Source organism: Gossypium hirsutum, chromosome A13, assembly GCF_007990345.1.
Source record: "Gossypium hirsutum isolate 1008001.06 chromosome A13, Gossypium_hirsutum_v2.1, whole genome shotgun sequence".
Lineage (NCBI taxonomy): Eukaryota > Viridiplantae > Streptophyta > Magnoliopsida > Malvales > Malvaceae > Gossypium > Gossypium hirsutum.
Window position 1 is genome coordinate 75,976,200 of NC_053436.1, and position 72,089 is coordinate 76,048,288.

General features: G+C 31.8%; 1 protein-coding gene and 2 long non-coding RNA genes across 5 annotated transcripts in view; 1 reads left to right on the plus strand and 2 right to left on the minus strand.

Moving 5' to 3' along the window:
- The window catches only part of LOC107893640 (protein AUXIN RESPONSE 4), a 4,077-nt gene extending 2,360 nt beyond the window's left edge, over positions 1-1,717 (plus strand). Inside the window, exon 2 of one of the 2 annotated variants that reach the window (XM_041085001.1) lies at positions 752-1,717. In XM_041085001.1, coding sequence (XP_040940935.1) covers positions 752-820 — 69 coding nt within the window. In that variant the 3' untranslated portion in view covers positions 821-1,717. The remainder of the gene's footprint in view (positions 1-751) is intronic. The other variant, XM_016818685.2, reaches the window with a different exon arrangement.
- Positions 1,718-25,639: 23,922 nt separating this feature from the next.
- Positions 25,640-28,504, minus strand: LOC121212412 (uncharacterized). Of its 2 annotated transcripts, none has more exons than XR_005907533.1 (3): positions 28,448-28,504; positions 26,408-26,495; positions 25,640-25,685 (listed from the first exon to the last, which is right to left on the minus strand). It is a non-coding gene; the product is annotated as an uncharacterized lncRNA (long non-coding RNA). The 2 variants fall into 2 exon arrangements; XR_005907532.1 differs by lacking the exon at positions 28,448-28,504 and adding an exon at positions 27,892-28,416.
- Positions 28,505-38,054: 9,550 nt separating this feature from the next.
- On the minus strand, positions 38,055-40,243 carry LOC107893641 (uncharacterized). The gene is made up of 4 exons (XR_001682895.2): positions 39,440-40,243; positions 39,236-39,346; positions 38,396-38,463; positions 38,055-38,297 (listed from the first exon to the last, which is right to left on the minus strand). It is a non-coding gene; the product is annotated as an uncharacterized lncRNA (long non-coding RNA).
- Positions 40,244-72,089: the final 31,846 nt, after the last annotated feature.

Genomic DNA, 72,089 nt, shown 5'->3' on the forward strand with positions numbered 1-72,089 from the left:
ACTTTTTAAAATTTGAAATTTCAATGCTGACTAAAGTGTAGTTGTTAAATTTTGCTATTTCCAAAATCTTCTATGGAAAACATTTTATCACATTTGTAATGCTATGTCAACTTGTTTAAAAGAGCCATGTCATTTTAGTTAATAGATTTAACGGCTACCGTTTGAGTCAATATCTGTTTTCTCTGTTCTTAGACGTGAGGAAATCTGGATTTTGGGTAGCCTTGTATCGATTGATTATTTTCTCTTTTTCAAAAATAAAGTTGCTACTGTTTGACTCAAAAACTGAAAAATCAAAAGTAAAAAAAGAACAGGGATTAGAATTGACCAAAGTACACAGAAAAAATACAGGGAGTAAAGCAGAATTTGACCAGAAATTAACTTAGTAAACTGGGACATGCTTGGTTTTTGAGAAACTTTTATGCTTTGCTCGACTTTTGTTCTTGGTCCGTATGTTACTTGGACTGAGGTGTAAATGTTGGATACGGGTATGTGTATGAAACAAGTATGTTCAATGTTTTTCTAGATCTTCATATATTTGGATTTTGGAGGGTACTTTTTTTATGGTCATATCCCCAAAACCATTTTTGGCTATGAGTCATGTTGGTGTTGGACTTGAGTACTTAAAAAAATATAAAGAATCAAAGCAAAATAATTTGGTTTTTTTGCATACCGTTTGAATTGTGTTCTCTTAGTTCAACTTGATACCACACTATCCTTGCATGTTGGTAATTGCACTCTTCCAAATTTATAGGACCATGGATGCTTAGTTACCAGGACTTCTAATTTCCCCCAGAGCTCTTGTATTTACGCCTGTGCTTGACACATATTCACACATGAGTACGGGAGTATTATCCGCCAAATATACAGCGTAGAAAAATAATGCATTCCCAAGTTATACATGTTCTTCTATCCGACATTCAGGATAACATAGTGGGGTTCAAGTTCAAGAGCAACAAGTTCTTTAGATAGCTTCTATGCGTTAGTCCATATTACATGCATTTGCTGCTGTTTTGAATTAACGTTTGCTATGTGTTTGTGATCCTAGGGAAGTGTTGCTGGTGAAGTAGCTGAGAATGTAGCTGAGTTTGTATCTTCATTACCAAAAACAGTTAGACAAGTTGAGGAAGAACCCATTCCTGAGCATGTTCAGAAGATGTTTGATGAAGTAAAAGACACTGATCATCATCACCACCATCATCATGGTCATGCCCATGGTCATGATCATGATCATGCAGCTGGATTTATGGATGCATACGGGCTTGGTCACACATGGGGAAGTTGAGATGTGTTTTTCCACGGTCACGGCGTGATCGTATGGCCTTTGGTCATGATCATGCATATAGATTTATGGATGCATATCCCTTGGTCACACGTGGGGCTGTCGAGATATTTTTTTCCCTGTTTTAAAGGATTGGATATAAGATTTGAGTTTTTGATCTAATGGTGCCACCATCAACCATATATGTTTCTTCCTATTTAAATGGTCTGGATTTAAGTTAGAGACTTGATCTAATGGTGCCATCAACAGCATCATCATCAATGAGGTGTGCTATTTTGAGTACTTTTTGTAAGTTTTGTTCAAGATTCTTACATTAAAGCTGTAATCCTTAGCATAGGAACATGTTTGGTAAAGCTTAGACATTTTCCAATTAATGCTTGATTAGAGCATTCTAAGCCAAACTCAGAGCTTCATATTACAGTGAAATCGAGTTGATTATGAGCTTGATCAAATTTATTTTCGATTAATGTTGAAAAAACTGAATTCAAAACACAAGTTCTAACTAAAGCTCTAATAATTGGCATGAAAATCGATTTTTATAGGAAAAATGTTGTATCTTGGGTTGAGTTGGAGTGGGTTCATAAGAAAATGGAATGGTCTGAATTGAATGAACTTTAGTTCAAAAAAAGTTGAGTGAAGGTTTAAGCGTGGCTTAGGATTTGAGGCAAAAGTAGATCCAAAGTTGATAAATCTGGGGTAATAAAAAGGGGATTCAGAAAGTAGTGATTATCCAACTGTAAATTAATATTTTCTAACTTTCTTTTTAGAGAGAGGAGTTTGTTTGAGTAAATACTAAATATGAATATTACAAGGTTAATTAAAAGCATCGAGATTTTATTATACACTACTTTCATGTGATATTATAATTGTAATTTGTAAATTAATTTCATAATTCCTATAAAATGTAATTAAATTTATTTTCATTATATTATACTAATATTTTTTAAAATTTAAATAAATAAATAAATTTAAAAATTTTCTTTCTCTATTTTAATTTTTTTACATCGGCATTATTTAAATTTAAATATTATAATATTTTATAATAAAAAATTATTAATTATTTTGATGTAATTTCAATCATGTATTAACTTAAAATTAGTTTTTAATATATATATATATTCAATCCTTGAAAGTACAATTACAATTAATACATTCATATATCTACCATTTAAGTTTGATGCTAAAATGACATCAAAATGAAGATTTATTGAAGTGGTTAAATGCATGAATAATTATTGAATAACTTAGTTTTCTAAATATATTTAGTTATTCAAACCCATTATTTTTTGGAGAAGGTGAACACTGATTAATTGACCACAACTTAGATTCAATTAAATTAATTAATTAAATTTATATTCATTAAATAAACACAATTAAATGGAAGAAACTATTCTATCATAAAAATTACCTAATTAATAGAAAAGAAAGAAACTAAATAGGAAAGATGAGGTTTTCTTTGCTTAACAATAAGAATGTTGCTTTTCTTAATCAATAATGAGAAGTATGCTTACAATTTGCAGAGTAGCAAGCAATTCAAAAATTGATTGTAAAGCTCACAAGATGCACTACTAAAAGAGAGAGAAGATTTAAGACACCATGGTACAATATTTTAGTTACAGTATCGTGTTTTTTTTAGCCTATGAAACTCTGCTGCTTCAAAGAAGAAATTGATGAATGTTGCTTTGATTTTTATTTTTATTTTTATTTTTATAGTTTAGTTGGTGACATGATTATTCTCCCATGGAAGTAGTACCCGCAGCCTTTATAACATGGACGCCAGGAAACGCGGGCCGTGAACGAAGGAGATGGCCGGCAGCGTTGATTTCATTGACAACGCAAGTGCCCGATCCACCAGGGATGTTGGTGCAAGGAGAACCACCAGATGGTGGCAACAGTCCCCTTTGCAGTGTCTCGAAATGAGGCACGATTTTCCTGAATAGTTGCTCTTCTTGCCAGTGCGTAGGCCTTATGGCAGTACCAAATTGTGCAGTAGATGAAATGAAGAAAAGAGTGAATAAAAGTGAAATCTTGAAGACGCTTGTTTGCTTGAGAAACCCCATTTTATGAACAACTTTGCAAGTAGCTGCTACTTACTTGTCCGATTAAGAGTAATTGGTTTGGATTTGAATGTTCTGTTCTGTTTGCTGATATATATATATATATTGTTGTTTCATTTTACTTACAATGATTGATTTAAAATAGAGGTGAAAATTATCTTTCAACTTAAGTAAAAAAGTTACATAATCCTCTTATTTATCAAGATTATCAAATATCTTTTTTTTTTAAATCTCATGTGATAATTACTTAATAAATGAGCTATCACGTCAGTTTTAAGTAAGCTAAACGGGCCATTAGTACAATATACAAACAGAATTACAAATCCAAACAATAAATCTATATCATGACCAAAATCAAACTATTACAAGTAAAACTTCTTATCACAAGGTTATACGTGTGAAAATCATATATTTAAAATATAGGTGAAAAATATATTTCAACTTAAGTAAAAAAGTTACATAATCCTCTTATTTATCAAGACTATCAAATATCCTTTTATTTAAGCTCATGTGATAATTACGTAATAAATGAGCTATCATGCCGGTTTCAAGTAAACTAAACGGGCCATTAGTACAATATACAAATGGAATTACAAATCCAATCAATAAATCTATATCATGACCAAAATAAAACTATTACAAGTAAGAATTTTTATCACAAGATTATGCGTGTTAAAAATCATGTATTTAAAAAACATGTGAAAAAACATCCAATAAACAATGAACATATAATTTGAAACTAATAATAAAAATATATATGCAATTTGTACGAAATTAAAATAAAACAAATTAGTTTAACTTGCAAGTGAAAATAAATGTAAATAGGTAAATACATGTGACTAAGAAAATTAAATGTACTCCTATTGCTTCCTAACTCATATTATCATTTTTCTATAACACGCTAAAATGTTGTTTTGTTAGGAAGCTAATAAACCGTAATTTATACATATTTTTATCCCATGCTTAGCACATTTATGGATGGTTTCTCCTTAGATTTGGTGAATTCGATGCTCCTAATTCTTTAATTTCATGTTTTATACTTAGGTGAGCATAGGAGAGTAAAAAGAGCAAGAAACGGGTCGAAAACGAAGAAAATGGACCCACATGGGAAATCAACACGGCCTGGACTTCCTCACACGGGTAAGCCACACGGCCGTGTCCATTTGGCAAGATCGATGCACGAATTACACGAGTAGACTACATGCCCGTGCCTATTTAACTGTCTTGACCACGGGCTGGAGCAATCGCACATGGGCGTGTCCCTGTCGAGCCCAAGTATAGTCGTATTCGGAAAAGGCCACTTTTGAGGGCTCTTAGGCATTCTAAAGCCTATTTAAACACCTGAGGAGGCACTTAGAACACACACACGGAGTAGGAAGCAAGAAATTACTCGAAGAAAGCCGATTGATCCATCTCAGAAGCCGGATTATTCATCAAGACTGAAGATCTCCCTTCAATTTCCATTCAGGAGTTTTGGGTTTTCTTTATGTTTTGTATTCATTATTCTTCTAAGATGTTTTCTTTTATAATTATGAACTAAACCCCCTAAATACCTAAGGGGAATGAAACCTAAGACGGATCTTGTTATTATTATCTGAATTGTATGATAAATATTTGACTTGTTCTTAATTATGTGTTCTTAATTCTTGTCTTAATATTCCAAGATATTGATTCAAGTTAATGCGCTTATTCAGAGGAGCAAAAGTCCCTGTCTAAGAGTAAATTTGTCATAATTAAGCGGAGTTGATTGCACGTCTAGAGATAGGGTGACAAGATTTTGCCGGATTAGGGTGAGACCTAATAAGAGGATCCATAGATCGAGTTAATGCAACACGAGGGCGTTAATTAGAAAGAGATTTCAATTAATCAACCTAGGGTTAGACGTTATTAGTCTCGAGAGAGATAATAATATAACTTAAGAATTTCTACAGATCAAGTCAAATGAATAAATCGTCTGATTCAGAGTCAAATAACAAGTGAAGTCTAGGTAGATTTTTCCTTGGGTATTGTCTTAATCAATCGAGTTTTCCCAAAAGCTTTTTCCCAATTTTCTCTCTGTGCACTCTTAGTTTAGTTAATTAGTTTAGATAAACAAATCCCTTAATTTTTAGGCTAGATAATAAAAAGAAAGTAATTGCTAGTACTCTTGGTTCCTTTGGGTTCGACAATCCGGTCTTGCTAAAACTATACTACTGTTCGATAGGTACACTTGCCTTCATCGTGATAATAGTTAGTTTCAAGAACGATTAATTATAAATTTTTAAAACCTATCGCGAATATCACGAATCAAAAGCATTGTTTAAAATGTTAGCAAAATGTCAAAATGCTATCATATTGATGAAAAAGATAATATTAAAAGAGTTAATAAAGATTTATTTAACAATCGAGTCATAAGTAGATTAGTAATGTACAAAAAAAGAAAAAACTCTAATCAATCTTAAGTTGACGTCGAGTTGATTATTGACATCAACTATCAATAAATATATATAAACGAGAGGTAGGTCAAACAATTTGAGTAAAGCATTAAATTGGTGGTGGTGGTATGATTTCAAATATCTTTACATGCAATTTTTTTTACTGATTTTTTTTAAATTATAAAAAAAATAATAAAAGTACCATTGTTATAATATAACTTAACTTGTGACACTAAACTCAAAAAAAGACTTAATATTAATAGGGGTGAATAAACAAACAAATTGATAACCGAAATATATCCAAACTTAGACAAAAAAAAAATCTGGACACGACTCACATGTAATGGGACGTAAATCAGAATTATTATTATTATTTTGCATTAACAATTATTTTTTATTTAATAATATCATTTACTTTATTTGTAATAACATTTTTGGTACTTTGCAGATCTGTTTTACGGTCTATATTTGAGGTTTATGGTTATCCCTTCTAACAATATTGTCTCCAAAGTTCAAACTTATGTTTTCTTCTTGAAAGTATAACGCATCTTATCATTACATTCAACCATTTGTTACTATGCATCATCAACTATTAATTTATAATTATTTATTGATAAAATCGCTAGATTTATTAGTCATTTACTAAATATATAATTTTTTTACAAGTAATTTTATTTATTAAAAACTTTAACATCGAAAAGCTAATTATAAATTTTACAATTATAAGTTGAGTATTAATCGTGAGTTAATATATTTATAAATCTTTTAAGTTAAAAACATGCAACTTAATACATTAAACTATTACATATCAGTAATTTATTATATTACAATTACTTTATCATGGTTGAAAAATCGAACTGGTTAAACTTTTAATTCAAAAGTCTACTTAATAGTCTGATCAACATTTTCATTAAAAAAAATTATTATTTTTGTTAATATTTCCGTTGAAAATAATGGTTTGATTCTTTTTTTTTAAAAGTTAATGGTTGAATTTAACTTTTAAAAAAAAGGGTCAAATAAAAAAAATATAAAGGTTAAAGGCTAAATTTATGAATATATCATTTTAAAAAAATAAGAAAAACATAAAAAGTAAAATTGTAATTTAAAAAAAATGGATGAAATGAATGAAAACATAATTAAAAAGCTCCCTTCTCTTTTAATAAATTAAAAAAAAAATGATTTTATGGTTTGTTTGTTTTTTGCTCTAGAATCAAGGTTTCATCCAGTTTTTATTAATAATTTTATTTATTCAAATTTTAAACATACGAAAACTATTTATAAATTTTGCAATGATAATTTAACATATTTATAAATTTTTTAAGTTCAAAACATGACGCTTAATAAACTAAACTAATAAATATATGTTATAACTTGTTTATGATGATGGAAAAAATCAAATGAGACCAAAGGGTTGAATAGGTTTAATCTCTGATTTTTGAGGAAAGAGGAAATGACATAATGCAGACTTCCTGTTAGCATAAATCTTCGGTGAGGAAAATCTCGAACACACGAACGGAACTCGAACAGAAGAAGAAATAGGACAAGGCTCCAAGGCGTGTATCAAGCCACTATCTTTAAGGTTATATTCGCCCTCACCTATATTCGGTGTGCAAACGAGTTCCAAGCAAATTAACCTCAATGATACAATAAAGCCAATGACTATTTGCGTTTTGCACTGACGAGAATAGCCCACTACACACTGAGCAATTGTATGACAAGAAACTCAATTTATATAAAGGATTTCTACCGTAATACTTTATAGAATAATCTAATAATATTAGAAAACAAAGGAAGGAAAGAAAGAATATTAGATTTGATGGTATGATTTCCAAATGTAATCTTATTCCTATTTATAAGAATTTTCATGTCTTTTCATAGTTAGGTGTCTTTCTGAATAATAATGTCTTTAAAATAAACACATAATTATTCATTTAATTATAACTATTCAAATAAAATTATTTAAATAGTTATAATTCTTTTTCAAAAAATCAAACAATATAATCTTTTGATTAATTACACCCATTCATTTATAGTTATTGGAACACTATAAATATTTGAAAATGTTCCAACACTTCCAAGGAAGAATTCAAGAGTTCTGATTTTTGGCTTTTTATGTATTTACTACTAACATGATTATGATATTTGATAATTATTGAATAAATGGGTGTATTTGATTGTAAGTAACCGTGGTTGATGTGTTGTGATAATTACAAAAAAAAGAGAAGATAATATTAAAGAATCTTGTCTCAAAATTGTATGAAAATGAAATTAGTAATCTATTTTGTCAAGCTATGATTTTTATTCTATACCATAATGTGTTATAATAAACTCAAATTGTCAGTATGACTTTGAAAAACAGTTAAAGGGAAAATATTGTATAATTTGATATGAAAGAATTTTGAAATTAGGCAAATATCTGATTTAAGATAATAAATTTACTTAAAACAGCATTCAAATGTGATTTGATTCCTTGGTATTTGATATTATATGAGTTAGATTTCTTAATCAAATGTGTGATATGGTGATATGGTTATTCACAGCCTTCTTTGCGCCTTCGCGAACGATGGGAGGAAATCAATATTAATATGACAAAATACAAATAATAAACATCCGGTGTTTGCAAGTCTGACAAGTCAATTATAATATAATTGTACAATGAGATACGAAGTATTTCATGGATCTAACCCACAGAAGTCTGCAATTGAGTCAATTCTAGCTACAAGCATGCAAAACAAAGAGTCTAACCGACTAATCGTTGAACACTATAGTACAACAAACCATAAAGTCAATGATAATTACACTAGTTTACAAACTCAATACAAAAGGACTAAATCGTAAAACATGCAAAGTCATGATATTTACAAATAGATGACATACGGTGGTTGATCAATTTCGATGTGGTTCACTAACTCTTGAATTAGGGACCTAAATTGCTTAAACTCTTAAAATTGCTCCATTTTACCTTTTGATTCCAATTTTACCAAGTTAGACAAATTAGTTCAGTGTATCTCTTGCTCGCACTAGCTAATTTGAGACTAACGAATAGATGCTCAACAAGATTATCTCTTTGTCTCACTTGCCTAGATTTTACCTTAGAAGCATCAATCCTAAGTTTTTAGGTTTATTCAATTTAGTCTAATTTATTGCAATTTAATGCCTCATCCAAAAATTAGTTTACCCACACCTCCATCAACCAACTTCCTTAAGGTTTAGACACTTACGATAAAAACTAAGCCAACAAACATAAAAGAAGAAAACACGGCAACCATTAACATCAAACTTAACAGGAAAATAAAAGTTGGGATTTTAACTTGGAAAACTTAAAGGAAAAGTAAAAATGAGCATTCAGTAGCAAATGATGAACAAGAAACATTAAAATTAAAGTCTTTAATAGATTAAACTAAAGGAAACTAAAATAACATTAAGCAAAAGAGTGAAATGTCATTAAAAGTAAAATAGAAGTACTAAAAGTGCAAATAAATCCTAGCTACAATAGTAACTAACTTAAGAAATAATAAGAACAAGAAGGAAATGCAGAAAAATTAACACTACAACTATAAAAGAAGAAGAAAAATGTAAAACTTGAAATGAGCAGAGAAAATTGAAACTATACTAATCTATGTCTAACGCTCCTCTCTTTCCTAAGCCAAAACTGGCTTCTTTTAATAGTTATTCTAACCAAAAAATGTTTCCTGAAATGCCCTTCAATGTGTCTTTCTGATTGGTGCTTCGGCTGGACAAAGACTACCCTTGGAATCATTTTTTGTCCCCCCACGACAATGATATCATGATACCTATGTCTAGGTATTGTGATACCATCGACAGTCTCCGAATAGGGAATTTCCTTGTGGCTAGATATCACGATACCTAAAAGGGATGTCACAATATCACTATTGATGACCCCTTTGGGGATATTTTCGCTCGATATCAGGCCACCGCCGTGTTCTTACAACACTCAATTAGTAGTTAGGGCCCCAAATGGCGCATTTGGCCAATTTGGATCTCAAAATGAATGCAAAGATGCATTAAACATTATTAAATTGATAAAGCTAAAATTAAACTAAAATATTAAAAATACATTAAAATTGCTCTTGAACAAGCTTATTAAGTTTAATGGGAAGCCTAATTTGACATATCAAATTACGACAGATCAGTCATCTAATGATTAAGGGAAAATGTGAAAAAGTATAAACAATAATTGGGTGGCAACAAGCACCCAAATGTGATGTATGTGACATATATGATTAGTTGTGTGATTTTGAAAATCAAGAAAACATTTTATGATATGTAAGTATGTGAACTATGAAATGTTTAATTGATAAATAAAGGAAATTTCCCTTTTGAGCCTAGTGGATTAGCTAGGATACAATTAGCATTTCATATGAATTAGATGTGTAACGCCCCACAATTTTAATTTATAAATTGTTAAAATTTTCAAGTAAATTGATCTGGATCAGTGTTTAAGTGTTTTGCTTGTGTATGAGAAGTTCTAGGTTCGAATTCTTTCTCTTAAATTTTTTCTATTTTTGTCCCAACCCTTGACTTTGAATATTAAGCTTATAAATTACTTTCGCTCATTTAGTGCTTGTGGCCAAATTAGTGGTGTAGATTTAGTGTTCTTTACTAAAATTATTTGTTTTGAATGTTGATTTTAGGTTCTTGAATTCTTATTGTTGGATTTGGATCGAAAACCAACTAGATGTGTAACAAAAACCTTGAAAAATAGTGAATGATGTGATACCAAAAATGCCACTGTCGACACCACATGACTGTTTGTCGGGTTGTGTGAGTCACACGAGTTGGGTTAGTTGGGTTGTGTGGGCAACGCGAACGTGTGTAAAGGCCGTGTGCCAAGTTGTGTGGGCCACACAGGCGTGTGAGCCATTTTCCATAAAATTTTGTTAGAGTTGTATTTGAAGTAAGATTCAAAATTAGTCAAAATGTAGGTTTCGATATGTGTTATGTATGTGTTATATATATGAAATTTGATATTCTGCCTATGTTAATGTGATTTTTAAAAGCATGGTATTATATTCTGATGTGCATAGTATGTTTGACATATGTGCATTTGATATCTGTATAATATTGCATGTGCATTGGGGTGGGTTAATGATGTGACGGAGGAAGTGATGATAGTTTAATGATCTGTCTTATTTAGTGGTCTAAACCACATACCTATTCTAGTGGCCTGACCATACTAATTTGATTCTGGAGGGCAACCACATTTGCACAGTTCTGAAAAGTGACATACGCTCACTTATAGGTGTGTGGGATTGGATGGGTATTCATTACCCTAATTAATGTGTAGGAATGGATGAAGATGGTGTGTAGTAGATGAAGGTAAGATCTGATTCTATATCTGATATTTCATTTGACTCAGCATTTGAAATTCCATCTGATTCTATATCTGAAACAACATTTGTAGCTATATTTGTTTTGTAACACCCTTTACCCGGCTTGGTCGCCAAGCCCAAATACGGGATGCCACACCACCGTCTCGTCTCATGTACATCAAATAGGAACTAGGTCCAAGCAAACTGATCTTTTTTTGTTAAACCATATAACTTTTAAGTCACCCAATTAGTTAATTAACATTATTACATGCAACCATTCATTAATTGGTCTTACATACAATTGAACCATGAATAAGGGTTATTTAGCAAAATTTCATAAAACTGTTCATAGGTTTCAATACTGACATTTAAGGTATCGATATTTCTTTCATGTGGTGTCGATAACACTCGGAAAAACAATACCAAAATAGCTTACTGTTTCTCGGCCAAAAATCCCATTTGTCGAAAATTATTGGTACTTGCTATAAATTATCAATACTTTAGTCTCGAGTATCGATACTCAAGATAAGGTATCGATATCAAATCTCTAATCTATTTTCCTGTACGTTTTAATTCACAGAGGTATCGATTTTCAAAGCCAACTATCGGTACATCTGCTACTGAAGCTAAAAATACAACGTAGAAGAGCAAATAACTCATTTTAATTAGTTCCTAAGCAACAAGCAACAAGTACTTTATTTATTTCATCATTAACCGGCTAAATTTATCAGTCCAAAATGTCAAATCATCCAAACAAGAATCGTCATGCCAACGTCAATGTCTATTATTCTAGCATAATAACAACATGAAGTCCTTATAAACCAAACCAAAATGTTTAAAGATTAATAAGCTAAAATAACCTATCACATTGCCTACTTCCCTAATACGGTTATAAATAACAGAGCACCTACGATAAGTATCAAATCTTCTTTAGATCACTCCTTCGGAAACCACACTGCCCACATCGTGACGTCACTAATATGCATATGTTGAAATGAGTGGATAAGCTTCAACAAGCTCAGTGAATGCAAAGAATTCCCACAACACAAACATGTTATCGTGCAACAAAACCAACCATTTACTCACAAATACCTTATTCTACTATTAAATCATGCATCATCTAATAGTTCATTCTCACAATACATACATACTCATTCAAGCATAGAATATATTCCACACGATTACATAAAATATGATAAGATGGCACTTGGGATATGAAACATATAGTGAGCTCTATCATCACACATCAGATACACGAATCTCCTTACACCATATAGACTCACAAAGTTAAACATATCCTAGGGTCTCAACGCCCAAAACCACTATACATATAAGTTAGTACTCACAATCCTATGGCATGCTACTATATCCAATGGTTTCAGGACCACAAGGCCAAAATATCCAAAAAAAATCACATATTACTTACCAATCACCTGTGCACTATCACTACATATTAACATCTTTTACAAAACACTATCGAAGTCGTATAACATATATATTACATATATACATTTGCATTTACACAATAGTCACCATATCCACATATCACATTTCATGCACAATACATAACCACATAACCACAAGATAAGTATAGTTTCAAGAAAGCTTACACCCGGAACTTAGAGTAGGGTTTTAGGCTACATCTAAATTCTTAAATGACACATGACTCATGTTTACGAGTAGCAATTCCATATACTTACCACTTTATACTTTGTTCTAAAAACTAAAAGCTCAACTAACTCTGTAGCCAGCTTTAATGAATCATACAATAACCACAGTCAAATAACAACAAAAAATTCACTCAAACTAACTAAAATTCAAGTTTTAAGCTAAGTTCCCATGTAACTTAAACTATTAACATAACAAACTTTAAATTCTATATCGGTCTATACTCAATATTTTTGCCTAAAATCAATTCCGTTCATCTAATTAATCATCTACGCCTAATTAACAACTTTCAAACTAAACAAATCTACTCAATTCATGGTATCAACATTTTTCGACATCTTTTAGGCAGTTTCCACAAAATTCATTAAAACATGAGAAATTATTAACGAAACTTCAAGGTCAGTTTAAAAACATTCTAATCATACTGAAACAAGTTGAAAAACACTTTGAAACCAAGTTTTGACTCATAATCCCGAAATCCACCATTAATGGCTCGATTTTTGGCTTTTATTTAAAACATGCAATTTCAAGTCTAATAATTCAGTTTTAAAGTCTAAATAACATTAAAAACCAATGGTGACATGAATGATTATCTTTTTTGAGAGAATGAATAAGTTTTGACATAAATCTGAAAATCTCCTATTTGGAGAAAATGATGAAATCTATAGAGTTTTTGGCATCCTTCTTAAAGAATTTTTTATGGTAAATGACTTAGGAATGATAGAAAATCAAGGTATTGTAATTTGGAACTCAAAAATCAATTTAAAGGTCAAGGGAATGGCAATGGGCGGCACAAGGGAGAGTAGGGGAAGAAGCTATCGTGAAAACTGTAGGTGGGGGTGATTTTTAGGTTCAATTTTAAAAAATGGTGGAATTGGCACATAAATGCCCACTATTTTGACTTTGTTACAAATCAGTCCTTTTACAAAATTAAGGGTTTTTAGAATACTTTTTCAAAAATTGATTTAACAGTTAAGATGTCATAGTCAAATGCAATCTCGGTTTACCATGCTATGAAATTTGGGCACTCTATGGTTAAAATTCCTAAAATACCCCTAAAACTCATAGGCCCTATTTTGGGGTGTTACATGTTTTGTTGCATGGGTTGAGTTACGCGCCGAGCTCATAAACTTACCCATTTTTTTTTATCCTCTCAAGTAATCAACAGACTTAGGACGGGGCGACGTGCAAAAGCTCAGGTTGAATTTCTAAACTAAAATGGTTAATTAAAGACTATGTGTTATTAATGGGCTTTTCCGGCTGTAAATTGTTTTGGACTTTAATTTTTCGTTTTTAACTTGTTTTTTGAATTAAGTACTATTATATTTCTATCGACAAAATTATTTGATTACAAATCAAGCCATGGTTTTCAAAACTTTATAACTTCGGAAATTCAACTGCAAGATGAAGTGAACACTTAAATGTTTTCTGTAGTAAAATAGTTTAATGAGTATTTTCCCTAAAAATTTAAAAATGATCTATCAAAAGTTAACATTGTTTTCTACATGATTACAAATTCAATTTCTGGGTTTTTAAACAAGTTATTGTAATTCCTCAAGATCCGACCATAACGTTTAGGTTAGGTGTGGGGTGTTACAAGATGCATATTTTTACGAGTTTGTGTGTGCGAGAGATTTATGTTTTGATGCCTTATAGCATAGCACATTTGTACTCTTGGTGTGTTTAGAGGATATGCACTTATAGTGAAATTTTTATGTATCTCTTTGGTGTGTTTAGTTAGGGCACCTCAGGTTACTAAACTATCCAAAACTTTTTATTTAAGTTATTAGACTGTTAAGTTTTTTTTTTTAAGTTTGGCTAATGAGCTCCAAATGAAAATTCAACTATCAATACAATGAATCAATAAACTTGATTTGATTAAAAAAAATTCATTTTTTTCGAATTTCGAGTTAATCAAATCGTATTATTCAAGTTATTTGGTTTTTTCGAATCAAATTGAATAAGTAATTCAATTTTTTGAGTTCGAGTTGAGTTGAATGATTCGAATAATTTAAATAACAAAATGATGTAAATACTCATTGGGTCCCTCACAGTTTTGAAAATATGCACAACTTGGCCCCTCTAAAAATTCAAAATAATCTTCAAAAATTCAAAATATTTTTTTCTAAAATTTTATAAATATATATAAATTCAAAAAATTAAAATATATATAAAATTTATTAAAAATATAAAAAAATGGAAAATCATATATATATTTAAAATTCTAAAATGACATAATTGAGATCTTACACAATTAAATTATAAAATCAAATTTATCATCATACTAATTATCTTTTTTTTTCTCTTATTGTGTTCTAAAAGAGTTTTCAAATTTGTATGGTAGTTATGTTCTTCAACTTAGAAACTAGTCATATTGTAAAAAAGATTTTAATATGGTTGGCTTATTTTTTTTAATTTAACTTAAACAAATTCATTTAGCTCAACTCAATTCGAATTTCATTTTACTCAACTCAATTAAAAAAATCAAATCTAAGTTAGAATGATAAAGTAGGACTCGTCAACTTGATTAACTCAAAATTTTTTAACTCAATTGATCGAACGCCCACCCCTATTGGAGATTGGAGAGGAAAGTTATTTGGATTTTGGTTCGCAGATCTGTGATGTTCAAAGTTGTCTCATGAAAAATGTAACCTTCCCAACTTGCCTGAGACATTAGACCCAAATTCAGAAGATTACATTAGCCACCGAAGTGACATAGTAAGCTATCAGAGTTTTGAAAAGAGTCATTTTTAAACATTTACCTAATTTGGTAGAAAACTTGTTTAAATATTGATTTATTATTCTTCAAAGTTTTATTTATTATCTAGTAGCAGAAAAGATGGTATATACTTATGTTTTTTTAATAAAAATCGGGGTTCATGCATAAATAATTAATAATTTTAACTTGATATCCTAAATAAAATTTAAAATAAAGTTTCATGCAAAAAAACGCAAGCCTAAGTCCTAAATCTCATGCCACAGTTCAAAATAAAATATTATAGCCCTTGAATAATAAAATAAATCATAAAAATAAGCCTTAATAAATCAAAAAAAATAGACTATGCCGAGACCCTCCGGAAGTTGTGCTGGTGTCCTAACCTGGTGAGTTTTCTATAAGGATGAGAATTTAAAGGGTGAGTGAGCTATGACACTCAGTGTGAGTTCATTTACAGCAAAATCAGTGCAAACTGTTGGCAAGACACATTAAATAATATTGCATAAAATAATCATAATCATATAACAGTTCAGACTATTGATTTTTCAGTTTAACCAACATTTATATCATAGAACTCGCAGTAAAGATTTCAGAATAATGGATTCTCATATTTGCCCACAATATTCACATATTTTCACGCATGCATGATTTCCAAATTTTTATGCACATGATTGAAAAGATGTCATACAAATTTCGGTTTTTTAACAAAAAACATCTTACCTCACTGCTACACATCACAATGGGAGTTCTCTAAAACTCCAACCATCAGCTCACCAGATTGTGGATTAACCACCAATAGTTTGTAGTTTTACTACCAATGGTTGTGGACAGATAACAAAACCTGCATATGGAATCTACATATGGCTGTGGCTACACAGCAAAATATTGCAAATGAGATCTGTCAATGGCCATGAAAGCACAACATGCTTGCAAATGATAGTTGTCAAAAGGTTGTGAATGCACAACAAAAATAAAAACAGATATACTACCAATACTTCCTCCGATCATGTCGTACTATCCTGTAATGGCCCAATTTTGCACGGGCCCAAATTACAAAATTTAAACCAAAAATAATAAAGTCCAAAAAACTGTCCATTTACAACAGCACACCCAAATACAAAATTACAAACCCAAAACAATAACACAACAACCCAAAGCCTGAATGGCCCAAAACTAAACTAATTTTCAGCCAAAAACAAAGGAGGGCAGAAATCCTAGCTGCTAGCCGCCGCCTCTTCGCGCTGTCACCTCCACGTGTAGTCCCAACCCTCCTCTACCTGCAAGAAAAGAAAAAAAAATGGACAACAGCAAAAAGAGCACAATAGCACAAAAAAAATATATAGCAAAATCTTTGTATTTTTTTTTTTGATGTAAAAGCCTCAACAACCAATGTATTTTTTTTCTTTACAGAACAATCAAAAACAAAAGAAAATTTTAAAAAAGGTGTTCTTTTTATTCGTTTTCTCTTTTCGTTTTTATTTGGTTCATTTTATTTTTTAAAGAAATAAGTATAAAATAGAATAAAGAGTCCAATCTTGCCCCTTTCTTGCGCTTGCGCCACCGTGGGTGCCGAGGTTCGTCGTTTTCGATGAAAAAAGATGTCTTTAGGCTCGGGAAGTTAAAAAAAACCCAAAAAAGAGACCTTTTTGTTTTTTGGTCACCTTGGACGGCTGCACCGTCGCAGGCAATCGGCGACTGGAGCTAGGTCGAAGAGGGAGAGCTGAGAGAGAAGGGGAGAGAGTGTTTTTAAATTTTTTAAAAAAAGGAGGAAATGATTTTTTTTCGAGTTTTTTAACTTATATGGGGTGCTGAAACGGCGTCGTTTTGGAGGGGTTCAGAAAGCCCCAAAACAACATCGTTTTGAGGCTGAACCGAACTGATTCGACCCGTAAGCGGAGGATCCGCGTGTTTTTGCTAAAGGGGCCATTTGCACACTGGCCCTTTCCGCTTTTATGGCCTGTTCGATTTAGTCCTATTTCCTTTTTTTACTTTTTTAATTTTTCCCCGGTAATTTTATTTTTATTTTATTTTATTTTGGTCCTCTGTAGAATGGCGTGTTTATAAGGCCTAGGATAATTTCCAAATTGGTCCCCCTTTTTATGCGCATTTAATTTTAGTCCTTATTCAATTTTATTAATTAATTTATTAAAATCTATTTAAGTTTCAATTCAATCCTTCTTTTGATTAATTTCACTATTCGTATTTATTTATTTATTATTCTTCACTTATTTAATACCTAAATTTAATATTACCCATATCTTTTGTACATTTACTTATTTGTTTGGTTCGTTATTCGTTTATACTTTAAATATGTAAATGTGATATTATTTACAATTTTTTTATCAATTTATTTATTTATATTTTCATTCTTTCATTTTATTTAATATTTAAATTTAATGTTATGAATATTTATTATATTTATTTATTTATTCTTTTACTTTTAAAACATTTAAATTCGACATTATTCATATTTGTTTTATCAATTTATTAATTTATTAATTCTTTTATTTTTTTAATACTTAGGTTTAATATAATTTGCTTTATCCATTCATCAATCTATTATCATTATTTTTTTATTTTATTTTTTAATATATGAAATTGAACACTATTTATATTCATTAAGCACCTATCACTCTCAATTTTTTTTTTATTTTGAGTTGCTTTATTTATTATGTTGTGATATCATGAATTAATTTTTTTAGTATTGCTATGTTCACATTATTATTGTTATAGTATTTATTCACTTACTTGTTATTTGTCATTTTAATATAAATGTTCTACCCATATAGCTACTTCACATTACTTCATTATCATTACGTCTTATGCTACATTTAAATATCTTTGCCTGTCTTTATACCATACCCTAATAAACTAAGCATACACCATTTTAAGTGTTACATTAATTTTTGCTTAATGCATGAAAATAAATTTTCAAAATAAAGGCAATATTCTGTATTTGGAGCTTCGAGATACGGCGTCACGATTTTCTCGTTGAACCTAAACGTACGAATAACATTTTAAAATTTAAATATATGAGATTTAAATAAATAATAATAAAAGGCAAGCTTATTCTCAAGGATTCGAGATGTCGTGTCCTAACTCACGGGATGTGACATTTTGTTACTTCTAGATGAGAGGGTCTTTATTATATGTTTCGATTTATTCAAGCAATTATTAAGCAAAAATAATATTAAAGAAGGATCATATTTTAAATTCTTTTTGAGTTTTCAACTTTCGACATTAAGACATTAATTAATCAATTAGGTACCAATTTTGGGCATTACGGGGGTGCTAACCCTCCCTCGTACGTAACCGACTCCCGAATTCGTTTCTTGGATTTTGTAGACCAAAAATCATTGTTTTATTAAATCAAACCTTTTATTAAAACAATTAGATTTCGAGGCGACCCGATCACACCTCATAAAAAAAAGATCGGTGGCGACTCCTATTTTTTTTATTTTTTAAAATAAAGTCGACCCCTTTCAGAAAAGGTTTCGACAATCCCATGCAATGCAAAGTAAGAAATTTAACACAAATCACATATGATAGCATTTAATGTACTAACATATGGCAAATTAGTAGCAAAATCATGTTTCTTTATATATTCAAATTAATAGTAACATAGGGTGTGTCATTCTTACGATCACAATTCTAGATACAATAGTTATATGCAAACTATTAGTAATCCATGCAAATATATATAAATATCTTAATAAATCAATCAATCATCGATTCTAGAATAAATCATGTTGATAAGGACTTAATTGGACAAAATTAAACATTAAAAATGGTTTAGGAATTAATCAAGGACTAAATTGAGCAAGATATAAAATTCTGGATAAAAACTATAATTTTTTAGTTATAGGGGACACATGGCTGTGTGGGAAGCCCTAGATCATGTGGAGGGGCATACGGCCGTGTGGCATTCGAAATTTCAACCTACAGGAGAGACACGACCGTGTAAAGGGTCCTAGGCCGTGTGAGAAGCGAAGAACCTAGTGTTTCAAGGGAACATGACCGTGCGAGGGGATTGTGTGGTCCACACGGGCGACCCACATGCCCGTGTGGTTTATTCTAGGCTCAATTGCCTTGATTTCCTCATAAAAGAACATGTACCTATCATTAGGGTCTTAAACGATGATCCTCACGTCCAAACCTAATCCGGAATACCTACAATGAGTCTTTCAACAGATAAATATGCAAGAGTTAACAATGATTTTCAAGAAAATTCAAGATTTCAGGAAAACTTGGCATGATTCGTAAAAGATTATTTAATCGATCTTGAATTTAACGAGAACAAAATCTTACAAGTATTTTAAAATCTAAACATCAAAATTGAAATATTCTTACCCATTCTTAGCAATGTTAAAGACAATATTTGGCAGCATTACACTAAACCGATATGAAGAATGATTGAACGGAGATCAGGTTTGATTCCCAAATCAAAATAAAATTTTAGCAATGAGAGTAAAAATATTTGCAAATGAGAGAATGAAAAATAAAAGTGGAAGAAACAGGGAAAAATAAGGTAAAATCTTAGTTCAATTACGAAAAGAAAACTAGAGTTCTATTTTGATTTGGAGAGGGGGTTAAATGCTTAAGATTTTCCAAATTTGAGAGGCTAATTATGCAAATAGCCCTTCTTGTCATCCAAAAAAGAATGGGGAGAGAAAGTGGTGTAACTTGAACCTGTTAGAAAAAAACACGTTAACGAATAAAATAGATAAATATAAATAAATATTTACATATAAAATAAAATAGAAATAGAATAATTTATATTTAATTTGTCAAATACGAAAATAAATCAAAATTGTAACAAAATTAAAATAAAGAAAAGGAAGAATAGAGATTTTACGAAATGTTGAGCCCTGTGAAACATAGTTTCCTTAAGACAGATTCAGCCACTCCTATGGTACTTAGAGAACGTTGGTCGAATGTCTCCCAGGATACAACAAAACAATGATTAAAGCAGTAGCACCTCTACAACGATCAACGAACAAACAATGCTTTTTTTTCTATCACCTGAACATTTAAAAAATATGGAGAGGAAAAGAAAAGTTTTGAGAGCAACAGAATTTCGATGTGAGAGAATAATTTCTTGTGTAAAAATCTTTAGAATTCATAGCCTTTTATAGGCATTGAGAATGTTGAAATTTTGGAAAATTTCCAAAAAATCTGCCATTAAATAGCCAATAAATCAATTTGATTAAAAAATTAAATCAAATTAATTGGAATCAAATAAATAAGATAAGTGTCCTTATATAACCAGATTATGTTTGCTAAGGGAAAAAAAATAATTTCGTGTTGTGCTAAAATATCTGCAAGCCCATTCTGGGCATGACTGGTCTTGAAATTTTGTGTTGCCCACGCCGTGCGTGTGTGCCCCAACCCCATCAGGTTTGGACCTGTACCCCTCCTTGCACGTGAGGGAAGGTTACAAACTTAGTCATTCAATCACCCTACAAGAGAGTTCTCATATATAAATACATCTCACACTTAGTATTTAACCAATGTGGGATTTAAGCCTTTACTTTTCCTCACAAATATTTCCAAGTAGCTTACTTTAAGCATCAATTTCTCATTCATCGCTCAACCATTTTAAGCATATGATATAACATTGTAAAGGTGTGGCATCCTAAATTAAGGTCTAGTCGGAACAGTGGTTTCGGGACCACAAATCCGACATAGTAAAAAATTCATTTTTATTATGGTCTACAATTCTATGGAATTGTCTTTGGAAAAATTTGTCTGGAAATTTTGACGTTCGGGCACTCAATTTAGTCAAAAGGATTAAATCGTAAAAAGTGTAAAACTTGAGTTCTAGAAGCTAGAGGTGTATAATTGCTATAGAATTTTAAATTGGAGGTCTTTAAATGGTAATTAGACCATTGGTTAATTTTTTGGACAAAAATGGACATGAAATGGGTGAAATAAAATATTTTTAAGTTAGGGGTATTTTGGTCATTTAGTAATTAGAATGAATTAAAAACAAAATAAAAGCCAAAATTTCTTATCCATCTTCTTCCTTGGCCGACTTTTACATGAAGAAACCATGACTAGGGTTTTTCAAGCTTCCAAGCTCGATTGTAAGTCTATTCTTACCCCGTTTTTAATGATTTTTATGTTTTTGAAATCCTCGTAACAAGATCTATCTATTTCTACCATTTATTTAAGTTATGATGAAGGTCTAAAGTTTGAACCATGTTAGAAATTTCTTCATTTTGATTTTTAATGGTAGATTATGCATGTTTATGGTTGGAGAAACGACTTTTCTAAGTAGTTTTGGTGAAAACACTAAAAAGGAATAAATTGTAAAAGTTATAAAATTTGTTATAAAAGTGTGATTTAGTGGAAATTGTGGGCTGCTATAGTTATGAAAATGATTCGGCTAGGCTTAAAGTGAAAATAAATTGAATAAAAATCATTTTACGAGCCTAGGGACAAAAGTATAAATATGAAAAAGTTTAAGGGTAAAAATACAAATTTGCAAAAGTATGATTTTTGGACTAGTTTGAATAATGTGAGTCCTAAATAAGTTATATTTGATATGTTAGATCAAGAAAAATAAATTCGGGCTTAAATCGAGAAAGTTTGAGGTTATGGACTAAAATGGAATAATTAGTCGTGCTCGAATTCGAGGTAAGTTCGTATGATGATAATAATAATGCAATATTATGTTTAAATTATATTCCTTACTATTATTGCATATATTGTATGATTTAATATATTGGAAAAGTTGATGGAATGGTATATATGATGTGGAAATATGACATGGAAGAATATTAAATGAAATGCAAGAAAATGATGATTCATGACAAGTGATATATGAAATATGTGATATGTGTTATGTAAATTCTTAAAAGCTTATTTGCTATTTGAGTTATGCCTTGTTATGCTATGAATGGGCAATTGGTACTATGGATAGTGAGATCGACACTTTGAGTAAGCTTCACAGAGATGTGGTATCGAAAAATCCCATTTGAACCTTAGGAATAGTCTAGGATACAAGTGACATGTCACTAGGAAGTGAGAAATCCGAACTCATTGAGTTGGTCTGGGTTCGTGATACATATGAGGCATTCGAACTCATTGAGTTGGTCGAGGTTCATTATGGATGCGAGCATCCGAACTCGTTGAGCTGGTCCGGGTTCATAATGGATACGATACATGTAGTTGGGTTCCGAGCAATGGTCTTGTGTGTCCTACCGATGGCTAGCTAATAATTGAGTGGGTCGGATACCTGACAACTTGTGTGAGCAGCCCGTGTAGTTACACCTTGATCAATAGCTTATATGAGCAAGCCCGTGAGTAGCTCCTTTTCGAACGTTTTATGTAATGAGGTAGCTTTGGCTACGTATGTATATGTGACACTTATATGCAAGTTTTTTGCTTATCCGATAGTATTCCGAGTGTTCAACTAGTAATGCAATGGATGATGAAATGAAAGTGCCGAGAAGGACCTATTAATGAAGGTATGTTTGTATACTATACTACGAATGTGTATAGGTATGTACTCTAAACCCATGGGAAATGAACTTTGTATGTGATTAAATATGTGGGAAGAAAGTTATGTATTCGAGAATGAATTCTATAATGACCATGTAAGTATAAATTTATATTCATGAGGTATAATTACGTGATGAATCCGATTGATGAACATGTGGTAAGGGTGTACATGAGAAAGTTATGATTATGATGACTTTGTGGTGAATTATGTTTGAAGGAATAATGAGCATGACGTAAAATGCAAATTATGCATTTATAAGCCACGACATGGGAAGATAAATGTCTGATAAGACTATTGAATGGAAAGTATGTATATATATACTCATAAGATGCTAATGATATATGTTATGTTGTGATTACATGTTTGATTTAAGTAATGGAATGACATGGAATGCTTATTATTTTCATAAGGGCTTATTAAGCTTTAAAGCTTACTCCCTCCTTTCCATTTCCTTTAGTGTTGTCAGGTTGGCTCGGGGTTGAAAATCGTCGGAGGTAGCAACACATTATCAAACTATCACCTTTGGGGTATTAATAAACCTTGAGTGTCTTTGAGTGAGTGGTATGTATAGGAACTTAGTTAATATGATATGTGTTTTTTTTATAATTTGGCCAAAGATGTTAAATTAGATTGATTTATTGTGTATAGCCACGAGATGTGGCTTATATTGGTTATGGCTTGTAAGCCTATCTATCCATGCCATGTGCTAATGCTTGATGATTATGTTGAGATTAAATGGTTTGTTAATGAAAGTTAGTACAAGGAGATCATGAAAGAGTAAAATTGGCATTAAAATAGTTTTGGACAGCTGCAGTAGTATAAATTTAAAAATCCACCAAAAATTTTGGAAATTGAATTAGAGACTAAATAAGATATGAAATTAAATATTATTGAGTCTAGTTTCATATAGAAGAAACAGTGTAAGCAAAACAATTTTATATTATGAGATATTTGAATTTTTGTGAGATAAGGTCAGAACGATTTTGGGTTCACCTATTCTGACTTTATAAAATCATTAAAAATTGTATTAAAATAATTGGGGGTTTAAATTTATATTTTTAATTCTTTAATGAGTATATTTTCAATAGAAACAAGTGGAAACATCATCTGAATCTCGTACTAAGAGATAATTAATTTTTAGTGTAGAGGGGTCGAAACTGTCGGATAACGAAACAGGGGAGACTTTAAAGAATAAAATGTACTTATTGGTTAGACAAAAAATTCTTAAAATTTTATCATAAGAAGATATGTTAGTCTAGTTTCAGGGAAAATTAACGGGTCTTAATTTAAAGTTCTGTAGCTTAAGATATAAATAATTTAGTGACTATGACTCAAGTGGACAGTTTTGTTATGAATAATAATTAATCATTTTGTTATATTTTAGCCTTGATTATGTTGTGTTGGTAGTTTGATTGCGCCATGTTGAGTGCCATTGAAAGTGTGTATATGAGTGTGAAATTGAGGGTGACAAATGGCTCGGTAAATATCCATTTTCTTAGCCACACGGGCAGAGACACGGCCGTATGTCTCAGCCGTGTGAAGTACACGGCCTAGCACACAGGCGTGTGGCTTGGCCGTGTGACCCTAATTTGTTGATGACGTCATAAACAGAGAGTTACACGAGCTGAGGATGTAACACCCTACACCCGTAACCCACGCAGGGGCGGAGTATAAGGCATTACCTAACTTGATCTCATGCTTACAACCAATCTCAAGTCATCGAGACTCGGTCCAAATTAAAAAAATTTCTATTTCTACTTTAAACTTCTTATTATAGACCTACGAGCCCCAAATTGATCATTGAAAACTATTCGGGACCAATTTGGGTCCTTAAACCAACCTTAGGAAATTTGCCTTTAAAATAGGGCACATGCCCGTGTGGAAGGGTAACACACCCGTGTGACCATTTCGACATGGTCGTGCTGCTGGCCCATATGGCTCACACGGCCTAAGCACCCTGGGACATGCTCGTATCCCACACCCGTGTAGAATTAATTTCTAATTCACGCCTACAGGGGGTTTCACACAGCTCGACACACGCCCGTGTCAAGAGCTTGTGTCCCTCACACGGCCACGACACGACCGTGTCCTATCCCGTGTGCAAAAACATGGACATTCTGTTTCTGACGTCAGCATGCTCAAAATGTCACACGGCTAAAACACACGCCTGTGTACTAGGCCGTGTCCTTCACACGGCTGAGACACACGGTCGTGTCTCTGCCCATGTGTTTACTACTATGCATATTGACTTGAAATTTTTACGTACAGGGGACACACGGTTGAACTACACACCCATGGGGCAAACTGTGTGTCACACACGTCCGTGTGTCTACCCGTGTGGACAATATAAGGCTATTTTCCAAGCCTCATTGCCACCCTTACATACCTAGTTCCATGCAAATACCAACCAATATCAAGACAAGCACAATTTCTATAATCAAATCAGCCACAATAGACATTCATTTAACCATGACAATACATCTTTCATAAATCAAAATGAGTCTTAGCCATCATTCAAGGCTTAATACAAAATGAAGGGTTTCCAACCCGACTCATTACAATTGGCCAATTCTCAAAGACACAAAATAATAAAGTCTAAGACCCTATACATGCTATATTCAAAAATATAAATCCAACTATACCGAATGCTTCGGCTGATAGTGTGATCGATATCTCTAACTTCTGGTGATCCTTGAGCTAGTTAGGCTACACTGTAAGGAAATGGAAAGGAAAGGGAGTAAGCATAAAAGCTTAGTAAGTTGCATATAAGTAATATACAACAACAATATATCAACAATCACCATGCTCATAATACCAAGGTAGGCATAAGTATAACTTACTCATTACCGTCCATACAAATCACAAATCATGTATATAGAGCTCATATCTCATACGTACCAATTAGGTACCTGTACCACTCACAACACAGTTATACTTTTCTTCATTAAGCTAAAATCATTACTTTCACCGTCGAACCATTCGGAACACTATCAGATATTCCATAAGCCTCAAACATGGGGTAAGTTACCGATGCCATGTCCTAGACATGGTCTTATACTGACACATCTCGTAGCTGATGCATGTCCCAGACATGTCTTACACTGGCTTACGTCTCGAGGCCGATGCATGTCCCAGACATGTCTTACATTAGCACCCGTCTCAATGCCAATGCCATGTTCTAGACATGGTCTTACACTGGCTCTCATAGTGTGGACGATGCATGTCCTAGAAATGTCTTACACTAGCCCACAATAACCCATATGTCATGGCATGAATATCTGATTTATTTCCTAAGTTTAAATGAGAACTCTGCTATCTCTATTATCATCATGCTTTCTCAATTCCAAAATCAAGCAATTCATGCTATATTAATTTCAAGTACAATTCAACACATACATTAACAATATAGTTGTATTATTTACATACAACTTACCTCGGATTATAAAATGTACACGACTAGTCGGATTCGTCGATTTGCTTGGTTTTCCCCTTGTCTAGGTTTGAATTTGGCAATTTGTGATCTATAATAGCAAAATGTACTTATTTAGTCACTAAATAGAATTAAGCAATCGACAATTCACATCTTTGGTAAAATGATCATTTTGCCCCTAGACTTTGACAAAATGACCATTTTACCCTTATGCTCGAAAATCGATTTTTATCGAATTTCTTCACATCTTAAGCTTAGCTAAACTCTTTTTACTCTTATAGCAACCCCAAATTCTCTCTATTTCACACATTTATCACTTATTTTGCAACTTATGCAAAATAGTCCCTTTAGGTGTTTTCATGCTAACACCTTTCACAAAAGTTCTCTATTACACAACTAAGACTCATATTCTTCCATAAAAACTCAGCAAACATCACAAATCCATTCATGTAAAAACCTTAAATTCTTAATCATTTTGCAAAATAGACCCCTCATTTGAAAGCTCAAGCTTCTAGGGTCTCAAAAATGTAAAAAAAAATCATTAAGAGAAACTATCAAAATCACTTACTTGAGAGGGCTCAAAGTTGCTGAAATTTTTGAAGCTTTCAAACCCCTACAATGGCTGATATTTTTGGCTAGGAAGAGAAAAAATATGATAGCTTTTCCTTCTGTTTTATTAAAAATACAACTAGTCAAAATTGATGACCTAAGCTTTACCTAATTTTGACCTTCTCTTCAATTTGTCTCCCATGGCCGGCCAAGCTATTGTCTAAGGGTGTAATTGCCCTTTAAAATACCCCAATTTTGACTCTCTAATAAAATAACACCTTTAGCTATCAAATCAAGACTTGTGCACTTTATGCGATTTAGTCTCTTTTTGCAATTGGGCTCACAAACGTTAAAATTAGTTCATCAAATTTTTAATGCACTAATATAAACATGAAAGTCGATGCCATGTCCCAGACAGGTCTTACACTGACACACAACAAGCTAACGTCATGTCCCAAACAGGTCTTACACTAGCTTGTATATCTCGAGGCCGTGCATGTCCCAAACATGTCTTACACTGGCTCTCATAATGTGGCCGATGCATGTCCCAAACATGTCTTACACTAGCACACATATCACCCAATGTCATGGCATGAATATCTTAATCTATTCCTAAAGTTCAACCGGGAGTTATTGCTACGTAAATTCTCATAATTTGCATTCACAACGCAAGTAAAAAATTCAGACCATACTAATTGTACAATACAAGGTAACATTATATTTGCATTATTTACGTACGACTTACTCGTTTCAATGGAATATCATATTCCATCAAATTTCTAATGTATTCTATCATCACATGAGTGTTATTAACTCTTGGCATCACTTTCTCATACCTAACTCCATAAACATATAATTCAATACAATTATAGCAAGATAGATTTCAAGTATATTAACAATAACATGGATAATATGTTTATTTAGTCACACAAACTTACCTCGAATGCAATTTCGACTAATTACATCATTTTAGTCCATAACCTCGTACTTTCCGGTTTAAGCCCGAATCTCAGTTTCTTCATCTAAAATGATAAAATTCACTACTTTAAATCATCACATTAACCAATACATTCCATAATTTATACTTTGGCAAAATGACCATTTTGCCCTTAGACTTTTACAAAAATTATGATTTTACCCCTATGCTCGTAAATCGATTTTAATCAAATTTTATTATTATCCAAGCGTAGTTGACTATTTATCATACTTACAACAACCTGTATTTTTCACATATTCACACTTTTACCACACAATTTATCACATTTCTCAATTTAGTCCCTAATTGACATTTCTATCAAAAATCACTTTACAAATGTTGTTTATCTAACAATAATGATGTATTTTCTGTCATCAATTATCAATACACACTTTATCAATAATGGAAAAATTCAAAAATTTTAACAGTTTTGAAAACGAAGGTACGAGATAGCTAAATCGAGTTACCACGACTCCAAAAACATAGAAATTATTAAAAACGAGGAAAAAACCACTCACCTACCAAGTTCCAAAGCTTGGCCGAATGTTTGCTCATCCATGGCTGCCATTTTTTTTTCATTTCGGTGGAAGAGGTAAGAAATAAAGATGATAGCTTTTGCTGTTTTGTCTTATTATACCTTTATTGATTTAATTACTAATTTGCCCTTTTCTTTTCAAACTAATTTAAAAAATACCAAACAAATATCTTCCACTAACTTATTAATGGGCTAATTATCACATAAGGACCTCCACTAAAAATTCTATAGTTATTTAATACCTACAACTTCTAGTACTCAAGTTTTGCACTTTTTTACAGTTTAGTCCTTTTGACTAAATTGAGTGCCCAAACGAGGAAATTTATTTATGAAAATTTCACAAAACTTTAGTATCATATTGTAGACATTAAAATAATAATAATAAAATAATAATAATACAATAAATTTTTTTAATGTCGGATTTGTGGTCCTACAACCACTATTCTGACTAGGTCCAAAATCAGGATGTTACAGATCCACTAATTCCCATATATGATTTTGCATGATGGAATCAATTTCACTTTTAATAGAATCTTTCCATGAGGTGATTTCGGATGATAGTATAGCATCATTATACGTTTGAGGTTCGGCCTCTAGCATAAAGGTTAGAAAATCCGATCCGAAATACTTTTCTACCCTTGCTCGTTTACTCTTTCTTGGCTCTATCTCAGTTTCAATGTCAAGACTATTTTCATCTATAGTCTCTAAAATTCATTTTTTTGAACTTGAATCAACATTCCTAGCTTTACAAGGGAAGATATTTTCAAAGAATGAAGCACTCTTTGATTCCAATATAGTATTCTTGTGGATGTTAGGATTTTTCGATTCATACACAAGAAACTTATATGCATGGCTATGATTTGTATAGCCAATAAAAATGCAATCCACTGTTTTAGGACCTCTTTTCATTTGCTTTGGTAACAGAGTCATTATCTTTGCAAGACACCCCCACACTTTCAAGTAGTTGTAGAAAGGTTTTCTGTATTTCCATAACTCATAAAGTGTCTTGTCCCTTTTCTTGCAGGGAACCTTATTTAAAAGGTAATTAGCTGATAGAATAGCTTCTCCCCACATGTTTTCTGATAACCTAGAGCTTCCTAACAATACGTTCATCATTTCCTTTAAAGTCTGATTTTTCCTCTTAGCTACTCCATTTGATTGAGGAAAGTATGGTGGTGTCACTTCATGAATAATACCATGTTGTGCATAGTATTCACTGAATGGTTCAACATATTCACCACCACGATCACTTCTCACCATCTTAATCTTTTTATTAAGTTGTTTTTTAACTTCCTGCTTATAGAGAATAAATTTCTCTATAGCTTAGTCTTTGATCTTAAGCAAATACATGTAACAATATTTTGTACTATCATCAATGAAGGTAATAAAATATTTATTCCCTCATCTCGTTTGAACAAACTTTAAGTTACAAACATCGCTATGTATTAGGTCAAGTGGTTTTGTGCTTCTTTCAATAGTTTGAAATGAAGACCTTGTTAATTTTATCTCAACACAAGTTTCACATTTATGTTTATAATTAATGTTAAATGAAGGAATGTGCTCCAAGTTAATTAATCTACGTAAAGTATCATAATTAACATGTCTGAGCCTACCATGCCATAAATCAAATGACTCAAGCATATAACCAAAGGAAGAAGTGACATTTCTATTCATTGCTTTGTTTTTAAAGAGATTGCATTAAGTTTCCACATGTTATTTAATACATATCCCCTTCCTACATACATTCCCCCTTAGACAAAACTAGCTTCTAGGATTCAAACACCATCGTAAAGCCGTGTACATTAAGGAGTGTTCCAGAAACAAGGTTCTTGCGTATGTCAGGCACATACAACACATTTTGAAGCTTGAGTTCTTTGCCAAAAGTCATATTCAAGACCATTGTACCCTTTCCCTTGATCTTAAAAGTTGCAGCATTGCCCATATAGAGTTTCTCCCCATTTTAACAAGGTTCCAACTTAGAAAAAGAGTATTCGTCATAGCAGATATGACGTGTGGCACCTGTATCAAGTCACCGTTCTCTTGGATTTGAATCAACCATGTTGACTTTAGAAATCACAGCACATAAGTCCATACTTCCACAACATTGATGAGAGTTTTCATTTTCTATCAAGAAATAGAATTAGAATTAGAAAATTATCAACTTTTGTTAAACGGTAAGAATCTAATAAAACCTAAAACAAAAGTTTATACAGTCTAATAAAAAATACAATAAAACAATGCACCAGGTAGCTAACCCTAAAAAAGAGGTGGTGCACTCGGCATGCTTAAATATCAAGTCTTTCAAAGAACCAATCCTAGACATGCATTTTCATATTATCTTTTTAAATCTCCATTAATAAATAAAAACTTCGAGTAGTTCAATAATCATTTTGTAACTTTTTAAACTTGAGTGATCATAACATAAAATTACAAATAATTACTAATTTTTTTACTACAAAAAATAAATAAAACAACTTGTTCAACTCCAACTATTATCTATATAAAAATATTTTGGCTTAAAGCACACTTTAGCCCCTGTAGCACATCAAAATTTCCACTTTGGTCCTTAAAGTTTTTTGGCCCACTTCAGTTTTTAAAGTTATCAGACATTCTCAGTTCAGTCTTTTGAACATTAAAAGCTAACGACTAGGATATCTAACCAATCATATGTTGTTACGTGTCATACGATGATGTCATGACATATCATCATTCGAAAAAACCTTAAAATCTTTTAAAATTTGAAAAAAATAAAACAATACTAAAATTTACTAAAAATTTTAAAAAATTTTAGAAATTTTAATATTTTTAAAATTTTTTAAGGGAATAACTTATATTAGGATGAACTTAAAAGCTAAGGTTTTTAGGCACCAATATAATTTTGACATATCATCAAATTTTAAAGACATGAAATTATTATTATACACTCATCCATAGAGAAATTATTTTATGAACCCTTCCAACCACATTATTCATGGTCCATTTCTAATTATTTAATGATATTTCAACAATTTTTTTCATGTCATTGACACAAAATTTTAGTAATTTTTTTACCCTAAACCTAAAACCTAGAATCTCAAACCCTAAACTCGAACCCCAAACTCATAACCCCAAATCATTGAACACTAAACCAAGCCATGAACCCCAAACTCGTATCCCGTAACTCCAAATCATTAATCATTAAACATTAAACTGGAACCCTGAACCTTGAACCCCAAACCCAAACCCTAAACCTTGGGGGTTTAAGGTTCAAGGTTGTGGGTAAAATAATTACCGAAATTATGTGTCGATGGCATGGAAAAAATTACACAAAAATGACTATTTTTTTAAAAATTAGTTGCACAAAAATAAAAAAATATTAACTTATGGAAAAAAACACAAAATGATTAAAATTTGTAAGAGAAGAAAAGATGTTTGTTTATAATTTAAAAAATTAATTATTTTAAGTAATTTTATTTGAAGTTAAGTTACGTTGGGGAAGATATTATATATATATATGAGTATATAATAATACTTTGTTATATTTGAAAATTAATGACATGACACTATTTTATTGGTTCCTAAAAACTATGCTTTTTAGTATGACCATAATATAATTTATTCCCATTTTATAAATCACATCTACTAGAGCTTGAACATGAGACTGTTATCTCTTGAAAGGATACTACGAATGATAATTGTTTTGTAATTCAATCAATTGGAATTTATATTTGGTAAATCTTTTTAGGTGATAAAATTAGATATTTTTTTTTGAAATTATTTAAATAAGGAAAAATAATGTTATTTCAATTAAATACTGATTTAAATATTTTTAATTATTCCAAATAATTTTTTACTATCTCAAGATAAATTTTTTGTTTGTAGACCAAATTATTTAAAACTATTGTTGAATATTTTGACCGTTCTAAAAAACTTTGGTATAAAATAAAAAAGAGCAATGTGCATGAGGATAGATGAAGGAAGATTACTCCAAACACTAAATAGGGAACCAAATCAAATAAACATGTAGTCAGTAGCACTGGTAAAGTACTAAAATTTATTTTATTTTAAAATATTAAAAATTTGATATATAAAATTTATCCAATTTTTATTAAAATATTTTTTAAAATATATATTTTTATAAAAAATTATTGTATTATGATATACAATTTTTATATCACAATTTTAATATTTTAAATGTGATTTGGGAATATAAACATATAATAATTTTTATTGTCTTTTTTTTTTCTTTCAAATTTTAATAACTTTTTACAATCTTTTGCTATTTCTAAATTTTTTTTTTATAATTTGTATGTGAAAAGTTCTAACATATTTTCAAAATGTTAAAACAATTATATATTTATAATTTTATATTTATTTTTATATGTATTTTTTAATTTTTTATATTTTAAATTTCTTTTAAAATGATAATGTTACCCTGACATCAACATATATATGAGCAATTTATGATTGGTAGTATGTTTCAACAAGGTTTTTGTTTTAATATGTCAAAGGACTAACCAAAAACGTGGACTGAACGGAAAAATATTTGATAATATTAAGTATTAAAGTAAACTAAAAAAACCATTAAAAACTACAGTGAGAAGAAGAATGTAGTTAGAGACCAAAGTGTAAATATTTTATATAATTCAATATAATGCTCCTAACAAAGGTTGACCGGAAAGAAATAAAATTGACTACTAATGCTTTCCGAACCAAACTGTGAATTTTAAATATTTAATTCATCATTTTTTAAACGTTTTTAGTAAAGTAGATACTACCTACCTCACTGCCTTTTCAATCTTTTATGTATGTCTTTATTCAACATCTCCTTTTATCTTTATATTATATAACTTTTTGTATTCTTCCAAATTTGGAATTTAATTTATATAATTTTTTAATTTTTCAAAATTTAAAATTTATATTCAACACTTAATATTGTATTGTTCGTATTAATTACATCAATTTTAATTACATGACTAGTAAATAGATTCTTTTTTTATTTAAAAAATTTACATCAATAAATTTAATAAAATTAACAGTGTTAACAAACTTAATTTTAAAATTTAAAAAATAAAAAATATTAAATTCTTAAAAATAAAAATATAAAGACGAAACTCTAATTTTTAAAAGTAATATATATATATATTGTGACAAAGTGTAATTCTTTTTGTTTTTATGGTTCAGCAACATCATCTTTTCATTAATCATTAGTGAGAGAATATATGAAAAGTTTGGTAGGCAGACGTGATTAAATGAGATTGAGAACACGTGATCAACTACGTGCTTTATTAAATTAGATTATATAAATTATAAGCTATTTTAGTCAAATAATTCAAAGAATAATAATTAATTTTGTAAATAACTCTAATTTAAAAATAATTATTTAAATAATTTGAGATGAACAATAAATTTAGGTTATGAAGACTAGATGGCCGGCACCACTATTTCTTTTATTAAAAAAAAATAAGTTTGGAGGTTTTGAATACTAGATAACCAACCCTCATGTAAGTTTTTAAAAAATTCTTTTTTAGGGTGTGAGGTGCCGGCCAATGAAGACTCAAAGTCACCCAACAAAAGAGATGAAAATATTATAATATTAACCCCTCCTTATTTTCTCATTTTTTTATTTTCCAAATTTAATTACATATTTTATATTTTAAAATAATATTGGACTACTTATCATATTGTTAATTATTATCGCATTACTCACATTATTATTAAATTTAAAATTATTTTAAACTTAATATGTACAATTAAATTAGATTTTATTTTGGATAAAATTAGAATTTACTTTAAAAATTTTCATCTTTTATAATAATTCAAATAAACATTACTAAATTATTATTTCTTTTATTTTAAAAAACAACTAGTAATATATTTATAAATTTAATTACTAATTTAGTAATGTAGCGTTAATATTATTAGATAAACCATATTGGCGTGCAATCTATAACTAAATTGACAATTAATTTATGTAAGATTTCTGTACACCCTTATTCAATGTGAAAAACTAAAAATAGAAAATATAGAAAAAAATAATTTTTTTAAGAAAAAAATTGCATATCAAGTTGGTAGTTTTCATATGAAATAATTATAAATTTTAGAGATAATTACTAAAAAAATAAAATATTATGTTAAATAATATTTATACCATTTATATGTATGTTAAAATGAAATAAATTTTTTTTATCATTCTAAATTGGTATCAATTCAGTTAAAAATTTTATAATAATATAAATATATATTATTTTTTTATCCTCTATTACTATTATTATTATTTTAACAATCTCATAATTAGGAGGATAATGCGCTATAACATTCCCGAACCCACATCCTCTTACATTGACAACAATATCCAAACCAATCGAGTTAAAATTCAACCGACATCATCTATTATTTTTCTATAGGTGATGAACTTAGGATAATTTTTATTCCTCTATTAGCTTATATTCTATTGAGTTTTATTAGTTAATTTATACATCACGTTTAATAAATCTAAAGTTTAAAATTTTAAAAATAAAAAAGAAAATTTGAAAAATTATAATTCTTTTTTGGTGAAATGAAAAATTGTAATTTAGTTTAGATTGAATGAAGCAAATGTTTTATTTTATTTTGGTCAAAGTGGCGCACCAATTATGAAAAACCGATGGTACGCCACGACACGAATTTTGGTATCTCTTTCAATCCAATAAGCATCATATTGGATCAACAAGCACAACCACAAGCACATGGGCTGCTTCATTACACAGCAAGCAAAAAAGTTGAAAGAGCTTTTCATCTTCAATAATGCCTTCCATGGGTCCCTACTTTCGTCTTTGCTTTCATTACTTCTTAATTTTAGTTTCTAATGACTTCTAAAAAATAATTTATTTTTTTTAAAAAGTTAAAACTTTTTTGTATTTAGATGAATTTATGTAAATTATTTTCTGTTGTATGGTAGATTTTCTTAAAATATGTTATAAAAGTTATTTTCAATTAAACAAACATATTGTTAAATATGACTCCTATTTTCAGTCAAATTTAAAAAATAATATTTAAAAAATAATCTTTCAGTTAAACTCTGTTTACTTGTTTCAATTAAACACTGATTAGTTTAAATTATTTTATTATTATTTGACCTATGAATTTAGCCTATAAATAGGTTCTTTTACAACTTTAGAAATAGACATTCATTAGATATTAGAACTCATAACACATTTAGAGAATTTTGTGTTTACGTTTTGAGGGTTCTTTGTTTTCGAGTTTTCGGGGTTTAGTCTTTATCTCCATCTTTTGTACTCTTCGTTCTTTTGTCATTATTGTAAAATTATCTTTATTCATGGTTTTTTATCTTCTTTGGAGGGGTTTTTCCACGTTAAATTTATGTGTTCAATTTCTCAATTTACCACTATTTTTTTTCTTATTCGTTGCTTAATCAGGTCGATCCTAACAAGTGGTATCAAAGCTAGTTCAATTTTCATGGATCAGCTCATTTAGAGATGAAAACAACAAGGTTTGAAATTGAGAAGTTCGATGGTGAGACAAATTTCAATCTGTGGCAAGTTCGGATGATGTAAATTCTAGTTCAATCCGATTTAAAAAAGGTTGTTACCGGGAAAGCTTGAGAATCTAAATATAACAGAATGGGAAGAGCTTAATGAGAAGGCTTTGTCTGCAATCCAGCTATGCCTCGCGAATATGGTATTGCAGGAGGTATTGATGAAGAAGACCTCATCTGTCTTGTGGAAAAGGTTAGAAACTCTTTATACGACTAAGTCTCTGGTTAACCGTTTAGTGTTGAAACAACGTCTATTTACGTTCCGCATGAACGAAGGTGAGCTTCTTAGAGATCACATCAGTCAATTCATTACTCTTTTAAATGATTTAAAAAACGTTGAGGTTCATATTGATGATGAAGATCAAGCTATGCTATTATTGTGCTTTTTACCTCATTCATACAAGTCTTTCAGGGAGACCTTGATTTATGGAAAAAATAAACTCTTGTTTGAAGATATGAAGGGTCATTTGTTAAGTAGAGACAAACTCGACAATGATCTTCATTTGGATAGCAAGACAGATAAGAAAGCTTCCGTTTTGGTAGCATCAAAGAAACGAGACAAAATGTGTCATTATTGTAAAAAGTTAGGTCACGTCAAAGCAGATTGTTATAAACTGCGAAATAAAAGAGCTGCTGAGAGTAACGAGGAAGATGTAGCTGGTGCTAATTTGACCGTTGAAAATGGTGATGATTTCTTGTTAGTGTCAACGAGCGATAACTCCAAGCTCACGTCCGAGTGGATCTTAGATTCAGGATGTTCTTTCCACATGTGTCTCAATAGAGAATGGTTCTCCACATATAGTTCGGTTGAAGGTGGAGTTGTGCGCATGGGAAATGATTCATCCAGTAAGGTAATTGGTATTGGTACTGTTAAAATTAAGATGCACGATGGGACGATTAGGACACTCTCAGATGTCAAGTATTTTAAACTTGAAAGGATGCAGAATTAACATCGAGTCGAGCGGCATTAAAGTATCTCATGGAGCTCTCGTTTTGTTAAAAGGTAAAAGAACCAGCAGTCTTTATATTCTGGAAGGTTCTACAGTGACCGGTGAAATCGGACGTCCCTCGTCCGTTACGGAGTTGAAGTCAACTCATTTGGAGTGGTGGCAACTTGGTCATTGGAGGGAAAAAGGTATGACCGTTTCGTTGAAGAGAGGTTCTCTTTTGGATGCAGGTTTTTAAAAGTTAGGGCATTGTGTTCGTGAAAATCAGACCCGGGTTAGTTTTGATTTGACAGTGTACAAGTCGAAGGCTAGAAGTCTTCCAGTTTCTAAGCACAAATTCGACTCAGTTAATTCCCTACATAGTTCAAGATAGGCTCGTGACGGGCTTTGGCAAAGATGGCGTTGTGGAAATATGAGTCAAGGTGGAGATTTGTTAAATATGACTTCTATTTTCAGTCAAATTTGAAAAGTAATCTTTCAGTCAAACTCTGTTTACTTGTTTCAATCAAACACTGATTAGTTTAGATTATTTTATTATTATTTGGCCTATGAATTTAACCTATAAATAGGCTCTTTTACAACTTTAGAAATAGACACCCATTAGATATTAGAACTCATAACACATTTAGAGAATTTTGTGTTTACGTTTTGAGGGTTCTTTATTTTCGGCTTTTGGGGTTTAGTCTTTATCTCCATCTTTTGTACTCTTCGTTCTTTTGCCATTATAGTAAAATTATCTTAGCCTGTGGTTTTTTATTCTCTTTGGAAGAGTTTTTCTACATTAAATTTGTGTGTTCAATTTCTCAATTTATTTCGCTATTTTTTTTCTTATTCGTTGCTTAATCGGGTTGATCCTAACACATATTTTAGATTTTTTTATTTTTTTATTATTTAATTGAGTTTATTAATACCGATGTAAACATATTAATCCTCTGCCATAACTATTCTCACTTTTCTACTTAATATAGAAAGTGCTAAGAGAATAGCAATACTTGTTTCTATATGAATTCGACTTAGATGATATCATATTGTAGTATTGAATTTGAGATGACAATGCGTCTGTGCTCAAAATGATATTTACAAAATAACATCCTTTTTTAAAATTTCTGTGCAAACTGTATAATAGATTGATACCCGAAGATTATAAAAGACTGATAAAAGAACAAACACACATACACACAGAGATAGAAAGGTTCAACTCCACTATCTCCTACTTCATGGATAGGTCATCCGTGATGTTATACAAGTAGTGAATTTCCAATGCTACTACTTTTCTTTAATATCTACGCCTGCTAATCAACAGCTTTCTTTGGGGTTACAACTGCATTGATGGCACCAAGTTTCTTAGCTTTTCCCACCACAATCTCAATCTTCCAAAAAACAAAGATAAAGAAAAACAGAGAATTAGACATATAAACAACAAGGACTTGCCAATTAGGATGCTTTACAAGCAAGACAACTAATTAACCTTAGCTTTCTTGATCCCACGACCTTTTCAATCTTATAGGGTGTTGAGTATAATTGATGTCATTATCCCTGTTTTCATTGCCAAACAATTAGAATCAATAACATACCAAGCAAGTAGTTAAACAGCAAAGAAAATTTTAAGTTACGGATGTTGTTTTGCAGATTTAATGCCCTCTGCTTTGTTATAGCATTTCACTATGGCCGTAATTTAAGAAAAAAACTTAAAGGCTTCTGTTACCTTTCTGGATTGTGAATCCATTTCGCTTAAAGATCTCAGCTATAGTGGCAACAATTGGAATAGATACAGTAAAATGGCTATATGGAGAAGTATGAGGCTAAGGTTTGTGGGGTTACAGAATAATTATCCTATTGGTAATGATAAAATCGAACGAGCCGAAGCAAAACTACTATGCTCAAGATCCAACCTATTTTTTTCTATCTAAACCTCATTGAACAAATATAAGCAGATCAAATAATGTAATAACTTAAACCTATCTCAACAATAGAGCATTTGGTACAAATAACTTTCTTGTTAACAAAATTGATATCCCAAATCTCTACAAGCTTACCAAAATGTTAGAAACTAATAACTTTATTAGGCCTTGCCTTTTTGCACCCTTCTTATGAAGTTGTTTTTTGGGTTTCAACTTGTTTGAAGTTGATGATGAGTTCCCTTCTAGATTCTTTCTATTTCTACCTTTCTTCACTTTTTCACATTATACATTGTAACAACTTGATTTCAGAAAACTCCCCTTCCCACCTCCCCTAAAATAATAAGGTTTAGATTACCAAAAAATTGAATTTACAACCAAATTAACCAAAATACGTGGCTCAAACCTACCTTGTCAACATTAAGTATCTCATGCGAATGCTTAGAGATTAGTTTGTTTAGAACATTTTCAGTTTGCTCCTTCCTTGAGCCTATCCCTGACCCTTCAACAACTGGTAAAAACTGAACAAAAGAAAGGGAAATATTAGATAATGATATGTAATTTATGAGAAATATTTACATTGAAACATAAGTTAAGAAGCCCAGTAGTTCAACCTTGCGATGCTTTTCTTATTTTTTAGCAGACTTTTCTCTTGGCAATTTCCTATCGAATTTCCCACCACTGGCTGTAAATGTAGTAGCCATCCTAGCTACATTTCCCAATTCATCTTTGGTTACTTTCTTAGGTCGAGCTTGGGTTCCTATTATAAGCAAAGCCATAGTAGCAAGCTTAACATGGCTGCAACAAACCATTTAAAGTAAAACCAACTTAACATAAACATATCATAACCAAATTCTTAAACCAGATAATGAAACAATGAAAATCAATGGAAACAAAGAAATCTCAATTTCTCTTCCAAGAACTAAAAAACCTATTTCAGAACAGATGCAAGAAATCATAGAAAACCAATGAAAACAATGAAATCTCATCTTCTACTCCAAAACAGGTGGAGGGACGAGTAAAATAGGAGGAAGAGAAGACAAGGCTAGGAGAGTGGTGGTGAATTTTTTGGTTTGTTTGTCAACTGGTGCAGTGCAGATTTTGACAACTAAAGGCGGAAAAGGGGAAGACCAAAGATGAACACCGATGATTGGTGCTGAGAAGTGTTGCTGACTGGAGGCAAGCACTGTCGGGGCCGTAATGAAGGGGTAGGGGAAAAGGGTTTTTCTTTGCTAGAATGTGAAAAGGAGAAAGATTGGAAAATGTCCTATCAAAAAAAAGATGGTAAAACATTTTCCTTAAAACAGGCTTTATTTTCCCGTGTTTTGGAGAATGATTTAAGGTGGGAGTTCATTTTCCACCAAACAAACATAGGAAAACAATGAAAATATTTTCCATGAAACCATTTACAGGTATTCCACAGTAATTTTAGATCTCTTTTTCTAAGCTAAAATTTTAATTATTAATCCATGTGCTACTTGTAAATTTAGTTTATATACTTTAATTTGATTAATTTTAGTCTTTTTATTTTTTAGATCAATAAAATTTATTTATTTTTATATTTTTCACATTTTAAAATTTCAATATTAACACAAATGATAACGATTAAATCCATTTGATTAAATTTTACTCTTATTCCAATATTGTGAATAAAGTTGTAGATTTAGTCATTGTTCTCTAATTAGATCACTTTTAGTATCTAAACTTTTTAAAATTTGAAATTTTGACGCAAATGAAAATTGTTAAATCCATTAACTGATTTTTTTAGTCCCATGTATTTTTTTTTCAAAATTCTTTTTTTAGGGTGCTAGTACACTGATGGTCAACAACCCTTTATCTATTTAAAAAATATTTTTTTGGGGTGTGAGGTGCCAGCCAATAAAGGCCCAAAGTCACCCAACAAAAAGGATGGAAATATTGCAACATTAACCCCTCATTTTCTCATCTTTTTTATTTTCCAAGTTTAATTACATATTTTATATTTTAAAATAATATTGGACGGCTTATCATATTGTTAATTATTATCGCATTACTCACATTATTATTAAATTTAAATTTAATATGCACAATTAAATTTGATTTTTTTGGATAAAATTAGAATCTGCTTTAAAGATTTTCATCTTTTATAATAATTCAAATAAACATTGCTAAATTAGTCAGATAATTTTTTAATTAGATAAAGGGGTGCTGGCCATTAATGTGCCAGTACCCAAAAAAAACTTTTGAAAAAAAATACATGAGTGTCGGCCATTTAATGTTCAAAACCCTAAAAATTATTTTTTAATAGAAAAAATAGTGGTGTCTGCCATCTAATTTCCATAATCTAATTTTATTGTTCATCTCAAGTTATTTAAGTGATTTTTTTTAAGTTATTAAAAATTATTTTTTAATAGATAAAATAGAGGTGTCGGACATCAATGATTTAGTGTTAAAAGATGCAATAAATTGAGTTTGACTTTTAGATCATTTTCATTCAAAAAAAATGTTTTTGAATTAAGGTTATTTAAGTAATTAATTATTTTTCAAGTTATTTAAATAAAATAGCCTAAATTATATATAAATGAAAAATTATTTATTATATAAATAATAAATTTAGCATTTAAAGTAAAATAATATGATTTACAATTTTTGGTAGTGGAATCATAATAATTTAAATATAAAGATTAACTTTTTATTTATTATATAAATTCATTTAATAAAAATAATGATAGGATTTTTCGTAAAGAAATTTCTTTTTATTATAATTGCCTCTCATTCTCAGCGAAATCTCCCTACAAAAATTAATTACAAATGCAACATTTTAAATTAAAATTATAAAACATAGACAAGATTAATTACAATAAATCATTCTAAATTAAAAAATCATATAAAATTCTAATTGAAAAATCTAAATATTTAACTATTAATAAACTACTATTGATAATGATAATTTCCCTTTTTATCTATCTTGCTTTCTTTCTTTCTTTCTTTCTTTTTTCTCATTCAAAGATTTTGTTTGACATTAATAACCATGCTAATAATGATCACCAAAAAAAAAATTAATCATAGCAAAAAATTAATATCAAATAAAAATAATTAATATCAACTGAAAAATAATAATTTATTGTAATTAATAGTAAAATTGTACCCATTTGTTTCTCCAAAATGCTCTTTCATATCATAATATAATAAAAATTACTCCCTCATCAATTAAAATATCTTCTATCTCTTTTCAATATCATTATTATTCGAATATAATTTAATATCGCCTTTTCGAAGAACTATCACTTTAATGTTTCAAATTTTTAATGTAATTCTAATTTATTAATGCTAATAATCTCTATTTTTTTTTTTAGATACTACTTGACCAAATGTACATAAGGATGCTATTTATAAAGCTAAACTTAAATTTTATTTGATATATAACTTTCATTTTGATTGTGTGATTATTAAGATGCTTAGAATTCTATTCACATAATAACTCTATTTTACATCAATAAAATTAACATTTTTTTACATAAAACCTTTTGATTAATTATTGTAATTATAATTACATTATCATAATTATTTCCTATATTTCATGGTTAAAGTTCTATTTAAGTAATAAATTTATTTTAAAAATAGCATAAATTTTTAATTAATAATTAATAATTATATTATATTTTTACATGTATAATTATCACAACTTCTATTAAATTATAACTATTTTCAAATGTATAATTATCTTAACTTCTATTTTACATCAAATTTTAACTAATAATTCTAAATTATATATTATTATATCTAAATGCCAATGTAGTAATATGATGAAAAATAAAATGTATTTTTGTTGGTTCAAAAGTTTTTTTGAAACTCGTGCTCATATATATATATATTAAATTATTTGGCTTAATTGAATAAACAATCCTCAAATTATACCTTTCTTTTGGTTAGGTATTTAAACTTTTGTAGCCGAATCAGGCACCTAAACTATAATTTCATAACCATTATTGTAACCTCCCCAACCCAACCTAGAGGTTAGGCTTGAATTCAGGAGATTACATCGACCACTGAGATGATATAGCAAAGTTAACAGAATTTATAAAATTTTAAAACATTTTTTATCTTAGAAGAAAACTTAGCTTATTTTTTAAAAAAACTCATGAGTTGACAGAAATATGACTAATCTAATATTTTTCTTGAAAAATGTGATTACCATTGAAAACTTAGTTAATTTTTATTTTATTTATTAGTCCAAATAAATTTATAACCTAGTAGTGGAAAAGTGATATTTACATATGTTTTTTTTATAAAAATCGGGCTTTTATGCTTAACTACTTAATAATCAAATTTAGGAATCCTTAAATTTAAATTAAATGTCATACAATATAAAAACAAAACCCAAATCCTAAGTTCTATACGACAGTTCAAAATAAAGTTATACAGAATATGTATATATATATATATATGTCATCTTAGAAAATCCAGTTTGCATGCACATGTTTTATGAATGCCATATAGTTTCGGTTAATAGAAAAGATCATGCCCCACGCTACACACCACAATTGGAGTTCTTCAGAACACCAACCACCAACACACCGAATTGTGGTTTAACCACCAATAGTTCGCAAATAAATTGCCAATGGCTACGGACACATAGCAAAATCCTCGCAGATGGAATTTGCCTCTAGCTAACATAACAAAATAATGCAGGTAAAATCTGTCACTGGTTATGGATGCACAACACGTTTGCAAATAATAGCTACAAATGAGTTGTGAATGTACAACAAAAACGTTACAGGTGAAATTTGCCTATGGCTGTAGTTATATAGCAAGACTGTCATAGATGGAATCTGCCTATAGTTATGGGCACTGTAACACCCCTAACTCGTATCTAATGCCGGAACAGGGTTATGAAGCATTACCGAACTTATAACTCTATCATTCAAACATTTTATAAACAATTCTCATTCAAATTAAAAACCTTCAAACTCATTCATATAGTTCCTAATAAGAGCCATTGAGGTCCTAAAATAGACATTAAAAATGGTTCGGGACTAAACCGAGTACTCAAGGAATTTTTGGAAAAACATGGAAATTTTTCAAAGTGTAGGGGACACACACCCGTGTGGCCAGGCCGTGTGTCTCACACGGCCAACAGACACGCCCGTGTCCCAGGCCTTGTGGGCATTCGAAATGGGATCATCTAGTCGTGTCCCAACCCGTATAACTCTCTAACTTGGGTCACACTACCAGACCACACGCCCGTGTGCCAGGCTATGTACCTTGTAAATGGCTTCACAAGCTCGTGTGCCAAGCCGTGTGATAGGTCGTGTGAAGACTAGAGGGTATACTGACTTGTGCCACACGGCCAAGCCACACGTCCGTGTGGTAGGCCATGTGAAGTTATTGACTTGCTTCAAAAGAGGTATCAAGGGACACACAGCTGTGTACCCTGGCCATGTGTCACACACGACCGAGACACACGCCGTGTCTCTGCCCATGTGGACAAAAATAGGCTAATTTCTAAGCCATTTTTCTCACCCAAAGTGGTGCCAATCTAAACTCAACAATGCACATACAACTATGTTATAAATAGGCACTTTAAGACAACTAATATCAAGTTTATATCATGCACTATCACACATACAACATAATATCCATAAGCACATTCACCTAACCATTTTAACACACATCAAACATACTTACAAAGTCTACCTAAAAGGTCACCTTCATATATGAGACTTTGTGCCTAGAACTTATCATGCATACTTATCTCAATTTCAACTATTTGTTACACAAGACACCAATCCCTAGCAAGGCATTCACAAAGCCACTATACATAACATAACAAAAGGCCATATATACATATTTACATATCAAAACATTTATCATCCTCAAGCCAAATCATTTGGCTAATTACACAACTATCATATAGGCTACCTTAACCAAAACACCTATACATGCCATTTAACCCAAAATGTAAAGTCCAAAATACCAAAATAGGGTTTGATAGTGTGACATGATCTCTGATGACTTTCGAATTGAGCGAGCTTCTGAATCACTATAAAACACGAAAACATAAACCGAGTAAGCAATTAAGCTTAGTAAGTTCGTATAACTAATTAGTTTAACTACCAAATCATCCACAATTTAATTAAGCATAACTAATACATAGGTAAATTGCAATTCGACCTATAGCCTAATACATAACCACAATTAGGTTAGTCATGCATAATTACATCCACTATGAATTACTTTTCGTATATCTCACTAATAATTGTACTGATTTGTATTACCTCGGATCATCTCATAATATCATTGAGCTTATTGAATTATTTGAATATTGATGAATACACTTACCTTATCATTCCAAACTTGAGAACAACTTATGGATATGAGTACATCATTTTCTTTGTGCCATAGCTCGACTATGGTTTTACACATGAATTGCCATGGCCCTGCCATGGTCTTACGCTCGTAGTGCCATAACCCATTTATGGTCTTATTATTTGAATGCCATAGCCCAGCTATGGTCTTACATATAAATACTGCCATTGTCCAACCATGGTCTTATCCGTCAATTCATTATTTGCAAAAGATGATTGTACTCAATCCTGCTATGTACTTGTTTGAACTTTTAATTCCATTTCAAAATTCAACAATAAATACGAATAATTCCATGATATCATGTAACAACCCAGTTTTAGTTAAATTAGAACAGTGGTTTCAGAACCACAAATTTGAGGCTGTAAAATTATTTTAATATTATTTTTGGTGTTTACAGCATGTGAATATATGTGTGTGAAAATTTCGTGAGCTAATTTTACCGTTTAATAGCTCAATTTGAGAAAAAAAGGACTTAATCGCATAAATTACAAAAGTAGCATGCTATAAGTTAAAAATTTTTATTTGATATGGTTTATTAAATGTGAGGTCCTTATGATGTTATTAGACCATAACTAAGGTAAGTGGACAATGATGACCATGGTTTAAGTGATTTTGAAGTTATATTTTAAAGGTTAAATATGTAATTAAGTAAGTTAACATATGATAAGTAAAACCAAAAATAAAAGGAAGAAGAAAACATTTAGCGCTTGTGAAATTTGACTCTTTTGAAGCTTGATTAAGGTATGTTCTTTGCTCGGTTTTTAATGATTTCTACGTTTTTGTGATTGTTACTTCGTGTTCTAGCTAGACTGTACTTTAATTTTTGAATTTTTTGATAATTTTTTGAAGTGTCATTGATGAGTGTGTGAGTTCTTGAATGTTTTATGATGGAAAATGAGTATTTTTTGATAGATTATCATGTTTTGTAAAGTGATTTTTAGTGAAATTTCATAATAAGGGTTAATTTGTGAAAATGTGAAAATGTGAAAATGTGGGGTTAAATGTGTGAAATAAATGAAAATATGGGCTGTTATGGAGCTTATAGAAATTTGGCTAGCATGTATTTGAAAGAAATTGTGTAATTTTGTGGATTTATGAAATAAGGACTAAATTGTTGGAAATATAAAAGTTTAGGGCTAAAGTGAAAAAATGCCCAAATATGTGTTTGTGGACTAAATTGAAAGTGTTGATGAATAAAATAGTTAATTTTGAATGTATATAGATCAAGAACGAAAGAAATCGGATTTAGATCGGGGAAAATCGAAAGTTGACGAATAGTTGATCCAGTTCGTTTATTTCGACTACAATGTAAGTTCATATACAAATAAATGTCTTTAAATTGAATTATATATGTGTATTATGATCGAACTGCTACGAGCATGTGAACAACCCAATTTTCTCGGGCCCATAAAACCTAAACAACCCCATTACACCCAAAGCCCAACCTAAACCCAAATACAATTCAGACCCAACTACCGAAACCCAAAATTAAAAAACCCTAGCCCAAACCTAACAGGCCCAAAACTTTAAATTTTTTTAGAAAAAAAACCTAGCCCCCTAAACCTAGCACCGCACCTAGATCTTTTGGCCTCTGCCACCACCACCTGCAGCACCGTCCTTGTCACATCCACCGTTCGTTTGCCTGCAAGAAGAGCAGAGCAATCAATTAAAGAACAAGTTGTAAAAAGGGCTATAAAAGCAATATTAAATCGAATGTAAAAGAAAAAAAAGAAAAGGAGATAGAGAGATAGTTTTTCGAATACAAAAAAAGAAATAGAGATTCAAGCATAAAAAATACACTTGATTCGAATACATAATTGAATACACAGAAAGAATAACAAAAAAAAAACAAAATCAACTCAATAGAGAAGAGGTGATTTCATCTTTTATTTGCTTTCGAATCTTATATATATATAAAATAAAAGAGGAGAAGAGGAGCCTTCCCTTAAAATCGATGAAAATCGGCAGCTTTTGGAGTTTCGATCGCCGTGCACGACGGTCAACAGTGGCGGAGTTAGGCCGAATTTGGAGAAAGGGAGGAGAGAGTTCAGAGCTTTTTTGAAGTTTTTTTTTAAAACAAAGATGGAATGAATATTTTGAAAAAAATGTGACTTAAATAGTAAATCAAAACGGCGCCATTTTGGCCTAAGCTCATAAGCCTTAAAATGACGTCGTTTTGCCTTGGTTCAACCCGATCGACCCGACCCGTCTCAAGATCCGCGTGTTTTAAGTAGAAGGGCTAATTGCACTTTTAGCTCTTCCGCTTTTTTATAGTTTTGTAATTAAATCTTTCATTATTTCTAATTTTAACATTGCAATATGTTTCGATTTCAAATTGGTCCCTCTTGGTGCTGTGTGTTTTGAAAGGGAAGGGAAAATTGCCCTTTTGGTCCCTTATTGTTATCGCGAGTTTGAATTCGGTCCTTCGCCTTATTTTTATTCTAGATTTGCCTCAAAATTTTATTTTTAGTTTCGGTTTAGTCCTTTTTTTTATTTTCAATATTTTATTATTAAATTAACTAATATATTATTGTTATTACTATTATTATTATTTTACTATTATTATTTATTATCATTATTATTATTACTATGATTATTATTATTTTTACTATTATTTATTATTACCATTATTATTACTGTTAATATTATTTTTATTACTATTACTGTTCTTTATTATTATTATTATTATTATTATTATTATTATTATTGTCATTTGTATTTTGTTATATTTTATTTTTTTATTTACTTATTTATTTGTTTATTTCTTTTTTTATTTATTTGTTTAAACTTTTTAATAGTTTTTTACTTGTTTGTTTATTTATATTTTTCTATTGTTAGGCTTGTTTTTATTTCATTTTTTTTATATTTTTTCATATTACTGTTACTTGTATTATCGCATTTGCTATTATGTTGTTACGTGCATTAGCACCGTAATTTGCTTTTACATTTTACTATAAGTCACGTTATATTTTTACATGATACACTAAAACGTTGTTTCAAATAAGCAATATTTTGTATTTCGAGATCCAAAAAGTCGTTCCCTAACTCACGAGGTTTCGATTTTCTCGATAAATTCGAACATACGAATGTTTTAAAAAATTTTAAAATAATCTCGGTATTAAGGAAAAATCGTATTCTAACTTATGGAGTATGATTTCTTTCTAAAAACTGAGAAAATAAAATATCTTTCAAAGATAAATAATTTTCGGTGTTTATCCTCATTTCAGGGATTTAAGATTTTCTGTCCTAACTTACGGGATATAATTCTTTTCCTCGATTAGTATGAAATACGCTATTTTCTCAAAAAAATTTAATTAAATAATATTTTAACAAAGGATTGTACTTTTAAAATCTTCAAAGTTCTCAAATTTTCGGCACCAAGACATTAATTAATCAACTAGGTACCAATTTTGGGCATATCGAGGGTGCTAACCCTTCTTCGTGCGTAACCGACTCCCGAACCCGTTTTTTGGATTTTGTACACCAAAAATCACCATTTTAATAAATAAATTTTTGTTGAAACGACTGAATTACCAGGTGATCCGATCACACCTAAAAAGGGTTGATGGCGACTCCCACTTTTCATTTTCAAAATCAAAGTCGATCTCATTTTTCGAAAAAAATGGTTTCGACAGAGCAACTACGAGTAAGAATCAATAGAGATGCGACATCTGAAAGTCCCGTACGAACCTTAGGAATAGTATAGGATACAAATGTCATGACATTAGGTTATCGAGATGTGATTACATGTAAGACCATGCCTGGGACATTGGCATTGTATTGTGATTACGTGCAAGACCATGTCTGGGACATTGGTATCGTTAATCAATTTCGTGTAAGACCCTGTCTAGGACAGTGGCATCGACATGTGATAACATGTAAGACTATATATGGCATTGTACGAGCTTATGTGATTTTCGAGTATCCCTAATGATTTCGAACGGTTCAACGGGCAAAGTCAAGTTGAGAAAGAATAAATGAATGAGCTAAATGACTCAGGTACGTACGAAATTCATACGACTATTAAAAGGGGAAATATTTGATGAACTTGATTAAAACATTGAATATATGTTCAATGGGAAAGGTTTGTGAATTTGAATGATATTAGCTATGTTAAACATATTTGGATTGAAATGCAAATGTTCATATGATAGCTTTATTTGTATATGGCTTACTAAGCTTTTAAAGCTTACTTTGTATGTTCTTTCCTTGTTTTATAGATTATCGAAGCTAGCTCAGACTCGGGGATCGTTAGGAAACATCATCACACTTTCGATCATCTCGTTGGTACTATAAAAGCTTTGTATATATGGTACATGGCATGTATATGTTTTGAGTTGTGATTATAGCCATAAGATTTGGCTTGTAAATGTTAATGTGTATGGCCATTTAAGTTGGCTTAAATTATATGTTTGATAAGTGATATATGTGAATTATCAGTTACCTTGTATTTTGGTATGTTTACCATAGTTGTTAATATAGCTAAATGGTTGCTCTTTTGATTGGTTATTAATTGATGTACTAATGCTTGGAAGATTTGCATATTGTGTAACTGAGTGGTTGAAATAGTTGTGAATAGATAGTATGATATGAAAATGAATTTGCATGTTTTTGGTTGCCTAAAAATGTATTAAAATGGTGCTATTTTGGTTGATATGTGTGCTTGTGGAAAGGGTGGCAAATTGACTTTACAAATGGCTTATTTTTGTCCACACGGGCAGAGACACGGGCGTGTGTCTTAGCTGTGTACGACACACAGTTATGTTACATGGCTGTGTGCTCCTTGGGGTACCCTTTCGAATTAAGGCAGTATACCCTACAGTTTTGACACGGCCTAGGCACACGTGTGTGTCTATCGGCCGTGTGTGGCACACAGGTTGGCACATGGGTGTGTGGTCGGCCGTGTGACCCAAGCCAGTAACCTCCTTGGATTTCACACGGCTTGGCACATGGGCATGTGGTACAAGTCTGTATGTATGCCTATTTTCACACGGGCATGTCTGGTGGCCGTGTGAGGCACACGGCCTGTTCACACGGACGTGTGACTCTGAAATTAAAGGAAATTTTCTAAGTTTCCCAAAGTTTGCATATGTTATCGGTTTAGTCCCGAACCACTTCTAAGTATGTTTTAAGGTTTCGTAGAACCTTATAAGGGACAATGTGAATGATTTGATTGGATTTCGATTTTGAATGCTTAAATGTATGTGAATAATGTGTAATGATCGATAATGCCTCGTAACTCTATTCCGGCAACGGATACGGGTTAGGGGTGTTACATATCATCCATCAATCAAAAAAATAAGCATTAAATGTTTAACTATACTAACTGACCTCGAATTTGTACGGATTAAATCGACTGATCAATCTACCACTTTATCTTTTCCCCAATCTAATTCCGAATGTGTCAAATTTAACTTATTCAATACTTATTTTATTCAATTCAATAAAATTTTAGGTTATGGAAAAATTATCATTTTGCCCCTATATTTTTAATCTTTTTACAATTTAGTCCCTCGGCTCGTAAAATGAAATTCAAACAATTTCATCCACAACCAAGCCTAGCCGAATTATATATACACCCATATCAACCCATACAATTCACAATTTCACACATTTAACACAACATTTTCACATTTATCAATTTAGCCCCTATTTGACAATTTCATCAACAATCCCTTAACAAAAGTTATTTAATTAACAACAAGAACTCATATGCTTCCATTAAACTTCAAAACCCTATTATACACATCAATGGAAAATCTCAAACTATTCAATAGTTTTGCAATTTAAACCCCTCATTAGCTAGATTAAAAAACAACGATCCCAAAAACATAAAAATCAACAAAAACAGGACAAGAAATCACTTACATGCAAGGGACTTTCTTTGAAAAATTTTCAAGCTTTTCCCAAGGGTTTTCTTGCTGAAATTTTCAGCTATGCATGTATGGAGAAGATGAACATTTTGTTTTATTTTATTTTATTTTTTATCATTAATAGCCTTTTTACCATTTTACCCTTACCTAACATTAAAATTTTCACAAATAGCATGCCATGTACATCCACTAACTCAGTTAGTGGTCTAATTACCACATAAGTACTCCCACTTTAAGGTTCTATAGCTAATTAACACCTTTAGCTAGTAGAACACAACTTTTGCACTTTACGCGATTTAGTCCTTTTTCATGAATTAAGCATACAAACAGTAAAATTTCTTAACGAAATTTTTATGCAATAATAACATCATACTTTAGATCACAAAATAATATTAAAATAAATTTTACAACATCGGATTTGTGGTCCCGAAACCATTGTTCCAATTTTACTAAAAACGGTCAGTTACAACTTTTCCCCCTTAGGAATTTTCGTCCCTGAAAATCTTACTAGAAAATAAGTTAGGGTATTATTTTCTCATGGTTTCTTTAGGTTCCCAAGTAGCCTCCTCAATCTCATGACTTTGCCAAAGAACTTTCACTAAGGCTATTCTTTTATTTCTCAACTCTTTGATCTCTCAGGCTAAAATTCTAATCTGTTTTTCAGTGTATGACATGTCAGGCAGAATCTCAACCTCGTTTGGAGAAATAACATGCGAAGGATCTGATCGGTACCATCGTAACATAGATACATGGAATACGTTGTGAATCTTTTCCAACTTTGACGGTAATTCAAGTCGATAAGCCACTGGCCTAATTCTCTCTATAATCTCATACGGTCCGATAAATCACGAACTCAACTTTCCGTTACGACCGAAACGGAGAATTCTCTTCCAAGGAGATACTTTTAGAAATACCTTATCACTGATCCGAAATTCAATATCTTGACGTTTTAAATCCGCGTACAATTTCTGTCGATCTGACGCAGCTTTCAAACTATCACGAATCACTTTCACCTTCTTATCCGTTTCTCGGATCAAATCAACCCTGTGTATCTTTTTCTCATTGAGCTCAGTCTAGTACAACAAAGTTCGACATTTTTGACCATACAAAGCTTCATACGATGCCATCTTTATACTTAATTGAAAGCTGTTAATATATGCAAATTCAACCAACGGTAAATATTTTTCCCAATTACTTTCATACTCTAATACACAACAACGCAACATATCCTCGAGAATCTGAATCACTCTCTCAAACTGACCATCATTTGAGGGTGAAATGCAGAATACAACCTCGTACCCAAAGCCTCTTGTAATTTCTTGCAAAATCGTGACGTAAAATGCGGATCTCTATCCGAAATAATAGAAATTGGCACTCCGTGCAATCTGACAATCTCTGAGATATACAACTTGGTTAATCTGTCAAGGGAAAGGTGTATATGCATCGGAATAAAATGTGTAGACTTCGTCAAACGATCTACAACAACCTAGATAACATATTTCTTTTTCGAAAATAGGGGTAAACCCGATACGAAATCCATCGTAACTCTATCCCATTTCCACTCCGGTATCATTATTGGCTGTAACAGTCTTGAAGGCACTTGATGTTCGGTTTTGACCTGTTGACAAATCAAGCATCTTGACACAAAATCAGAAATGTCACATTTCATACCCGGCCACCAATATATTTGTTTCAAATCACTGTACATCTTAGTACTCCTCGGATGAATAGACAAGTTACCATTGTGTGCTTCATGTAGAATTTTTTGTATAAGCTCGGTATTCTTTGGTAAACACACTTTACCTCGAAACAATAAGCAATCATCGGATCCGGTCTAAAACTCTGAATCAGTAGTCGACTCGCACTGTACTCCTTTTACTTGAAATTCATTATCACATTTCTAAGCCTTGCAAATTTGTTGTAAAAACATCAATTTAATTTAGCTAAAATCGAACCATTATCATACAAACTCAATCACGTATTCATCGCTCTCAGAGCGAACAAAGATTTTCTACTCAAAGCATCCACGACCACATTTGCTTTCCCCGAGTGATAATCAATCATTAACTCATAGTCTTTCAACAATTCGAGCCATCTTCATTAATTCAAATCTTTCTGAGACATCAAATACTTTAAACTCTTGTGATATGTAAATATATGACATTTTTCACTGAACAAATGGTGTCGCCAAATTTTTAATGCAAATACGATCCCAGCCAAATCTAAGTCATGTGTTGGATAATTTTTCTCGTGCGTCTTTAATTGTCTGGAAGCATACACTATCACTTTGCCTTCTTGCATCAAAACACATCCCAAACCGTTCAATGACGCATCAATGAAAATCACAAACTCTTTACCTAGTCCAGGCTGAACTAAAACTGGTGCTTCAGTTAACAGTGCTTTCAACTGTTTAAAACTCAGTTGACACTTCTTAGACCACTCAAACTTTACATATTTCTGCAATAACCGAGTCATCGGTGTAGCTATCATTGAAAACCCTTTAACAAATCTTCGATAATAGCCCGTTAATCCCAAGAAACTTCTAACCTCGAAAATGTTTCTTGGTGGTTTCCAGTCAACAACCGCTAAAATCTTGCTCGGATCAACTCTGATGCCTTCCGCCGGAACAATGTGTCCCAAAAATCCAACTTCTTGGAGCCAAAATTCACACTTGCTAAATTTAGCAAATAACTGTTTATCATGCAGAGTCTATAACACAATTCTCAAATGCTCGACATGTTCAGATTTGTCTCGAGAATATATCAATATATCATCAATGAACATAACAATAAATCTATCCAAATACGGTTTAAAAATTCTATTCATCAAATCCATAAAAAATGCAGGGATGTTAGTTAACCTAAACGGCATAACAAGAAATTCATAATGTCCATACCTAGTTCCAAATGCAATTTTCAGCACATCCTAATCTTTAACCCGCAACTGATAATAACCAGATCACAAATCAATCTTTGAAAATACTGTTGCTCCTTTCAGCTGATGAAACAAATCATCAATTCTTGGCAAAGGATACTTAATCTTAACTGTAACCTTATTAAGTTGTCGATAGTCGATACACAATCTTATCGATCCATCTTTCTTCTTTACAAATAAAACTGGAGCACCCCATGACTAGAAACTCGCCCGTACAAAACCTCTATCTGTTAGCTCTTGCAACTAAGCTTTCAATTCTTTCAACTTTGTCGGAGCCATTCCGTATAGAGCTATCGATATTGGTGATGTTCCCGGTACTAGCTCAATAGCAAATTCAACCTCTCTGATCGGTCGCAACCCAGGTAACTCTTCTAGAAACACATCTGGATACTCATTAACCACTGATACTGATGCAATCTTCGATTTAGACACTTTTGTATCAAACACGTATGCAAGATAAGCCTCGCAATCCTTTTTCACACACTTTTACGCTAGCATAGCCAATATCATATAGGCAAACTACTCGAATCATTGGTTCAATACGAAGATTCTCACTGTTCTGAAATTTTAACACAATAATCTTTTGTCTACAATTCACAACTGCATCATGCAAAGTCAACCAGTCCATACCCAATATCACATCAAACTTATCAAACGATAAAAGCATCAAATCGGCCAGAAAAATGTAACCCCGAGTCATCAAAGGACAATTCTTGCAGACTTTATCAATTAAGACATATTGACCTAAGGGGTTCGATACTTTAACCACAAATTCAGTAGACTCAACATGTAAACTCTTTCTAGACACTAACTTTGTACATACATAAGAATGAGTTGATCTCGGATCAATCAAAGTAATTACATCAGTGTTATAAAGAGAAAATGTATCGGTGATAACATTTGGTGCCGATGCATCCTCTTGAGCGTGAATGGAATAAGCTCTAGCTGGCGCTTGTGCCTCAGATCTCACAGTAGAATCTCTCATTGCATTTTGACTGCCACTCACATTTCCAGTATTTTGTGGTGGTCTCCCTCTAGCAAATGCATTGCTCGGCCAAGCAATTAGAAGTTTGTCATTCTTAGGTAATGTAACACTCCTAACCCGTATCCGTTGCCAGAATAAGGTTATGAGGTATTACTTGACTGAGCAAAACTTCTATAAGGTCAAAGATATTTACCAGACAAAAATTATCAACAATGCAACCTGTCTCATTGATTTTTCATAAGAGCTCTTATAAATTTCCAAAATGACTAACTATCAAAACATAATCGAATATCTAATAACAAATTAACTACTATCAAGTTATAACTAAAACATTTCAACACATTAGTTCAATTATAAGGCTTCTCTAAACAAAATAAGCGAGCCATCTTCGCATGGCTATAATGTATACAAAGACAAAATATCATTCTACCTATAGTCTATCCTATACATGCCTTAAATCATGATGATATACCATCTTCTCAACTCACATAATGACTCGATAGTGTGATGATATCTCCGGCTCTTCCAACTCAAACTAAAGGATAAACCTATAAGGAATGGAAAAGAGAACACGGAGTAAGCTTCAATGCTTAGTAAGTTTTAAGCAATGCAAACAATTAATTTACTTATAGCTCGATTATTTCAAATTTTCAAGAAATCATTCCTAGGTAATTGCCATTTCGGCCAAGTATCCATGAACATAATGCATATTTAGCAAATTCACCTCACTTGAATCTGAACTCAATTAAAACCAAATATTGAAATCACAAATAAGATCATAAGAACTCGAAAAGCATCTCATTAACTAGTTTTAACCATGTTTGCAACAAAATCACAAATTCACTACAAGCTGTTTTCCTGAGCAACAGTCACTAAATTATTTATAACTGGAGATAAGAAACTCCAAATAAAGTGCCGTTAATTTTTCCTGAAAATAGACTTATATATATTCCATCCATAAAATTTTCAGAATTTTTGGTTTGACCAATCAATACCAGATTTTTATTGAAGTTTCCCCTGTTTCACTGTTTGACTATTCTGACCACTCTTCACTAAAAATCAATTTTCTCATTATATAGAATTCGAAATATGTTATCGTTTACTTCATTTGAAACTAGACTCATTAAGGAGTCTAAGAATATAAATTTTATCTTATAATCATCATTGTACAATTTACAATGATTTTCTAAAGACAGAATAGGGGATTTCAAAGTCATTTTGACTCTGTCTCACTCCACTTCAAATATCTCATTATCTAAAATTCTTTTGCTTACATGGTTTCTTTTATAAGAAATTAAACTTATTAAGCTTTAATTTCATAATTTATTCAGCTTCTAATTCAATTTCCACAATTTATGGTGATTTTCCAAAATCACGCTACAGTTGCTGTCCCAAGCAGGTTTATTACAAATTTGCTCTTTCACACATTCCTTGCATTCAAATTATCTAAACATGTATATCATGTCATTCAAGATCGAACTCATATAACATAGGCATTAAAATGCTTCACTATCAGCTTTAGTTCAATTGAAACGAATGAAATACAATATCATATTCACATTTAATTTTCCAAGATCGTAATCACCTAAAAATAAAATCATATACTTCCACAAACCTTTCCACAAGGACCAAGTGTTTATATTTGAATATAAACATAGAATCACTTCACATAACTTCACATATTTACCGAATATATCACAATCACATTTATAGTCATAACACTTATTCACAGATGCATCACTTTATATATTTATAATTTAATTCAAATCAAAATCGCATACGAGTACATGATACATACCTGGCCAACTTAATATGTAATGCACTTTCAATTTGTCAACTTAGTGTAGGATCTTGTAATTGTATACTTTTATCAAATTCATCGGCACTTGGCCCACTAGGTATAAAACCCGAAATTATATTATCAGCACAAAGCCTGCGGCACTTTAACCCGGATACATTTCCAGCACGAAGCCTGCGGGACTTTGGCCCAGATTCATTTCCAGCACGAAGCCTGCGGGACTTTAGCCCGGATACATTTCCAGCACGAAGCCTGCGAGACTTTGGCCCGGATATATTTCCAACACGAAGCCTGCGGGACTTTAGCCCGGATATGTTTCCAGCATGAAGCCTGCGGGACTTTAGCCCGAATACATTTTCAGTGTCTTGCATATTTATTCACATGTTAACACATTTCACATAACATTTCACATTAGCAATTTAATTGCTTCATTCGAATATAAGCACAAAATGTACACCTACCTTTTAACTTTCGATTCAATAATCATACACAAGGAACACATAATCTTTTCATTATCCTAGTTTCACTTTTAATAACCATTCGACTATATGCCATATTCACAAATTATTTCACACACAACCTCGATCAAGTAGGAACAATAGACACAATTCATCTATTATACAAATATCCCATTCTTTGACTTTGTTTCATAATAGCTATTCTGTCACCACATATATACCATTCAATTCACATTCGACTTTATACAAACAAGTACAATAAAATTGTATACACATATTACACACTTTCACATCATCACTTAATAGTCATTCGGCCACATTATATACATAAATCATCCATTTCATATTCGGCTTTATAGCCGAAATTCAATATACTTATTGCAATTCTAACTTGTAAACGTCAAATAATTACTTATCATATTATATAATCTTAAGCGCGCAGAAAATCAAATATAATTACTTAAGGACTTACCTCGGAAGACGATAATCGGAACGAGACGACTAATCGACCATTTTGATTTTCCCCCCGATCCAAATCTGAATTCTACTTTTGCCAATCTAATTAATATCAAAATTAACTCACTTATTCAACATTATTAAATTTTATCTAAAGACACATAATTTGGGCATTTTGCATTTTATCCCCTAACATTTCACATTTTTACAATTTAATCCCTATTTCAAAATAACACAAATTACTCAAAATTTCATCAAACCCATGTTAGGCCGAATTTACCTTAGGTCTCTAGCAACCCATTTCTTTTATTTATTTCACGTTTTAACCCCTCCATTTACAAATTTCTAAATTTAGTCCTTAATACACATTTTTATCAAAAATCACTTAATCAAACATGAAAATCAAACATCAAAGATTTATTACTCATCATCAAACAACAAGATACTCAAACATTCAATAATGGCATCATCCAAATACTTTAACAATTTTAAAATTAGAGGTACGGGCCAGCTAGATTACGAAGCAACGATCTCAAAAACGTAAAAATTATTAAAAACCGAGACGACATGGACTTACATGCATGTACAACCATGGCCGAACCTTCAAAGCTTTGAGAACATTATTTTTCTTTCTCACATTCGGCTATTGATGAAGATGATAGCATGTAATTTGGCTTTTGTTTTGTTTTATTTTATTATAATTACCAAATACCATATTTAACCTTAATATACATTAATAATTTCCATTATACCAAGCCATGGAATTCCACTACCAACAATTATGGAATAATTACCACTTAAGGACTCCCACTATTTAATTCCATAGCTATTTAATATCTTTAACTTATAGAACACAACTTTTACGCTTTGCGCGATTTAGTCCTTTTTGCTTAATTAACTATCAAAACAATAAAATTTTTCAACGAAACTTTAATATCATCTTATTGCCACTCCGTAAATATTTATAAAAATATTTACGACTCGGTTTATAGAAATGAGGTCTCGATACCTCATTTTCTAAACCCACTTGACCTTAGGGTCATACCACTTGAGCTTAATAAATCGCTTATAAAACAAAAATCACAATATCAAAAACCTTTTTTAAACTCACAATTAACTCATAAATATTAAATATAATATTTACAAACCTACTCATCGGATTTAGTGGCCCCGAAACCACTGTTCTGATTAACCCTAAAAACGGGTTGTTACAGGTAATTTAGGGCAATCACGAATAAAATGCTCTAGCGAGCCACATCTAAAACAGGCTTTGTCATTCACTCGACATTCTCCAGAATGTCGTCCTCCACATCGTTATCTTTCCGGTCTATTGGCCTTAACATTACCAACGCTTGCTATTGAAGTGGTTTGAGCTTTTGAACCTACGTGTTATTTACCTCGTTCTCGGTTAGGAAATCCCACTGAAGCGGTCGAACGATTGTGGAAATCTTTTGATTTCTTTGACGGTGAGTTATAAGATTTTCCCATTGACCTTTTTCTCGAATCTTTAGCCTCAGAATCGGCTATTCTCTTTTCTTTACCAATCTACTCAGCTTTGCAAGCTCTGCCAACCAAAACAAAAAATTCTTTCAATTCCAGAATTCCAACTAGAAGTTTAATGTCTTCATTCAACCCGTCTTCGAACCGTTTGCACATAATTTCTTTAGTGGAGATGTATTCTCAAGCATACTTACTCAGTCTCATGAATTCTCTTTCGTACTCGGTTACAGTCATACGACCCTGTTTCAATTCTAGAAATTCCTTGCACTTTTGATCCATAAACCGCTGACTTATATATTTTGTTCTGAACTCATTCTGAAAGAATTCTCACATGACCCATTCTCTTGGCACCATAGATATTAAAGTGTTCCACCACTGGTATGTAGTATCTCTAAGAAGAGACACAGTGCATTGAACACACTCGGATATAGTACAAGACAATTCATCAAATGCCCGAATTGTATTCTCAAGCTAGAGCTCGATTATCTCAAAATCATCATCAACTGTAGCCCTAAACTCTTCAGCCCCATACTTTCTAATTTTATAAAATAGAGGTTTATTCATACGTACTGGTTCTACAACTTGAGGATCTATGAGAATCGGTTGGGGAACAGGAGGGGGTGGGGGTTGTTGAATAGCTGGGTTCGTCCGTACGAACTCAATGAACCATTCATTCATCATCTGGAAGAAGGTTTCCTTAGCTTCTCCTTCACGACTATTAGACGCAGGTAAATATTCAGATGACGTTGCCCCTCGAACCAAGGCCGATACGTTACTTTCAACATCATTGGGATGCATTACTATATGAAAAACATGATTTTAAACTGTCAAGAGATATCACGTCATCACAGGATAATAAATGACATGTATAGTTAGACTCATACACGTTATGTTAGTCCGAGAATCGACTAAACTGTAGCTATGATATCAATAAATGTAACACCCCTAACCCGTATTCGATGCCGGAACAGGGTTACGGAGCATTATCGAACTTATAACTCAATCATTCAAACATTTTATAAACAATTCTTATTAAAATTAAAAACCATTCAAACTCATCCATATAGTTCCTAATAAGAGCCCTCGAGGCCCTAAAATAGCCATTAAAAATTATTTGGGACTAAACCAGCACTCAAGGAATTTTTGGAAAAACATGGAAATTTTTCAAAGTGTAGAGGACATACGCCCGTGTGACTACACACGGCCAACAAACACGCCCATGTCTCAGGTCGTGTGGGCATTCAAAATGGGATTACATGGCCGTGTCCTAGCCGTTTCTGACCTCGTGTAACTCTCTGACTTGGGTCAAAGGGCCAGATCGCACATCCGTGTTCCAGGCCATGAACCCTTCGAAATGGCCTCACATACCCGTGTGCTAGGCCGTATGCTAGGTCGTGTGAAAACTAGAGGGTATACTGGTTTGTGCCACACGACCAAGCCACACACCCGTGTGCTAGGCCGTCTGAAGATATTGACTTGCTTCAAAAGAGGTATCAAGGTACACACGACTGTGTACCCTGGCCATGTGTCACACACAGTCGAGACACACGCTCGTGTCTCTACCCAGTGGACAAAAATAGGCTAATTTCTAAGCCATTTTTCTCACCCAAAGTGGTGCCAATCTAAACTCTACAATGTAAATACAATCATGGTAGAAATAGGCACTTTAAGACAACCAATATCAACTTTATATCATGCACTATCACACATACAGCATGATATCCATAAACACATTCACTTAACCATTTTAACACATATAAAACATACTTACAAAGTCTACCTAAAAGGTCACCTTCATATATGAGACTTTGTGCCTAGAACTTATCATGCATACTCATCTCAATTTTAACCATTTTTTACACAAGATACCAATCCATAACAAGGCATTCACAAAGCCACTATACACAACATAACAAAAGGCCATATATACATATTTACATATCAAAACATTTATCATCCTCAAGCCAACACACTTGGCTAATTACACAACTAACATATAAGCTACCTTAACCAAAACATCTATACATGTCATTTAACCCAAAATGTAAAGTCCAAAGTACCAAAATAGGGTTTGATAGTGTGACATGATCTCCGAAGACTTCCAAATTGAGCGAGCTTCTGAATCACTATAAAACACGGAAACATAAATTGAGTAAGCAATTAAGCTTAGTAAGTTTGTATAACTAATAAATTCAACTACCAAATCCTCCACAATTTAATTAAGCATAACTAATACATAGGTAAATTATAATTAGGCCCACAGCCTAATACATAACCACAATTAGGTTAGTCATGCATAATTACATCCACTATGAATTACTTTCCGTATATCTCGCGAATAACTACACTGATTTGTATTACCTTAGATCACCTCATAATATCATTGAGCTCATTGAATTATTTTAATATCGATGAATACACTTACTTCATCATTCTAAACTTGAGAACGACTTACGGATATGAGTACATTGTTTTCTTTGTGCCATAGTCTGACTATGGTCTTACACGTAAATTTCCACGGCCCTGTCATGGTCTTACTCTCGTAGTGCCATAACCCATTTATGGTCTTATTATTTCAATGCCATATGTACCAGCCCAGTTTAGACCCTAGTTGGAACAGTGGTTTCAGAACCACAAATTTGAGTCAAAAAAATATTTTAATATTATTTTCTATGCTTAAAATATGTGAATTGACATGTGTGAAAGTTTCGTGTGAAAATTTGATCATTTGTGTGCTTAATTTGCAAAAAGGACCTAATATCGAAAAATGTAAAAGTGGCCTTCTAAATGATAAAGTGCCTATTTGATATGTATTTGTAAATGAAAGGTTCTTATGTTGCAATTGGACCATTAACAAGGTTAATGGACATTAATGACCATTCATTAAATGATTATTATAAGGTTTAATAAAAGAGAAAATTTGGTATTTGATTAATAATTATAAGTTAAGTAAAAAAAAAAACATGAAATTGGCCATTAATTCATCCATGTTGCTGAAATCATCAAAATAAAAAGAAAGAAATACAAGCTAGGGTTCGGCTTTGATTTTCATTGATTAAGGTATGGATTTTGTTCGGTTTTTGATAATTTCTACATTTTTGTAATCGTTGCCTAGTAATCTATCAAGCCCATGCCCTAATTTTTTTATTTTTTTGATAATTTTGAATTATTTCATTGATGAAATTATGAGTTTTGTGATGTTAATGGATGATAAATGAAAGATATGTGTTGGGTTAACATATTTTGTCTTTGAATTTTTGATGAATTTGACTATTTTGGGCTAAATTGTGAAAATGAGAAATTGAGAGACTAAAATGTGAAATAAATGAAATTTACGAGCTTATATGAAGCGTAGGAATATTCGTCCAAACATTGATTGAATTGAATTGTGCATATTTTGTGTTTTGTGAAATAGGGACTAAATTGCGAAAAATGTGAAATGTCAGGGGAAAAAGTGTAATTAGTCCATTTATGTGTTTTTGGATGAATTCAATTGAGTATATGATTAAATAAGTTGAATTTGTATTGAATTAGATCAAGAAATGAGGAAATCGGATTTGGATCGAGGAAAGTCGAAAATTATCGAATAGTTGTTCCGGTCCGTTCGTGTTAGTACAAGGTAAGTTTATAAGTAAATAAATGCAGTTAAATTCAAATGTATATGTGTTATATGTAACAAATTGAATTATAAGAAATATATGTGTATATGCCGAATTGAATTGAGAGTTGGAGAATTAGTTACGAGCTTGAATCGATAAAGTTTCGACGTCTGAGAAGTCTCGTACGAACCATAGGAATAGTTAGGATACATATGTCATAACATAGGATCCGATATGTGTTTTGGTGTAAGACCACATCTGGGATATTGGCATCGACTTATGATTTACACGTAAGATCATGTCTAGGACATTGACATCGTATTTGATTTCGTGTAAGACCCTATCTGGGACAGTGGCATCGATATTTGATTACATGTAAGACCACGTCTGGGATGTTGGCATTGTAAGAGCTTTCCAAGTTATCCATGTATCCTTATAATTCTGAACGATTTAACGGGCATTCTGAGAAATGTATGATTATACGAGATGTGTATCTGATTCAGGTACGTTCGAAATGTATACTATGTTTGAGAATAAAAGGTAAGTGTAAGTATAAATGATGATATGTGATATAAGTGTGAGAAAATATGCTATATGTGTAAATGAATCGAGAATATGAGAAATGTATATGATCTATGTGAAAATGAGATGTGAATACTAGCAAGTGAACTATGTTCAAATGAATTATATGAGAAATATCGAATTGTAATTGTGTTTTGCCATATATGATTCAGGTACATGTGATTTGTTTATAAAATTCTGATATGTATCGTGAGTATGATTCAAATGACGATATGTGAAATATATGACAATGAACAATGTGTTATATATGCTCGTTATATGAAATTGTGGTCCTATGTTCGGACATGAGAATTATGAAACATGAAACATGGCTTTGATATATGATTGCTTGATTCGAAAACTTGAACGGATAATGAAATTAAAAACGGTCGAGTTAGAGTATGTTTTGTATGTAATATATGATTAGTAAAATAAAGTTAATCTTAGTTGACTATATGATCCATGTATGCAAATTTGGTTTATGTGAATAAGGGAATTATGATATTCGAATTTGGAAGCATGGTTATATGTTCATTGATATATAAGATAAGTGGAGTTTTAATACGGACTCATGAAATTACGAGTATGATGTATATATATATGGCGTTGAGGTTTGATAAATTCGGCCTAATTAAATTGATTCATAAATATCATTGGGATGATTTATTTGCTTATGGCTTACTAAGCTTTCTAAGCTTACTCTGTGTGTTTTTCCTATGTTCATAGATTTTCAGAGATCTACTCGGGTTGGAAGTCGATGGAGATGTCATCACACTATCAGGTTATCATTTCAGTAAATAATGTTTTGAGATTTGGTTATGTGGTATGTATAGGCTAGAAATATGTGAATATGTTTTGAGATGTAAATATATGTTTTGCCAAGTGACATGGCTTGATAATGGATATGAATATGGTTTGGTTTTGTTATAGTTTATGTGATGAGAAAATGCTATGATTTGATGCATATGAATAATTAAATGAAATGGTTAATTTGGTATGTGATCAATTGTTAAATTTGGTATAACCTTGATATGAGATTGATATGCTAAATTTTGAAATGTTGATCATGTATGAGTGAATGAATTTGACATGTGATTTTGGTATGTTTTGGTAGAGAGAATGAACATGAAATTTGATGATGATATTATGAATTGATTGATACATGTTTGGAGTTGAATTTGGCTGAGAATATGCATATATGATGATTGATTTTATGCTTGTAGGTATGATATAAATTGGGTGGCAAAATGGCTTTTCAAATGGCCTATTTTTTGTCCACACAGGCAAAGACATGGGCGAATGTCTCAGCCGTGGGTGACACACGGTCATGTTGCACGGTCGTGTGTCCCTTAAGATAGTCCTACAATTTTAGGTCAGTCTCGAGCACAGCCAAGGCACATGGGCGTGTGGTTAGCCGTGTGACCCAAGTCAGATTCAACCACGGCCAAGGCACACGAGCGTGTCTTGTGACCGTGTGAATAAGTCAGTATGTATGCCTTGTTTTGCCACGGCCTAGACACACAGGCGTGTCTAATGCTGTGTGAGGCACACAGTTTGCTCACACGGGCGTGTGACCTCTGTAACTTTGATAATTTGTTAAGTTTCTAAAAAAATTTGTATGTATTTGATTTAGTCTCGACCTCTTCCTAATGCATGTTTATGGTCTCATTGACCTAAGAAAGGGACTTAATGTTAATGTTTGACTATGATATGATGATGCATGAATTTTGATTGTGAATGATGTATAAGAATGGTGTTTAAAATGTTCCAATTTGTCGGGTAACGCCTTTAACCCTAGTCCAGTGACAGATACGGGTTAAGGGTGTTACACCATAGCCCAGCTAGGTCTTACATACAACTACTGCCATGGTCCAACCATGGTCTTATCCGTCAATTCATCATTTGCATAAGACGATTGTACTATTCATTATTTGCATAAGACGATTGTACTCAATCCTGCGATGTACTTATTTGAACTTTAATTCCATTTGAAAATTCAACAATAAATATGAATAATTCCATGATATCATTCATCAATCAAATAAATAAACATTAAATGTTTAACTACACAAACTTACCTCAAATTTGTACGGATTAAATCGACCGATCAATCTACCACTTTATCTTTTCCCCGATCTAATTCCAAACGTGGCTTTTCTTGATCTAAATCATCAAATTTAACTAATTAAATACTTATTTTATTCAATTCAATCAAATTTCATGTTATGAAAAAATTACCATGGTGCCCTTATATTTTTTACCATTTTACAATTTAGTCCCTTGGCTCGTAAAATAAAATTCAAACAATTTCATCCACAACCATGCCTAGCTGAATTATATACACCCATATCAGCCCATACAATTCACAATTTGACACATTTAACACAACATTTTCACATTTATCAATTTAGCTCCTATTTGACAATTTCATCAAAATTCTTTTAACAAAAGTTGTTTAATTAAGAACAAGGACTCATATTCTTTCATTAAAATTCCAAAAAATATTATAAACATCAATGGAAAATCTCAAACTATTCAATATTTTTTCAATTTAAACCCCTAATTAGCTAGATTAAACAACAACGATCCCGAAAACATAAAAATAAACAAGAGCGAGACAAGAAATCACTTACATGCAAGGGACTTTCTTTGAAAAAATTTCAAGCTTTTCCCAAAGGTTTTCTTGCTGAAATATTTTCAGCTATGCATGTATGGAGAAGATGAACATTTTGTTTTATTTTATTTTTTTATCATTAATAGGCTTTTTACCATTTTACCCTTACCTAACATTAAAATTTTCACAAATACCATGCCATGCACATCCACTAACTCATTTAGTGGTCTAGTTACACATAAGGACTCTCACTTTAAGGTTCTATAGTTAATTAACACCTTTTGCTAGTAGAACATAACTTTTGCACTTTACGTGATTTAGTCCTTTTTCACGAATTGTGCATACAAACGGTAAATTTTCTTAATGAAATTTGTATGAAATAATAACATCATGTTGTAGACCAAAAAAATACTTTTAAAATAAAGTTTTCAACATCGAATTTGTGGTCTCGAAACCACGTTCTGATTTCACTGCAAATAGGCTGTTATAGGTACGCAAAAAAATAATGCAGATAAACTACCAATACTTCCCCTGTTCATAGTGTCCCACCCTGTGCAATTCAACATGACATGCTTAAAATAGATCAATATGGTAGCAATTAAAATGCTTATAATAGTTTGATATAATATCAAATAATATGCTTATAACAGATTGATTCAGTAGCAAAAGTCATGCTTATTATGTGTTCGATTTAATGGTAACATAAGACATGTTAAATGCACAATTCTCAAATACAAATACAATAACCATGTGTATTAATCACAATTTGTACCAATATATATAATATTAATTCTACCAATCAGATCATGATTTCTAACATTATTTATAACATTGGCGCCTTAATTGAATAAAATAAAACACTAAAAATAGTTCAGGTATCATTTAGGGACTAAATTGAGCAAATCATAAAATTTTGGGCAAATTGAGCAAATAATAAAATTTTGGGCAAACTTGTAAAATTTGAAAAACAGGGGCACACGGCTGTGTGGTCAGGCCTATGGAATGCTGTAGACCGTGTGGAAAGGATACATGACTATGTAGCCAAGTTGTGTAACAAATTGAGGCTGTGTGGAAATTGTATGGCAGGTCTTGTGGAAGGATTTAAGCCATGTGATTCATGAACTATACTAACTGTAATGGCCCATTGTTGCCCGGCCCGCAATGAACCCAGAAACATAAATTAAAAACCAAAGGTCCAATGTTCGTTTACAAATATTCAGGCTTAAACCAAACCAAACCTAAACATTAAATTCAAATCACTAACCCAATACCCAAATTAATACCCTAGCCCAAACCTATTACAAGCCCAAATCTAGACCCAAAGGTTCAAGGCCCAAACGGCCCAAAATTCCTTAGCAACAGAAACCCTAGGGTTCTCTCCCTCACGCCACAGCCAAGCCCCAGCCCTCGCACCGTACGACCACCACGCGTGCCTCCGTACGATAGCACACAGCCCTCATACTCGCGTCACGCACACCCCGTATCTGTAAAAAAGATGAACGCACAACAAAACAAAAAACAAATATTATATTTTTTTATTTATTTTTTATCATTTCTATCTCTTTGGCTATAAAGCCAAGAGATTTCATCATTTGTAAGGTTACAAACGCAATATACGCACACTGAAAATACAAACATTGAAAAAAAAAGCAACAAAGTTATCGAAAGGTGATTTCAAACACCTTATGTTTCTTTCTTTGAATCTGTTTCATCTTTTTTTCTTTTCGTTTAGTATTTATTTAATAAAATGGAATAAAATAGAGGGCTTACCTTGTGATTAGGCCGTCGATTCCCTTTCGCTTTACCGAAATCGAAGTTTAAAGGGAAATCTGTGGCTGAAAAAGTCATACTTCGAAAGCTTTGTGCGCCGGTTGCTGTTCCTAGTGGCGGGCTGGTGTTTTTGAGGGAGTAAACCTAGGTCACGACTGAAGAAAAGGGGAACTAGGGTTTGTGTGGCCAAATCACCAGATTTTAGGCTTTTTAAAGGACTGAATACGGCGTCGTTTTGACCCTGATTCAGTGGCTCCAAAAACAGCGTCGTATTGATTGAACCCGACTCGATCCGTCCCCTTTACACCTGGGATCCGCGCGTTTCTGCGGAGAGGGGTAATTGCGCACGAGGCCCTCCCTTTTTGTACAATCGCTCCATTGCGCCTAATGCATTTTACTTTATTTCTTCTTGGTTTTTTTAAAATTTGGCTCTTTAATTTACATTCATTTGCAATCAAGCCTGCGCCACAACACATCGTTTTGGAATCTGGGGAATTTCCCCATTTGGTCCCTGGGAATTTGCGTGTGTGACGCGCTAGTCCTTTTTTACTTTTATCTCCTACTTTATTTGTAAATTATCCTTTTTATTTTAATGTGATTTCAATTAGGTTTTTTTTTTAGATTCATTTCATGTTTTTATATTTCATTCGTGTTTATTTATTTGTATTAATTGTATTATTTGTATCCTTTGCTTACTTATTTATTGTAATTTTGGTAATCGTATTTTCACATTTTGTATACTATTTTATATAAATGTTATATATATACATACTTTATAATAAAGTTAATTTTATTTCATGCATACTATTAATCTCATATTATAAACTCATATTATTTTATACATATAATTCCTTTTAAATTTATTCTTATATTTTATTATATAATCCTACATAATATATCTTTTAAATTATTATTATGTAAGTACATAAATTTATTGATGCCTATGTTTAATCTATATACATTTCTAAATCTATGTATTTTATACATATAGTTTTCTTTATATATATAAGCATGTTCTTAAATCTATTATATAATTTATAATAAAATTAATTTAACCTTATACATATTATCATTTCTATGTTATTTTTACATGTAATTGCTTTTAAATATATATATATATGAGTGTGTGTGTATGCTTTTAACCCATTATGTATATAGTATATTTTCTAAAATTCTTTTTTATCATGTATCTTGGCTACCCATTCATGTTTATATATTATTAAATTCTCCTTTATTGTATGTACTTTTTAAAATGTTTTGACACCTTGTACATTATTTGATTTTAAAATATTTATTTTATAACACGTATATTAATAATTATGTATATATATCTCTAGTTTGTTTTTACAAATTATTTTAAATTCATCAATTCATATATTATGTGTATTATGTGTTCATCAATTCATCAGTATCTTAAGATTGTCTTATATCACATTAACTTCTAATTGCTATTATGTTTTATACATCTTGCATCGATTGTTTTATATTATGCCATGTATATTATCGTTGCATATTATTTATTCATTTTATTGTTATATCAACTGTTCTCCATCCATGTTGAGAAGTTCGATTACATTTGTCTTAGATTAGTCATACTTGATTATTAGTTGGCCAATTGGCATTGTATTTTATGAGTGTATATTACCCCATGTTCTATTTTCCCTTTAGTCTACAAATGTTGCATTATGATTTTCAACTTCTTTTTAAAAAATTTAATTAATTATTCCATCTTATTTCAAGTAAAATTAATATGTTTTGAGCTAGTTCTACAATTGTTTATTTGAAGATTCACTAAAACAAAGGCAATATTCGATGTTTGGAAATTTGGGGAATAGTGCCCTATCGTGCTGGGTTTCGATTTCTCGTTTGTTCAAAATAATCGAATATTCCTTTAGAATTTTACTCGTGTTTTTCCAAAGGCTAAAACAAGGCAATATTCGATGTTTAGAAATTCAAGGAATCGTGCCCTACCGTGCTGGGTTTCGATTTTTCGTTGGACTAAATAATTGGGCATCATTTTGTAATTTACAACATATGAACTTTGGAAGTCGAAATTTATCGTGTTTTTGAGGGTATAAAGGATCGTGTCCTATCGTGCTAGAGGTGATGCTGTATTCCTCTGAAACAAGAGAATTTTGACAATCAACTTGAGCCATTCAAATATTTTCAAAGGAACCATATTTCAAAAAATAGCTTAAAAACTTAGGCATAAGGACAGTACTTAATCAATTTGGTACCAGTTTTGGGCGTAGTGAGGGTGTTAATCCTTCTTCATACGTAACCGACTCCCGAACCCGTTTTCTCAAATTTACGTAGGCCAAAATTGGTTTAAATGGAGTAAAATATTTTATTAAGGTGATCCAATCACACTGAAACAATAGATTGGTGGCGACTCCGCGATTTGTTTTCAAAAAGTCAATTTCTATTTTTTTCTTTCAAATCAAAAAATGGTTTCGATAGCTTGGCGACTCCACTAGGGATTATACAAGAGAGTCAAGCCATAAAATTGATTATTCGTTGTCCTTTTGTCAAAGAAATTGAAAACTTGTTTTGGAAATCATGATTCTTTCGATTGCATTTGATTGTATGATCGTTATGGTTCGGGTCCTGTAGAATAGTATTGCATTGCCTTGCATGACCGCTGTGGTCACACCTTCTAAGTGGGAGTAAGAAACTATGCTTTCGTGAGCTTTTCACCTCCGCATGGGCTAGTGGATTGCTTTCGGGATACATCCGTACTTATGATTTCGTGAGATTTTCATCTCCGCATGGTCATAGGGAAATGTATTCCCCTTAATCGAACTCGATCCATATGAGCCTATAATGGGCGAGGATTGGGGAATCTGCTGGTTCAGGTACCTTCTCTCTAGACCCGAACCACATATAGTGAACCTTAAAAGCTATCTTGGGGTAGAGCCGCATCAAGCCTTAGTATTTGCCCTTATGTATGTTATAATTATCTTTGTTGTGCTTGTATTTTATAGCTTATATTTGATACTAACTTGTGTTTTGTTTTGATTATGTTTTGCATGTCATTGCATACTAAAAGAGGTGTCGATTTGTATTCGATTACTAAGTTAGAAAGTTTGACATGGAAAATGAATTTCTTAATAAAGTTGAGGATAATGCGGTCATCCACGCATGGTCAGAGAAGTTACAATCGGAGAAAGGAGATAGCTTGGCAGAAGGATATACATCAGAGTTGCAGGAATTCACTCGCGTCAATGTAGCACAGAATGAGTTGCAAGAGTTGAGAGATATATGGGCTCGTTGGGATGAAGGGACCAAACAGTTGTTCTATCAAAGCTATGGTGATATATCTTACTTGCTAGGTATTAGGGTGGACAAGCATCTGTTCCGAGTTATGGTGCAATTTTGGAATTCTGCTTACAAGTGTTTCACTTTTGGGGAAGTGGATTTAGTACCTACCGTGGAGGAATATAATACTCTGCTCAGGTGTCCGAAGTTCAAGTTAGAAGAGCTTATGCAAAGGTCTTTAATGGTCAGACTTTCGCGAAGAAATTGGTGAATATTTCAGGGATGAGCGAGCCTTGGGTCACTGCTCGGATTTAACAAAAGGGAGATAGTAAATGTATCTCTTGGGAGAATTTGCGAGATTTGGTTTTAACGCATCCAGATGAAAGAAAGAGGGTTGATTTCTTCGCCTTAAACATATATAGATTGGTAATTTTTCCTAAGGTTTTAAGTATCGTGTATAAGGCAGTCACTGACTTATTCGATCATCTCGAGAAGGGAATCACACCTGACTTGCAATATTGGTTGAGACGTTCAGATCCTTGAGCTTATGTCAGAAGATGGACGAGGGGCTATTTATTGGATGTGCACAGCTGTTGATAGTGTCATTTCATGGGCACTTTTGGAAGGTGGACAAGGTTTCTTATCGGGTCTTTTCTGAAGGATATTCCCCGTTAAAAGAGGAGGTAGCCATACAAAGGAGAGAGGATATCTTAGAGGAGAAGTGGATGGAAATTCTTCAAAACCTCAAGGAGGGGCATATAAAGTGGAGAGCATTTTGGATGGTTCCCGATGAGATTCTGCATCGATATGGGAACTTTGACTGGGTACCGTTGCTAGGGATTTGGGGAGCTACTGGGTATACTCTGTTACTTGCATTAAGATAGTATAAATCGAGGCAGTTTGTACCCATGACTTACGGGTTGCCTCAGTGTGATTTCCCATATAAAGGTGACCACTATAAGAAGAAAGTTCGGAAAATATTGGATGCTTGGAAGCAAACTCGCTAGATGAAGAGGTTGGCTGTTGGTTCCATGGTGACACCTGAATATGATGGATGGTTTAGGAAGAGGATCAATGATAATATTCCTAGGCCAAGTTTAGAAGATACTC